A 72089-nucleotide genomic window follows, 5' to 3' on the forward strand; every position below is an offset into this window, starting at 1 on the left:
TTGTCCCGATCTAAATGCTTTTGATTTATTTAGTTTCAAGAAGGTCTTTAATAGTTCTTTTCTGAAAAATTTTATCAGGAATGCATGAAATATTACTAGTTTATTTACACCCAGTGAGGTTACTTCTTGATTTTTTTTTTCTCTGATATTTTCTACTCGTAATTGCAAGTGTTTAAATTCAGCTGACTTAACTTTTTAATTGAAAAAACCCTGGATTTAAAGATTATTTTGCTTTATTCTAGACTCCACTGTAACAGAAGATTAGTTTATGCTTGCTTGAATCTCAGAGAACAACATTAATAACGAAAAATTGTGTGCTGTTCTATCTGTATGCAAATACCAAAACATTCAAGTCAGTTAAAAAGTTTTGTCAGCAGGACTAAATTCAGGAATGGTCTCAGTCTTTTTAATTGGTTTTGATACCTTTTTTAATTTGAACCGATGTTGCAGCTTGCAAACCTGGGTGCCTGAAGTTAAGTGCCTACACACGCAGAGCTGGAGGTGTTACGTGACAAGACTTTTGAAAGCACCTTCACTTTATGGGTGCCTAAATCACTCTAGAATTTCATTAATTTAACTATTGAATTCCTTTTATAAATTATTACCGAATGAGAATTTGGGCTGTTAAAAGACACTGTCTGGTATATGCGCAACTAATTTCAGGCAACCAAAATGTTACAGAATTGTAGAAAATCATATGAATACCAGGATCTTGGAAACTGTTACCTAAACACTGAGTTTGGTCTCCTCTTCCCATTCTGCGCAGCGTGCGGTGATCCCAGTGAAGGTACAGGTTTTTCTCACATGAATTAACTTACTCGCAGTGATAATCATGAATACAACCTTGGCTCTTTTAATACGTTTCAGGAAAGCTAATAATCAGAACTTAAAAATCTGGCGTCTTAAAGAAGTCACTGAGATCTGGGGGTCACCAATGTGAAACTCCAAATGCCAGATATGGTGAGGCTGTTCAGTTTTTCAGATGGAACAGGAGCTAAATTCCTCTCATGGTTATACTGGGTAGTCCTGATCCGGAGCCTGCCCCTGTTTAACACTAACTGAAATGTTGGTCCATACAGAGTTCAAAGGAGTGTGAGTCCTGAAACCAACCTGGTGACAGTTTTACTGATACATATCGCTGTATAAAAATTGAGTAGTGTTTCTTTATTTCAGAAAGCTAAGAAAAATCTTCTCTGAAACAATGCTTTTAATTTAATCAGACTCTAAATGAATGAAAGCACACATTAAACTGTATACCAGTTAATTATAATGTTTGCAAATTGTTTCGATATGATATTCGTAAAACTTTAAAAATTCTCCTGGACTTCTCCTTTTTTGTGGTGGTTTCCTCATGTAGGAAATGGGGTTTTCTTAGCGCCTTTAGTCTAAAAAACATGGAGGAAGGTTGAAGTGATGATTTTCTGCATTTCTGCTAAAAAGGCACATAATGAGGTTTAAAATTACAAAAATGCAAACTGGACATAAAACATACGTGCAAGCAGACATTCTTTTGTAGACGTTTTGTTTGCAAAACAAGTTAATTAGAATGTTCTTGCCATTTTTTGTGCAGGGGAAAGTGGCCTGAGGAAATTACATTTTACTATTGGGATGCACATTTCACTTTCATGATGTTTTTTAAATGGCTCTGTCATTAAAGTCAGATAAGTCAGTTTTAGGGGTTTACTTTTATTTAATCTTAAGTTGTGGCAGAAGTAATCGTGAATCAATAAGCAGTCTGAAGTCTAAAACAGAATTTAGTTTGTTTTAATGCTTTTAAGCTTTCAAATAAGCCTGTCTGTCCTTTCGAACTCTGGGTATAGCTTTTATCTGATGGAGCTCGAAGATATAAAGGCTTAAGTTTCACATGCTTTGTTCTTTTCTTCGTTGTTGACTATTGATTAAGGCTCAGCCCTACAGGTTAACTAACAAGTTAGTTTTTCCCCACACTGGAGCTGCATTCTTTTTCAGACCCGCAGCTACCTTGGTAAAAATGGGCATCTCTGCATTCCTACTTGCAGGATAATTGATACCCAATTGTTTCAAGGCTGCTGGAACTTTGTCCTTGTACTTGAGAAGCGAGGGAGGGAGGCAGGTAAGGAAGTAGAAGAAGGGAGGAGAAAGAAAGGTAATATAGGTACAAAGTTAATTACTAGTGCCATTTAGAAAAAAAAAAAAAAGGAAAAAAGGAAAGAAGTGGGGGTGGGGTTCGTTCAAGTTCCTTGTTTTCCACTCCTCTTCAGTCATTCTTTCCTTTTTTCTCAAGGCCTGAACATTGGTAATAATGGTGATGATTAACTAAATGAAGTCGGTAACCTGGGCGACCATTAGGGTGGTTTTATATTTCATGGGTACCGAATAGCCGGAGAAAGCACACTATTGAGGGCTCGGAAAAATGAGATAGGGCGTTCGGGGTCCTTTGGTGGTGGTTTTTTTTTTGCATTGTGTTTTTCTACTTTGCATTTTGTGCCTTGATATTTCAGAACGGTAAGGTTATAACCACCTTCTTCCGTGTTTCCCTTCTCCTGTCTTTTTCATTCCTTGTCTTCTTGACTTGCCACTTTTGAAAGATTCTGCGTATGAGTGAAGTATAGTTTCCCCCTCTTTGCAGGCCTACCTGTAAAATACTGTCTTGGGGAGAAGAAAGGAGGTGAAAGGAAGGATTTGTTTGTCTATACATTAGATATATGCTAGATTAATTGGCTTGGATATTTTATTTTATTTTTTATGATATGTCTTAGACTTGTCCTGCTCCTGCCATGGTAACTTAGTGTTATTGTCTCCAGATAAAGCATTTAATTGCTTTTAATTGTGTGTTATCACCACACTTGTATTAAGTGCACTAAAAGCAAGTGACGTCTTCTACGGATCCAAAGATTCTCCTAATTCTCAGGCCTCTGAATCGCCTATTTCACTAGCAATGGTAATGTAAGCAGCAGGCTGGTTAGATGGTTTGCAATTTATATATTTTTTTTTTTTTGTGGGGGTAAATACTAACAATTAATGTACTTGCTAGATATTAAATTTAAGTCTCACTTGAAACAGACTTGATAAATGGACTGAAATTGTTTATTAGTCCAATGGGAAATAAACATGCTATCAGTTTCTAACAAACTATTTTTATTTGCTGAACTAGATAGGAACAAACATGTGGGATTTAATACTAAAAAAGCAAAAGATCTAGAATTACTATTGGGTGTGAAATGAGGATGCATGTAAGAAATGTGAGCATTAAAAGTGAATGCTTCCATTTGACTTGTCTTCATGCAGATTGAGCTGGTTAATAGCATCCATAATTCATTTGTAGAGAATACCATGCTGTGCTGGTTTTGGTTGGGATAGAGTTAATTTTTTTCATAGAAGCTAGTATGAGTGGGTTCTGTGCCTTATAGTTTGTCATTGCAAGCATAGCCTTGGCTAGCAGGTGGCTACGGTACGTTGATTATATAGTATTGGCTGTGTCTCTGAGTAACCTTTTTGGGAAACACTAGGCAAAACATTCCTTAGTTTATGAAATTCTTTGCAGCTCCCGTAGTAAAGAAAAAGAATTGTGAAAGTTCTTTCCATCTTGTGTACAGAATTTTGCACGCTAAAGTGAAGACCACAATGCCTTTCTCAAATAAAATATTACACAAAATTGCAGTTAACCATTTAAGCTAATTTTTGTAAAATTATTTTCCTGATAGCTAGTTGCTATTAAACTTTTAAAGTAGCAGCTACTCCAGGTACTAAACCCACGATAAGAAAAAACTAATTTTCTGGTGTCAGTTTTATGATGTTAAGAGCTATATAAACTCTCTAACTTAATTTGGTATTGTAGATGTGTAACATCTTAGCAGAGATCAAGGTTTGGTCTTGGTCTTTCGACTGCAAATATAAGCACAAAATTGCCACATTTTTCTATGTAGTTGAATTTGTTATCCATAACCACTTCTGAAATTTCTTGCTTTCTATATAAAGTATCTCCTATGGTACTAAGGGAAAAGAAGTTAAACAGATGCAGTACTGTGCAGAAGTTGACATGAAGGCTCTTTCCCTTTTGCTGTGTTCTATTATTGAGACCAGTTAGGCAAGCCAAGGAGATTATTATTATTTTAATGCATTAGCTCTAAGAGTTCCAAAAAGAGCCCTATAGAGGACTTGGATCTTCTTGGAAACTATTTCAGTTTTTTGTCTGTTACAACGTTAGATTTTATTTTTTTTCTTTGTTTTTCACAAAAGACATTATTTTCATTCCACAGTGATGATGGATAGGCCATAAGTGATATGAAGTTTTGAAAACAAAATTCGCCAGCCATTGTCAGGTTCAATAATGATTAACACAACAACAAGGTATGAGGATTGTTTATTAGAGCTGCATTATGCAGCTAAGAAATATGTGCCTTTGTAATCATCATGGCATGCTACCATTTCCCAGCCTGGACATGAAACCTATGCAGAGGGGGGAAATTTGGTGGTTTTTTTTGGCTTGTGGTGGGTCTTTTTGTTGTTGTTTTGTGTGTTGTGTTATGTTTTGTTTTGTTTTTAACTCCAGATGCAGGTTCTAGTGGTTAACATAATCTTCAGGTATTTAGGTACCATGTAAGTCAATACAGGGCAAGGCCTGAAGAAGTGACTGTTGAAGCTTTGACTGGAAGTCAGTGTAGCGGTGGGATGCAGTTCTGATACGTTTGTGAAGGTGGTATTTGTAACACCTTTGGAAGTGGCAGCTTGACCTATGCTGTGCTAACCATACTCTCTCAATACACTCTACACCAGTGAAGAGTCCATATTTTCACTGGAAACGAATTTGGAGGACATTGCAAAGGACATGGTTAATGCAAGAGCTTTCAGGAGGCAGCCCTAAAGCACAGGAATCTTTTGAGAACAGATCTATCAAGGGCTAGGCATGGAGGAAGAACTGATTGACTTAGCAGGTCTGTTTTAACTTCTGATTGCATCATGTTACAGTATTATTGTCTTGTCAAAGCAATATACTGTGAGTCAAATGCTGCTGACGTGGCAGCGACTTGCATTTTGTATCGTCACCAGTGGGGAGCAGAGGCAGAATGTAATCGGCCCAAACCTCTTCACCCAGGTGTACCACATCAACTACTCTCATTTCTGGTATATGCCCACTGCGTGGAGACTGGAAATGGCCATCTAGCATGCAGTCTACAGGGAGAGTCTGGACAGAGCAGAATGAATTAATTGTAAAAATTGCCAGCAGAGATGGTACATTAATAAAAGGCTTTTAATTAAAACCCACCTTTTTTCCATTCCTATAAGCAGATGTAGGAAACCAAAAAATGGACTGAGGCCTTTCACCTTTTGCAGTGAATTTAATTCAGACTGATACAGGGTTTTTTTGTCTTTCTCTTGGCCTGTGTGAAGGGAATTGGTTGATCCAACTTCATTTCTTTCGGAACAGGTGTATTTGTAGCAGCGCACCCCCTCATAGCTTAATTAGCCTTCTGTTTGCAACTGCAAAAGGCAAGGTAAGAAATGAAGGAGCTTTAAATTCAGATGGAGAACTGTGTCTCTCTCGAGTTTTTTGGAGAACTGCCTGAACACCTGGGATGAGGGTTACTGAGAGACTATGCCCGAGTGTTGTGTAGTACTGAGGAAAAATGATCATTGCCCCTTCACGTACCTTGTGGGTTTTTGCAAGGAGCCCATCTAGCACTCACCTTGCTTTATGGAAGAAACTTGACCTTCCAAGCAGCATTAGTAGAAGGAAGGGCATTTCTCGTGAGAGCTAGAGTTAAGTTTAGAGCTAATTTGACCTCAAGGGTTTTTCTCTATCACAAAAAGTGTCAAAGTCAGGAGGGTGAAATAGTTCTTAAAGGAAAAGGCCTTAAAAAAATTCATTTCCCATCCCTTTTGATTTTCCCTTTTGCCTATGCCTATTGCAGAAGGAACCAATGCTTCCCTTTCCTATTGAAAGATCTCTTTATTTCAGTTGTTCTCCACCTCTGGTGAGCAGGAGAAATATGAGAGATGGTATAATACTGCTCGCTAGCTACCTGTGCATTTGCATGGCTTTGTACATTCTGGACACAGGAAGAGGTGTCCTGTGGAATCTCTTGGCAAGACGTGGATTTTATACGTTTTCAGCACTAGTTTTTTTGGCATTTATGTACGTTTTTTGTCTTGAACATGCGTCTGGATCAGTGCAACAGCTCTGAAATTGCTGAAAGGTTCTAATAGTAAGAAACGGGCTCAGGGAAAGATCTGCTGAGACCCAGGAGGAGCAGGATTGCTTCTGAATTCCTTAGGGAAGTGATTTGTTAGCTTAGAGTATATTTCTAGGGCAGTTTTTCTCTTATGCTCGTAAAAGCAGGAGGTATCACCTTCTAGCTGGGCCATAGATGAAAATTCTTTGCATCAGGCTGAAATATCAGCATCAGAAGGATGCAGGTTTCAAAACCTCTCATCTTGGACTAGGTCTGATAGTCTGTGACACACTGAGCATCATTCCATTCCATGTCATGAGAGGGTGGGGCAATGACAGTTCACTTGAATGCTAATGTAAAATATTCATGCGTTTTTCCTTTTGCACTCACTATTTTTAAGTGAGAAAGTTGTTTCCTGGCAGCTTTCCGAGGTTACGGTTGTATAAAATGTTAAGATTAAGCCAAGGCCCTTTTAGCAGCTGAAGAGGACATCTTGAAAAAAACCTCTCCATGTTCCCTATAAGCACTGATATTTCAGGTATTTTCTACTCCAAGTTTAAGGGAGAATCGTTCCCTTGTCTACCTCAATCATAGGACACACTGGCAAACTGTACCCACGCAGCAGCTTCCATTTGCAGCAAAGGGAATTACACGTTGTATTTGAGGGCAGAACTTGATTAGTAAAATCGAATACATGATCCCACTGTCACTCTAAAGTGATGGGATATATCATATTATAGTGCATATTCAAGGAACTAAGTTTCAGGACTTTAGACAAATCTATGAATAGGTTTTGAAGAAGTGGCTTATGTGGAACAGCATCCTTTGCTGTAAGTCTGTAGTGTAACAACTGTTGTTTTGGCAGCTCTTGGATCAATGTCCAAATCAAGGAGCTAAAAAAAGCTTTTTTGTTACTTGACAGTGAAAGGAATGACAAGGGTTCAAGTGTGGCAACAGTAAAATCAATATCTATTCTGAACTCCTCTCAAAATACCTTCTTTCCAGAACCATAAACCTCTCCCAACAGACAGGAGACCAGAATCCATTTAGAACCTCTCAATGTGTTTCTGACCTCTGATTCTGTGCTGCTGAACGGCCTTTTCTATCAATGGTCTGGTTTCATTTGGTAGGAGTTTTAGGTCTGACAATTCAGACCCCTTTACAGGTGTTCATCACCTTCAGTCTGTAAGGAATTAATGAAAATTCAGCTGTTTAGCCTCCAATATCGAGGCCAAATAGGAAGAAGTCATTTCTCAATGACATTGTTTGCGCTATTAAAAAGCCTGACATGTCAGTATTGATGGGACACTAGCAGAGCATGTCTTGTTGTAACAGTTACTTAATTCTGGTCATTAAATCAGACTTTGTTCTGGTACAATTGTGCAAACATTTACTTTTAATGCACCTACCTTACTTGAAAAATAGCTGTAAGTTTGGGGTGGGTTTTTTTTTGGTTATTTGAAGAAGAAAATCCCCAGACTGCAAGAGGAGGGAAAAAAAGCCATGAAGCCCTCAAAAATAGAAGTTGAAGCAACTCCAGCCTTCTTCACTGTTCTGCTTCACTGTTCTATCAATATGGTGGCAAAGAAAAAAGGCTCACAATCTCATCCTAGGAGGCCACTAGATTTCAGGCAAAAAGGGTAAAAGGGTAAAATAACCTAGAATCTGAGCTTATTCCTTAAGTGGCTCTTGTCAGTTGCCTAACATTTCCTAGAGTCAGTCGTGCAATTGAAAATTTTTGCTCTAATTATAACTAAGCATCATGGGATTTTCTGTAAACTGAGGACATTCTAGCAAATTATTATTCTCTCTCTGTATTAAATGGATAACAGATCTGGTTGCTATGTAGCAAACCAGAGTTTAACACAACCTGGCATTTTATTCTTTAGAAAGCCTCCATTCTACCTACTTTTATTTCAGCTACAGCTATCATGTCTAATATGTACAGTACTTTAGACAAAGAGCCATTGTCTAATTCTCCTTCTTGTTGACTTTCTTTATTCCATGTTATTGATGTAGAAAAGACACCAAGTGGAGCATGTCTGCTTGTTAGCTGCTTTAGTGGGGCTGCTGAGGGTCAGTGTCATCTTATTAAAAAAACAAAAACCACAAAATGCAAAAAGCACCCGCCTCCCACCCCCAATTTTTTTGCTGTGGTTTACTTAGCTGTTTACAGAATGTCAACCTGAAATGGAGTGGGGGAACTCAAACGTGTATTTGTATTCCAATGCCATTGTAAGGGCATGGCATGTATTACAAAACTTTAAAAGCTGTTGTGGAAGAGCTCTTGTAATACAGCATCTTTACATCAGAATTTGGCTGGAATTTCTCTGAAGTGAATCTTGAGGAGGTGTTAGATGATATGTAGTGTAGTGGCCCATCTAACCTATCAGGTAATGTATGTAACAACATGACAGACACAGGGATCTTAAACTGGGATGGGATTCTAGTTGCAGCAATAACTTTATTTGTCGTTTCACCACATTTTGTTCTAGCTATTTTTCACTTGATTTTCACCATCGTTATATTGAATGCAGTTCTGCTGTTCAAATGGTTACTGTGCTGCTGAGTGTTCAGGAATGGCCATCACCTTACTGCAGCTCTGAAGTCACCAATGCAAGCAGTAAGAGTATTTTTGTTCTTATTGCTTCTGTAACTTAAAACACTAGCTCCCTTTATTCAGGAATTTAGCCTTTCTGACCTGGCATTATCTAACACCAAACACAAATTTCTCTTCCCCTACTTTTAGCTGCACCTTTTGCATCCCTCAATGCTTGCTGAGTTGGAGGTCGTTTTGTTGTTGTACCCTATTACTAACCAAAATGGTGTGATTTTGGTTAAGAAACTTAGCAACTTTGTAGGTACAGGAGGAAACGAGTGGAGGAAGAGAATGACAAACTCTGGGCTGTGGAAGGTTTAACCACCAGCAGTGTCTGGCAGACAGAGGTTTCCAATAGGTTTTAGACTGCACTGGAAAGAATGTTTGTCAGGTTACAAGTCTTTTCAAGGGTATTAAATGTCAATGCTGAGTTTTTTTGTGGTGAGCAAATTTAGTAACTTGTTTTGTTGCTCCAGAGCTGTTTAGAAGACTAGGTGGATTTTTTTAACGTATGAGAGTCAATATCGTAAAATACCATGCACACAAAAATCTTGTGAACATTAAGAGATGATATGAAGAATAAGAGGCTCCAAACGTACTTAACATTTAAATATTCCCAATGTCTTTGTAAGAACTGTGCTCTGCAAGATCTTTGGACTCCCCAGATATAAGTCTGATTAAAAGATGACTGAAGGAATCAGCAAATATGAATTGCCTAATAAAAACATAGATAAAGCTTAAATGCTTGGAGGTACTGGAAGAAAGGTAAGAGTTGTATACCTAAGTCTGCAAAACCTACTTTGCTTCCTGGATTTTGCATTTCCCCACATTTTTAATTTGCAGTAGCAGATAGGGCATAAAGTTGGGTTAATTGCCCATACCTCAAATACCACCTTACTACATTTTTCAGTTCCTAAGTGTGTTTCATTAGGTGTAAATATAAATATGACCGCTTACTGGTAAGTGACAATTCTGAAGGTATGTGTGTGGAGGTGGGGGATGGCGGGAAGAAGCAGGACTATATGACCTGTACAAATATTTCTGGGATCACTTTTCAGAACATTGTTGCTTCTACCTCTCCCAAATGAGTAGCATTTGATAATTGCTGAAATCACAAAGGAGGAACAGCTACAGGTGATATTCTTCCCCCTCCTCCTTTTTTTTTTATTTTCCTACTCCAAATAGTCAGCCTTTCTAGCTTGTGGTATATCTGCTGTTTGTAGACCATGATCCTGAGATGCCATTACCATCTTACTGGGCAGCATTGGATGTTTTCTGTTTTTCTAATACTGCCTGGTAATGATGATTATGGTGTTTCGTGTACAACGTGGAAAAGTTCAACAGTGAATTTGGAAACAGAGGTTAGTGGCCAATAGACAAATCCATGCTTGACTGTCAAATCTTCCCAAGCATAAGTAAATTTAAAATTAAATGCTTTGAGTTCTAGAATAAAGAGTAAAAGCAAACATAAGAAAATCTTGTCCTTATTCTAAATAATAAAAAAATATTAAAGGGAGCCTGTAAATAGAAAATTGTGCAGAATGTGGAACAGAGCACATGTTTGATACTGCAACAATAGAATACATTCAAATGAAAATGTTAAGTTTTGTAGCAGTAAGATGAATGTAGGTACTCTGCTCCAAACATGTTCTTTTTATTTACTTTTAAACAGTGGTAGCTTTCCAGAGAACAAAAGGAAACATTTCACTGAAATGTAACATTTGAGTTTTGTTCATAATTTTCTCTCAAAATCAAAATGTTCTTTCCATCTAAGATAATTTAAGATCTAGACTGCTGAAATCAAAAGTAGAATTTACTTTTCAGCTTTGCTGTTGTAACTTACTCTTTCCTTTTCACAGCAATTCCTCTAGACTTCTCTTCTCCGGTACAATGTCCTAATAGCAAAGCCATTTATTTTAAAACTTTGAATTTTTATGTAATGTATACATTTTTGATTTTATTTTACACATATATATTTTTAAGTCCATTTGCCACTTCCTGGGAGGGAGAGGGGCAGAGAGAATGAGACTTAACTCCTAGTCCCTTTGATTGTTTTTATTATTTTAGTGGACTAATATTATAATACATTTTAAAATATGATGGGCTTGATTCTTATTCTATGAGGTTTCTTTCCCTTAATCAATTATTCTAGTTAAAGTCACTTTGAAAGAACTAGCTCAGTCTAAGGAGACCTAGTGGAAGTGAGAACTTTGCCTTAAATAGTTCATGGAGGCTTTCTTGTTCTTTACTGAGAAATAAAACAATACAGGAAGTTATACTTCCCAGTTATCAGATAATAAAGGTACTGTAAATAATATGTAAAAATAATGTAAATAAAGACTATCACGGAGAAAGGATATTACTGCTGTTAGATGTTTTTGTCTGACACATGGCTTTATGGGCAGGTGTTTCAGTGTACCTGGCAGGTGTTAAGCACCCAAATGCAACAGCAGCAGCATCCTGCTCCTTACCCTCCTCATCCTACTCTCCCCTCAGGATCTCTTACTGATATATGGTGTGCTGTGGTTTTTAATTACTTGCATTGAGAAGGTTGGTTGTTTCCTCGAACCCTATTCTGAAGTGTCAACTGAATGATTCGCCGAAGTGTAGCTTGGATGAAATGTATTCCTTTACCGTTTAGTTTGGTAGAAAGGTTGTATATATACCACGTGAAATATTGTGCTGGATCCACAAAGACTTATGAGTGCCTTATGGCTACAATAAATACTACATGCAGTATAATATTACCCACACAGCAGAGCTCTCTTAAGCTATCACATAGCGAGGGGCCATTACTACCTCGAGAGATAAGACTAACAATAAGGGGTGAAGAAAGGAAGACAAAACAAATCACGCTGCTTTCCTCCTGGGTGATGCAGTGGGTCAGTGGCAGTCAGAAATCTAGAGTTTTTACAGCAACAGCCCCACTTAGAATGGCTCAGAGCTCCTACATAAGGAAATGCTCAAGACTGAGAAGCGTGTGTTAGATTTTTACCTTCTCTGTTGCATGATATGCTACAGCAAACTTCTTTCTTTGAAAATAAAGAAAACAAAGCAGACAGATACCTTATCATCTTTATCATTAGTATTCACTATTCTTAATTACATTACTGTCTAACAGCTGTACACCCAAGTCTCCTGTCACTGTCACTTTTATTTAAGACTCAAATTTGTCTGCATCCCTTAAACTAAAGGCAATACAATAAAGAATTTGTTGTAAGAGCAACTGTGTTAAATGCTAGGCCATCTTTGTTACTTTTTTGTACCCTTCTTAGTACTGTTTTCTTCATATACCAGTTTTCAGTATGCCTTTTTAGTTGATTGTGAAGACTTGAACCTGTTGGTATTTTTGAAAATCAAAAGGGAGGAGGGCGTGAGGAAGCCAAGAAACAGAACACAAGAAATCATATTGCTTTTACATCATGTTGAAATAGAACTTAACCTTATGTTTCTATTGTAGATCTTTATTAAATCAACTTTTTATACTATCTTTGTCTCCTGAAATCCACCATGATTTTCAAACTATCCTTTAATGTCAAATGTCTTTCTCTGCCCATCACATATTTAGTAAATTATTTACACACCCAGTGATGTAAGGCAAACCTTCTCAAGCCATTTCTGTTAGTTTTTATGGAACACTGACATCCTGAAGAATGTGGAATCGTTAATAGATGCTTCATTTCTCCAACTGCTGGAAAGACTATGGTCCTCTGTGGGCATCTTACTAGACAGTGCTGGATTTTTTGAATCTACTCTAACACTGTCTGGTAACGATGTTTAAAGGGTGAACCAAACAACAACATGCATCAGGAGGAGCTCTCACAGAAAGACATTGTACCACAATTTAGGCCAAAGAGGAACATTTGGACAAGAGGGTAAGGATGATGGTTATCATGTTAAGAAGTATTTTTACATATAGTAAATGGCTATAATCATAAATACTTCCAACAAAGAAGTTGCTGGAAACCACACCGCTAGGTGCTACTGAACCTTGATTTTGCTGTGAAGGAGGTATGACAGGACATGTCAGCTGAACATACAAAATGCATGTCTTCCCAGAGCCACAGTAATGCTTTCTTCTCTCCAAACAGTGGTTAGGGCTGTGATGTATTTGCATGGCACAGCCCTTGTCCAGGAGACTGAAAGATTTGCTTGTAATATTGCCATGCTTGGCTCTGAAAGGTGGTTAGGGCAGGATACTGGTTGTAAAGGTCATTCTCCCCAATTACAGTTCAATTATATCTCCATGGTTGAACGGCCTATGAACTTTCAACCCTATAACCTGCCCTGTTACAGGCTCTACTTTCAACTTAAGGAACAGGTGGGTTAATCACTCTAATCATTCCGTTAAGAAAAAAAGGAATTTAACCCAGGCAAGGAACAACTACTGAATGCTCTACCTAAACAAGCAGGGGAACCACCTCACAAGAATTCATTCTAACGTGTAGCACCTCATGTAGAAGTACACTGCTGCATTGAGTGTAAGAATGGATGAGGTTGTGATTAGAAGCTGGACTCCTCAGGGAAATAAGTACTTCTCTCAAATGACATAGAGGTCAGATTTATACAGGTTTCCTGGGGTGGCAGAGGAGCAAGTGCTTGAGGAGACCTCTTCTTACTGTAAGAGTATTATCTTAGTGACCTATCATGTCGTAATTGAACCAGATAGCCCAGCTCCATCCACTTTAGTAAAAGAGAACAAGTTTCAGCACTGCTAGTGGTAATGTTGCGTGCTGCGTTAAGGATCTGGTTCTGCAAGCAGATTCTGGGATTGCTCACATATCTAAAACAAAGCATGTATTTACAGGCCAGATTTGGGGACTAAATTAGGTGCAAGTCTTGCTCTCCTCTAGTGATGTTTAATGCTTCCTGCCTGAACTGCACACACTGTACACATTGAGGACTAGACTTTCTTACCTTGCAGGTCCTTCCTAGTCCTCGATAGATTAATCCAAGTCAGTATTTTTCAGACACCCCAGTCTATCTGTAGAGGATAAAGAATTCACGTCAGAACTCATTGGCAGTCCGCTGTACAAGCTGAGGTTCATACTTACACAAGGAGCTTTCATACTGCCTGCACTTCTGAAAGACCATAAAATTTTAGCGCTCTTGGGGAGCTTACTTGAGGTGGGATGGTGCACTGACCTTGTACTGATCCTTCAGCATTGTACCCCTTAATTTTCAGCTCCTCTCTGTGAGAAATATAAGGCAATGTTACACATGTGCTCTGACCCCACACCGCTCGCCCCAGATCTTTAAAAAGGATTCCAAGTATTGATCTGTGTTTGAATCACAGCACCAAAACATTTTCTTCATCCTCAACTTGGTGTTAATGCCCTGCCTCACTCCAAAATAGAACTGATATAGCAACACAGTGGTACACAAGCAGATTCTGCATTCTCTTCCTTTGCCACTGGAAGTCTCTAAATGTTTTTTCAACACTTTGCACTAAGCTGAGTGTCTGATTCCTTGCCAAAACTACTAGGTAATACAGGAACAGTAGGAAAAATGAAACAATTGGTATAAAACAAGTGGTATCAATACCAGTTGGTATAAAACATCACAATGTGAACAGTTTGAAAGGAGCTGACTGTGCCTGCTTTAACTCCACTGGTTGACTCACTGGAACAAGCTCAGTTTTGTGTTTGCCCTTGCAGGTTGTAATTCTCAGAAAAACGAGAGAGAGAAGGAAGAAGCAGAGGAGCGTTCTTTGGTGATTAGCCTCTGTGTTAATAAGTAACTGGTTCACAAGGGATTGAGGAAATGGTGTGAAATTCGAGTGACTCTGCAAATTGGCTTTTAACAAGCATTTAAATAAGATGAATTGGAGCGCACACCTACCTCCCATCCATCTCTTCTTAAAACAAAGTGTGGGTCCTAACCTTGGATGGAGTTGAGTAAATTAAAAAAAAAAAAAAAAAAAGATAATTCTAATTGGGCATCCATGGCAGGCATGGGAATGTCACCTTAAAAAAAAAAACAAAAACAAAACCAAAAGGTGACTAGGGAAATCCCCCCTACTACACAGTTAGTCATGAGAGCCAGGGGCAACCCAGAAAAATCCCTTTCTGCCTCAATATCTTTCTCTCCCTCCCCTTCTACTGATTTTCATCTCACTTAAATCCATTTCACAGGAAAGCAATTCCACAGGCAGTACTGATTCTCGGGGTGGTTTAGGAGCTGTCTGAGGCCTCGTCTGCATCAGACTTACTTCTAAAAAAGTTGTCTCATGGAGGGGAGTTTTAATACGGATGAGGGCACAGTGTTTAGGGTGCAGCTGCAACACAGGCATCCACACCTCGCTGTGCTGCTGCTGGCAGGGCTGCACCAGACACAGGCATGGTGAGCAATTCCACAGCAAGACGGATGCCGTGGACAGAGCTGTTGGTAAGTTAAGTCCTTCACAATTTTTTTAAACTCCCATACCAGCGAACTGGAAAGAGTTGTGTTTTCATAATTGTACTGCCACATAATCAGCAAGTATTTCAAGTTAAATATTTACTGGTTATTGCTTTGTCTAAGGGAGAGGCCCTCAGCCTTTCCCTGCCCTATCTTTTTAGTCCTGGATCTGGAGAAAGTCCTTTAATGTTTGTGATTTCCTTTAGCCTGAGTGCCTGCTGATTGCTGTCTTACCAGGCAAAGTTAGATCTAGCTATTTTTGTCTAATACTGTCTGGTAATGCCGTCAATCGCATTGGCAAAAATCTTCGTCTTGACAGAAATATGGAGGAAAAAAGCTTGCCTTTATCGGAAGAATCAATGAAGTCTGATGTCTGGACCTTCTCACTGGAGCTTGGGCTTGTGTTGAAAGCTTATTCAAGTGCACTGGTTCTATGTCTGTCTTGTTAACACTCAAACTTGAAGTATAAAGAAGTATAAACTTCTCCAGAAGTATAAAGAGAGATGAGAAAAGTCAAAAGAGTATAAGCTTGCTTGTCCATAATATATAGGTAGGTCAAGATACGTTTTCTGAACTTGTTTCCCTAAGAAACTAGGCCCCTGAACTCACCAGCTATCTGTATATTAGTAACTTCTGGACCTGTTGTCGAAGTTTCCTGAAATTTGATGGGTGCAGACATTAACAACCCAGTAGCTTTGAGAAAGACATCATAAAACTAAATCAGCTAAGTAGAGACCATCGTGGCTCCCAATGGTGGTAAGACTGCAGAATAAGCATGGCTGAAAACTCCCAGCTCCGTGGCATAGGAAGTTGATAGTTTCTGAATCTTAAAATCTTCGTCGTAAAAGAGTTACTCTTGTACTTAATACAGAAGACAATGAGGCTTTTTTGCTGCTGTTTAAGATAATTTCTCTGGGTAAACTTGGGCCATTTAGTCATCTGAGGCTGCTGTCAGTTTAAGTAGCTGTTTCTGTGTGGAAATTATTTTGTTAAATGAGCAAAATCCAGCATTAAATCAGTGCACTCTGTTACTACACTTCAAATAAGGTCTGCTCTATTTCTACACTGACAGAAAAGTACTTTTAAAGGTATCTCATAAAATAAAAGGGTTTACAAAGCTCTCAGTTCAGCAGATCTTCTATTTGAGATGTAGTTAGTCAAATTATATGGTAAGAAAGGTGGCCTCCCTGAGAAATGCTCTGATTCCCCACACATGGCTACCAGCCTTTATCTTCCCCATACGGAGAAGTAGCAAGATGCCAGTTGTTGGCCTTCTTAGTACAACACCCTTAGTTGTGCAATATAACAGCAGTGAGAGGGAGCAGCGTGACAGAATGTATTCCTGACCTCAGCTGATGAGCATCCTGTGCCCTGAGGCATGAGAATGAAGATAGCATAGTTCTCCATATCAACCAAGTCTCACTAGATTGTCAGGAATTTCCCAGCTAGGAAATCGCCTTGCCCAAAACTGCTCAGATGGTGAAGATGGTATCTATGTCCTGGTTAAAATGACTCCTACTGGCAAGTCTCATTTTACCGGGTACAAATGGTATTCCTTTTCATAGTGCAATTATTTTGTGGAAACTTGCTATTTCTTTTGGTATATTGCAATGTTTCATGGAGATATTAGTTCACTATATTTTATACTTTCACCTATGCTATCCCTGAACTTCACCTGTTGGATTCCTTGTTTTCCTTTCCTCTATATGCCTCTCTTTGTCCAACACTTATCCTTTGGATTTGCAGAAGCTACAGTCTCTTAGTGGAAGCTTCACTGTTTTTCTTTATGTCTTCTTGAGATGCTCAACATGATGTTCAAGGGGTTTTTTTTTGAAATGAAGTAAATTTGACCTTTCAGCAGCACTATCCTTTACTAATTACCTTTAACAGAAGTGAAAATAAAAACTACATGCCTTTTATTAAAATGTGTTCTTGGGTAAATTGGTAATTAAAAAAAAAAAAATAAATCCTGTGAGATGTCCTACTCAGTCAATTTTAAGGGGTAGGTATGCATAAAACATTCTCAGAGAAAGCAAAGAGGTTGAAGGTATTATTCTGGTCCTTAATGCTGTGTTCACATATTCTGTTACCAGTAGCTTACTGTAATTATTCTGATGAATATTCTGCTGTCACTGTTTTTATCACTAGAATCCTCTTGTGTGGATAAACACATACAGAAAGATCGAGAGCAGTTTCACTAGCTGCTATTGTTTAAAAAAGTGTTTACATCTTACATGCTATTTAATGTGCTGTTTTCACTGCCTTAGAGCTTATGTTATTCATTTTAGGCATTTTAGTTGTATATTTAATAAAAGAGTTCGATCTCAACCCAGCTCTGAGTTGAATTTATTTTGAATCTCTGTGTTTAAACCAAGTAAACTGTATTCCCCAATGCTTGAATTCAGCCTAATAATTCCTGACCAAGAGCAATAATTGCTCTAATACTCTCTTACCATCCTTGAGCTAGCAAGGCAGCTGTGACCTTCACGAAGGGGGAGAGATCCTAAAACAAACCCTTTCTGAAGAAAGCAGCAAGGAGGAAATAAACAACACCTATTTCAGCAAAACCACTATTTCTCCTTCTTTGATTGACAAGGGAGCACCCTGGGTGGGTTATCTGAATCAAGTAGCAGACAATAGAAAGAGGTATTGCCATCAGAACAGCCTGGGCTCAAACAAGGTGAAAACTGAAGCAATCTGTTTCTGCCTAGTGTAATTACATCTCACTTTGTTACTTGAGGACTTATCATAGAGCAAGTCAAGTAGGAAACTTCCAGCTACTTGTAATATCTTCAGCAATATTCAAAAGGCTACAGAAACTCCAAATAGAGTACATAGTGGTCTCTGGTTTCTAGGTACAGGCACAACTTCTTAACCCCTGCTTTCAGTCTTGATACCTAGTAGATTTATAATTTTGTACTAAAACTTTGTAAACAAATTATTATATTGAGGCCAAAAGAAATAGAGCAAACTTTCATTTTGGTCTGCTTCCCATTTATTAATCTTAGACTTTAAATGTTTTGATACTGAAAATTTTGAAAAGTTGTGAAAATGAAATTTTTTCAGCCTTATTTGTTCCTCCAAAACCCTAAAGCCCTTATTTCAACATGATTAACATTCTAAGGTGGTCACAGGTCTCCTAACGTTAAATTCAAGAACTAAATTAAATACCCTTTTACGAGCCTGCAGCTTGTGCTGCGGCGTACAAAAAGAGTTCTGAGGACTCTGTTGCATTACACTTTACATACCAGTAGGTAAAATATGCAAGTCCCTTCCACATCATCAGTCCATTACGCCTTTGCACCATCAAGCACAGCTTCAGATCGGGGATAGCATTTTACCAAACACAACCCTCAAATTCCACCTGTTTGCTTGCCTCCTGTAAGTACATAAGTATTATTCTCACTCTGCTCATGAGCACTAGCAGAATTGGCTTTGTTTGCTATCATAATGCTATATACCAATGTCACCAGTCTCTTAATGCTGTACCCTTCATCTCACAAGAGCACTGTCCCCTTCTCCCCTGCACACTTTGAGACTATTAGCTGAAGACAGCGTTGCAATCAAACTGCTATGCATGACCTACACATTAAAACGGGGAAAACTCATGCAGACACAGAAAATAACTTGTCCAGACAGTTGCAGAAGAAAATAACCAAGAGACTTTGTTGTAGACTCCAAGTATTCAGACTTCTTATTTGGCTTTAACTTACTAACATTAAAGTTTAACATACTGGCATAGCAACGTATGCGTTTAAAAAAAAAAAGTTCAGCACTTCCTTTCCTCTCCTACAATTAACAATTTTAAAAACAAGTGAAAATAAACCAGGGATTTCTAACAGGGAGCTGAGCAAAGACAAAGCATTTAGTTTTCCTAGTATTTTGTACGAATCACATTGTTTAGGGAGAAAAACAGCTTGAACCCTACTAAATACTTTATTAGTCATCACGAAGCAATAAAAACTCCAGGGCTTTAAAAACACTTCATATCACCTTCAAGGACGATGAAAGCACCATCAATAGAAGGGATTGTTCTTGGTGTGGTATGGATGTTCTTTACATCTTCAGAATATCAGCCCTAAAATAGCGTAGATGGCTATTTACTTAGGTGGTAGGGAACAAATGTATAATACCTTGCCTCCTTAAGAAACTTCTGCTTGGGAGAAGCTCTTTCCGTATTCCTTTGTCAGTTTATTTTAGGCAAGGAAAGGCAGAGTCAGCTCCCAAGGCAGTAAATTTAACAAGTACCTCCTGGCACAACTGTTGCAATCTAAACCGATTCAAGAGCAAAGTTCAAGTCGTTTAGACTACAGAAACTAGGAACACGTAAATTTGATCATTTTGCTCAAGAAAAGTGGATTTACGAAGCTGCTTAGTGACCAATACACACTTCCATCAAACTATCTACCTTTTTCAAGGCATTTTTTTCTCTGGATATCGTGAACTTGTTTTAAAAGTACATGGGATCAGAACTCCTTCCAAGCTCAGGTTAGAGTAGCAGTGCTCGTAACACTACCCTGGGGGCTGCTGGCACAAGGAGAACCCAGGAGAGAGCCCTCAGGGTGCCCAAGGGCTGGGAGCAGGGCTGACTCCCTGGAGGGTTAGTGGCCAACCACACCGTCCCCTTCTGCGGCTGCCTCCTGGCTTTTGAGTGGTGTTATGGCCACAGGTCTGAAGGAGAGGGGGTAAGAACCAAGAGGATCTGATATTCGAGGAAGACTCCACTTTAATTTCGGTCTGCAAACACAAATCACTTAATAGATGATACGAAACCATTACCTCAGTCCTTGCAACTGGGAGCCAAAGCCAGGGAGAGGCTGAGCAAACACCGAGGAGAAACAACCTCATTTGGGTTGCTAATTTTATTTGCATATCAAACACCACTTTAGTCAAACCCATTTGGATTTCTGTGTGCAAGCCTAAGCCATTATTCACTATTTGATGACTGTGAGCCTATCCTCTCAATAAACTCACGCAGAGCAAGAAAAAGCCTTAAGTACGACTGAATAAAAAGAAACCTGAAAACAAACTAGGGTGAGTTAACACCACGCAACTCTTTCAGCTTGCTTACTTGTCTTTGGCCTTTTTCTCCCTTAGAACAGGTCTTAAAATCAGCACCATTTTAGAACTGCTTGGGAACAAAGGAACTGCCTATAAATATACTTTAAAAATAGCAAGCAGAAGACTAGGAAAAGTCTGAGGTAACTGTGGTTGTATGGCAAACAAGGTGAACTTGATACAGCTTGCATTTAACTCTTTTTTAATTGGATTTCTCCCATAGCTGCAACTTAGAAGTTTTAGGCATGACTATGGTGGGACTGAGAGGCCTCCCATCCCCTGCTATATCCCAGTTTCCTGCCCTTTGTCTGGAGAGAGGATACTGTGGGAGGAGGGAGGAGGACAGATTGTGTTTTGGTTTGGTTTTTTTTTTTCAATACTACACTAACCTGTCAGTTAAATAACTGGTAGATTGACTCCCTCTTCCCAGCCGTGTGTTCCCTCAGCCGCAGCACTTCGCTGCCTCCTTATTCGTATCAGCGCCTGCGTTTGCGAGCCCGTGCACTGGAACAGAGCTGGAAAACAAGGCAGACTGGGAAAAACTCCTGCTGCTCCCCACCACACACCTTTCCTCTGAGCAGGAGAAGGAACCATTCCGCTGTGTTGGAGGAAGAGGCTGGGCACAGAGAGGGAACCAGCACCGGGCACAGCGTGCGGAAGCCGCACAGCAGACACCCCAGGGAGCAGCTCCTTTGCCACGTTTGCACAGCAAACCAATGCCTCAGCTCCAAAGCACTACAGTAACAGATCAAACTAACTAAAAACCACATTTCTTACCTGGAAGCTCCTCAGCACTGTACTAGAGTAGCTGCTGGTTGTGCTCTGAGCAGAGCCCTCATGCCTGGCCAGGTGATTCCCACCACAAATCATTGGATAATAAGTCCTTTCAGCTGTGCTCTGCAGGGCCCCTGGCACCCAGAGCCACAGCCTGGGCTCTTCACACATGCTTCTGCTGCTCTTCAGCTCATATCCAACTTCTTTCACATTTCCCAAGTCTCTGTAAATCTGCCCATGCCCTGGATTCCTAATGCTTACTGTGATTTCTGTCCTAGTGCTGGCCCTAACTGTTGGTATCGGCTGTAACATAGTACTGGGCTTTACATTTGTTTGTGGTTACAAAAATTAAAGCAGCTTTGCTTAAGCTCTCAAAATTACAGCAACCAAGAATCTGGTTCTTCAACAATTTGGAGGCATCTTACCATTTCAGTCAGAACTAATCCTGGATGAAAGTTCCCCATCCGCAAAGGCGCAGCGTACACATACTGCATGTGGTATATTTAGGGGGTTTCAGAGAAATGCAAGTGCAAGCCTGCCGTGTCCCTCATTCCTGCTCTTTCTGAGAATATCCCAATCTGTTTCCTGTTTATACCTTCAGCGGCTCTCTCTGATGTACTGCTACTAAATTCAGCTACTTCTATTCCCAGGTACTATTGTCAAACCACTGCTGATCCCGGAAAAATTTGCTTTTTTTGCCACTAAATGCTATAGGTTCAATTTGAGATGTCCACTGCAATTCTAACTGTATGGATGTGATTAGTTTCACCCATTTCTGTTTATACTGCAAGGTGCACTTCCCTGCGGAAATTCTGCATAAGGAGCAGTGAGATCCTCTTTCTGTGGCAAGGAGACAACAGAGTTAATCATTCTTTCAGAACTGTAAAAGTCTATCTTGGTGAGGCCACTCAAGGCCAGAGCTGTAACCGTCAGACGTTTAGTGATATCAAACCAGCCCTTCGGGGCGTTTTCATAAACTTGATAAATCAAAGACAAGTTCACCTGTCATCGAGCTATGTGGTTATTTATAGCAGACTGTACCTTTCCAGTAGGGGACAAGTATTTGGTGGTGGAAACAAAAGCCAGCTCTTTCTGTAAAAAGCCACCAGAATACTGAATGTTTTTAAAAATAGAATTTGCAGGTTGCATCTGCATGTAGCTCAAAAATGCATAGCCATTTCTTAAGCAAGCGGTCCACATCTATTCCAGGTTGACGTTGCCAAAATCACAATGACCTTCCATTGCTATTTAGTGACCTGGGGTGAAGTGAAGGTCTCTTCAGCTGACCCTACAGCGTCCATTTACGTTACAAGGAGTTGAACTGGTAGGCACTAATTGAGTATCTCAAAAGAGAAGCTGAGCTCTGGAGCACTGGCTGAAGCTATAGGGGAGCAACACGAACAGTTTGCAAATGACTGGCTATGCCAAATAAACAGTTAAGTTTCCTGAGTTGCTTTCCATAGGGAAAAAATAAAAATAGCTTGCAGCACGGCTCCGCAGGGTGGTCTTTGCAGTTTATGCAAAACATGATTGACAACTCGCATGAAAATTTGGCCGCATCTGACACTGTGAAGCAACAGTTTTTTTCAAACTGCAACACACTGCCAGTAACTCACAGCAACAGATGGGGCCCCATCAGGGTTTGAAGAGCTCAAAGGTACGGGAAAAAAATAACTGGAATGACACATATCCCATAATGAGCTGATTGCCACAAAACCCCACTGAAACTATTGCCAGTTTGCCCTTAGACTGCTGGAATACTAGCTTTTGTCAGAAATTAATTTCTGAAGGAATGTGGGCATCCCTCTCCCTTCCCCAAAGAGGGTGGACTGCTGGACTACAAGTGGAGCCTCCTGACTTCAGGGTTCACTGGCATTAACTTCAGAGCACTGGAGGCATCCGAGAGACAGGTCCAGACTTGAGCAGCTGTGGGTTCTGAAATGAACCAAAGGCATTTTTGAAAGAGGACGCATGCCTCATTAGCCTGACTGGTCCAGCAATGAGAAATCTCTTCAGTCTCAGGAAAGGTCCTGCCAAGCAATGGTTTGTACTTCGAAAGCTTTTGAGAGTCTCCCAAAGTGGTATAGGAAAGAAAACACCTGAAGAAAATACCACAGTGAGTAAAAACAGTGAAACTCACCTAGAAGGGCAAAGGTGTATAGCTCAACACAAACTGGGATGGCCTTGGGTCTGCGGCAGGTCTCACCCCTTACAGATGGGCTCTCAGCTGGCAGTGCTGACAGCACTGCTGTGTTAGGGAAGGTCAGTGTGGTCACTGCGGTTATTCCGGCTCCAAGGGCAGGCAGCAGGCTGCAGACAGGACTGGGGAGTTACACCTGGCGTTCTTGAAAGAGCCAAAGCAGTAAAGTACCCGAATCAAATTGGAATTCAATGGGATTTGGGTGCTCAACACTCCATGACCTTTGAAAATTCCACAAATTACTGGAGAACTTGCATTGCTCTGCTAGTGAATTGGCCCAGGTGACTGTTTTATAATGGCTTCATTCCATAGTGAAATGGAATTTCACCCTCTCCCTTCCCCTGGAGTTTGACCATATGCATGAAGTGACCAGAGCAAGCAAAGGCAAACGGCGGGGGCAAGGGGGGAGATGGACTTCAAATGGTATGGTGGCTCTTTGCTGCAGCAACGGGGAAGAGCAACACCTTGGCAGTGTTTTATTGTTAAAAAAACAAACAAAACAAACCACTCTTTTTCATTCACAGCTGCCACTCCTGCTCTTGTCCATCTTGAATTTCCTGGCATTATGGAAGTGGGTTATCGTGGTAACAAACAAAAGGCAAACCAGACAGCTATCCCAGTAGGAAACTGGAGCCAATGAGATCACACGTGGTTTGTTCTCCAACAAATCCCATGTGATGTGTCCGTCTGTGGATCTACCAGGAGGCACTTGGGCACGGACTCCCCCATAAACAGTGCTGTTGGCTTCGGAATTGCGTGGTGGGAAACCCGAGCCGTGGGCAGGACCACGTGCAATGGCTGTTTGCTTCACTTCTTTCTCACCTTTCTTTTTCCACCGCCGCACCTTAGACAGTGGGTTGGATTTTGCTCCAGCTGGGATGTCTGGCTGCACAGCACCTTACTCCAGTGATTCTCTGCTTCTTAAGTTGCAGCTCCAAATCAGAACTAGGCAGGGGAACAAAGCATCAGAAAGGGTTCAGTATAAAAACAAAGCAGCGAAAACAAAGCGACAGAGGCAGGTGAAAGGGAGAGAAAGGAACTGCATTTTGTAGGAAATGTTCCCAGTTTCCTCAAAACACTGATACAAAGCCAGACAAAACCCTTGCAGGGTTTCCACAGGCATCACTGAACTTCAGGCCAAAATCTTTTTTCCATGATTGACAGTTCTTTCCTCTCACAACTCCTGTTCTCATGAAGTGATGTGCTCCTGTCCTTCTTCTGGTTTCAAACAGGATTGTAGGTGCTCAGCAACACTGAAAACAGGTCCTGTTATGAGAAACTGGTTTGATGAAATCGTTGTGTGGAGAATTCTGTTGATGAAGGTGTATAGGTGTAAATTGGGATTTAGCTGATCATCTCAGTTGCTCAGTTTTCCCACCATGGTGCAAGAAACACTTGTGGGAAGGGGATGGATCAGTCTGCTTGCATACCCAGGGTCTCTGGGACAGGGTACATCATTAAATAGGCACTTGTGCAGAACCTTCCACAGTTGCAGGGTGGTTTTGAGTGGCCTCAGTACAAAACTATGACAGCAGCCAGCCAAAAAACTTGGATTTTATGTTTGAATCTAGGGAGTTTGTCTGCTTCTAACGCCACAGCCTTGTTTCAGAATTTGGGCTTAATCATTAATTTCCATGTGTCTGTGGCCTGCATGCCTGCTGTGCAGTGAGACACAGGGCTAGGCTGATACGCTTCTCCGGGAAAGCTGATGCATGTTGCACTGCTTCCTATTACTTTCCCTCTGTTACTGAGATACAACCTACACAAACCATGAGACCAGCTTGATTCTGGGTGGGGACCACACAACTCACTACTGGGAGGCCCAGGGATGGGTTGTTGCATGAACATATCAAAGCGATTTATAATTATCCGTTATTGTTGAAGTCCACAACACATAAGTATTGGGGTTTTTTTCCATAAAGGTGAGAAAACTGAAGTCTAGAAGAGTATATGAGTTTCCCCTTCTCTCACAGCGGTTTTCAGGCAGAACCAAGGGGAGATCATGCTTCCTGACCCCTACAGCCCTGCTGCACCCTCAGGAAAATAGCTGTACATGACTGTGCATCGTCCTTCCCAGCTGCCCTCACAAGGTGGGCTTCTCCCTCCCAGATGGTGCTGTAACCCCCTGTAAAAGCACTCTAAAAAATGCTCCTACTGTAGGAAAACAGCAATGCCAAGCTAGGAAAAAAACCCACACTGGAACTGACCTCATCAGTCATGAGTCACTCCTAAAAAATCTTTGAACAAAATAGATTGTCTTGATAGTGCTGCTCTCCCACCGACAGCAGCGGTGAAATCTCTGTGCTGTCACCTCATGCCTGAAGCTGGTACCCAGCCCTGAGTGCACCGATCCCAGCCCCAAGAACTGGTTTTGGCTCAGTGGCTTTTGGATGGAATAGTGCTGCTCACCTGGACACTGGGATGATCAGGTGGGAGCTGCTAAGGCATCTCTCATAAACCACTGAGGCTGTAGTTTTCTGTCCTCAAATTGCATCTATTTGTAGAGAGAAACATGAAAAAGCATAATATTCCTGCAGTAAAGCTAAGATTGTTTTCTTCAGAAAGAAAATATTACCACTTGTTTATGTACCTTGCTTCCCTCCACAGCATGCTTTGTGAAATCAATCCATCAGGTGGTTACAAAAACTGGGAAAAACTCAGACCCTCTGAGACCCACTGTCCTTTCTGCCTGTGGCATGTGTTGATGTGTGATGTGAGCTCTCTATTCCGTTGTTTCCCTGGCTGTTGAATAGCAAGGCTCAGTTGCTCCCTTTGAGGTTCTGCATAAGTAATGACGTAGAACACTTATTTTTTTTAAAGGAATTTTCTGTGGTTTAATATTTGAGTTCTTACTGGGTTTAGTTTTATACAGCGCTCCTTACGTTTTTAGCTTGGATTTCACGAGAGCCTTGAAAAAGAATTATAACCTTATTGTACCTTCTATAGTGGAAACATATTTATTATCTAAATCTTGATATATTCTATAGTCAAGGGACTAGTTTGTCTGTTTCTTATGGATCCCATAAGACTTTCAGAAATACCAAATGCAAATGGGCCTTTCACATCAAAACATTCCAACTTTACAAACATGAACAACAGACCAAATGCAGCAGCAAGCTGTCCTACTGCCTGATTCCCAAAGCAGATGACTCAAATGTTGTTCATACAGCTCATCAAGTCACAGAAACTCTTTGACAGAAGAATTACCTTGAATATCCACGTGCTGGCTATAACCGTACCTGTGTTGACAATACACACTCTTTTCTACTGCATGTTATTTTTGAGCCTGGTTTTCCAAGATAATAAGGATGACACAGTCACTTTGTCATTTCTTACTCTAATGACTTTTAAACCTATTGGCCAAGTGCTACAAAACTCAGGTTTTAGGGATCTTCTTCAACATTCAGCTGGGTAGAAGTGAGAGAGGTGATGAATACCCCTTCCCCCTTCCTGCCTTCTCCCATCCAAAGGAAAACCTGCAGCCTTCTGGGAATTACGTGTTCAGTGCCAGAGATTCACCTGGAAAAGGACAGGAAAACAGGCATCCAAAGTGCGTTTAAAATAGCCTGTGTTAGGGCAGACACGTAGTTCAGGCCCCTCTGGTAAATCTCTAAGGAACGTCTCGTTTCTCTGCATGCAGAGGAAAACTGGAGCGGCACATACGACTGTCTCAGGTGAAGGAAAAGCTGCCTTCAGCTCTGTAACTGTCGGCCTCTCCCCTTCTCCAACAATTAGGCAATATTTCCTAGAGGGTGTAACGTTTGCTGAAAATATTTGCAGTGCCGCCAGTTGCGACACTGCCGTCCTCCCACTCCGTGCTGTTCTCTATGTGGCCAGAGAGATTAGGTTGGGTGGGTTGGCCATGAGAGGTAATCCAGGAAGGCTGAAGGTAAGGTAAGGCAAGGACAGGATCCTGACTGGCTCTGCATGAGCACTGGAGCTGATCAGAGGCATTGTGCACCAAGAGGAAAATACAGAGAATGTTCTTGAAGGTCACGGTGACCGTCAGGGAGGAGTGCCAGGGTATTCACACTGCCTTGGCACGTCCACATTGGAGGATGCAGGGCCAACCCAGAGGGAGGTTGAATCGAAGCCAGATTCCACTTTCCATCAACTTTTCTCATCTCTTTCACTTGTGGGGGTGGTAGGGGAGTTGTAGGCTCTGTTCACCAGTAGTTGCAGCTTAGTGATATGGTAAAATTGTTCAAGGGTTTCAATAACCGAGTGTAGGGAGTCTTCTAAGAGAAATCTCTGCCTTTGGCCACTATCCCACACTATCATTAGCCTATTTTCCCTTGTTAAAATATGTTCGAATTTCTGTCTTTTATATAAATCAGTGTCATTTTGTAGCAGCGTGAGCTGTGTTTTGGTGGTGTCACCACTGCCTTTTTTAATGGCTAGAGATTTGCTTTTGACCAAACCTGGCATGCAATTTTCACAGAAATATCATGATCATTCCCCCTTAGCATGCTTTGGCTCAACTCAGGTGGTCTCTGAGCTCACAGACTGCATTCTGTTTGGTCAGAGCTGAACCAGGGAAGGCACTCACCCTGTCCCACCAGTAACAGATGGCACTGGAGATGTGGTGCCCACGGTGCGCTCGTTACAGAAAAGGTGTACTCCTTCCCTCTGCAGATCCACTATTATTGCATGGATGAATCGGCTGATGCAGACCTCCCCTTTGCCTTTGGCCTCTGCGTTGCTCTTCAGAACTTTGCAGAAGGGTTTGCCTCTGTTCACTAAAGAAATAGAAGGACTTAATGAGGATTTAGGATGCTAATTTTGCCCTGTTACCAGTTTTCATGATTTGATTTACTATTGGCAAATTTAACAGTGCAAGCTGCACTGGACCAACTCCAGTACTTAGCATTAACAAAGTCCAACAAAATACCGAGCTATGCAAACTCTGCCACAGAAAGGAAAACTACATTATAGACAAAGTATATTTTTTTTGTGTCTTTAATCTGTTGTCCTGTTGGTGATTGTGCACTGGAGGAAATGAAATCGGACTTTCTGATTTGCTATTCGGAGCGGTGCAAGTGACAAGGGTGTCTCAAGCAGAGGTGAAGCCTGACCTTTAGAAGGCTTGAGGAAAGCCACAGGAGAGCGAGCAAAAATGTGCCAGCCAGCAGACACTCAGAGAACTGAACTGGTTTTCCTGTTTTTCTGTTACGCAATTCTACTCTGCTCCACACACCCCGCTTTGCTCAGCAGCCCTCCTGTAACACTGCCATTGGATAGCTCTAGCTAAAAGCACACACACTTGTGGAAATCCCTTTGCATTTTTAACACCAGGAGCCCTTGTGTGGTTGCCAACAGTCGCCCAGCAGCTGTTGCTAAGGGCTCAGCCTGCGTTCCCAGTGCCTCCCGGAGAGGCACACCGAAATCTCGGTACCTGTGGAGCAGAAGCAGGCTGGACTGCTGAGCCTCCGCGTGCTGTTGCAAACCCACCGTTCTTCAGTCAATGAAATAAGGCAGTCTGTGCTCTTCTGGAGCACAAACCTGCTCCATCACAGGATGGTTTGTTTCTTCAGAAGCTGTTTATGGCCTGACTAGAAGTCAAGCGCAAGTTCTCCGAACCGAGGGCAAGGAGCAGTTAAAGCCCTGCTAAAGCCTTTAGAAACTGCTGAGAAAAGGTTAGAATTTCCATTGCTTTTTATTAGCTTAAGATATGGTTTTAGCCCCTGAAAGAAGGGGCTAAAAGGCAAGAAGCTGTGGCTGTACAGAATACCTCTCTAATCTCCATGAAGATATGGTACGGAGTGATTTATCAGTAAGATGCTGAAGCTATTTTGTGTCACCTAATGACAGCAGTGCCCACTTAAAAGTTAAACAGCTATTTGCATCTATATTATGATATTTGGAGTGAATGCTCCAGGCCCTTGCTCCAAACGTGACCTGGCAAATCCTCAAAGCTTTCTGAGATCTCATCAGATCACCAAAACTGGGCAACCTGCTGTCATCAGATACACTTTGGTAAAAGCACTGTACTGTTTTGTTGAGTTGTTGAAGAACAACTACCTCTCCAGACAAGCAAGATGATGCCTAAAATGTTGTTCTTCGATAGAAAAGGCTCTACATAAATTCTGGATACAGCATCATCATCTCTTTATTATCACCAGCAATCAGTGTATGTATTAGCACCTGTTACTAAGAAGGTGTTACAGAGACATACATTCCTGTTCCTCCTCCACATGTTCCGTCTTCCTCTGCAGCTCCACCCAGAGCAGCCTTTGCTCCATGCACCGTGCTGGAGTCATGATCCTAACCTAAGCCAAGCAAATCCCCACTTTAAAAACTCAGGTCAGTTCTTTCCCTGTCACCATGCCTCCCAGTCTGAGAGCAAGAGTGTTTAGAGGAACAGCTTCTTATTCCCTGTCACTCTTTAGGGGATCTTGGAGTTTCATTTTACAGTCTGGCAAAAGCCCTCTGCCAGAATCTTTTGGGTGGCAGCTGCTGTGTATTATGCCAACCCCCACTTTTTACCTTCCACCGGTGTCTGAAAGCTTAGGGAAAGACAGGTGCCCTGAGGTTCCACAACACCAACCTTTCTCCAAACCTCAGATTTCTTTGAGACAGCTTCTTTTTCTTTAAGATGTCGTGTCATGGGAAACTGCAGAGGTCTCTGGCCTCCAACTGGAAATAAAACTCCATTTGAACAAGTGGAGTTGAAAAGTCTTTGACTGATGCAAAATGAGAATTCCAGTCCCACCCAGGTGCAATTATGCAATTATTACTCAAACTTGCAGACAGGCGAACTGGCACTGTAATGCCTTGCGACACGGCCACGGACACAGTGAATCAGTGACGCCGACAGGCTTGTCCACCCTCCTTGCCTACCCACTCCAACAAATCACTTTGGAGGAGGACAGTCTTTAACAGGAAATATGCTTCAAATATATCTAACTATAGATTCAGCAGCTCAATATTAAGATTTAGCTTTTTGCATTGTATCTTCCTGCGTAAGAACACTTACAGTGACTAACACTTTTGCGTTTGTCCTTCTTACGGACTTCAAACTACACAGTACGTGTGCTCCATTTATTTAGTGTTCTTAGACTATTTGTTACCTTTGTTTGTAAGCAAAAGTAGCAAATATGTATTTCCCTCTCTAATTCTAGCTGTTGTTTCAGTTGCCCTATGCTTTCTAAGGTAAGCATCCTTCCTGCAAAATAGCAGCAGTGTTGACGATTCCAAGCATGAAACTTGCTAAAAATATTCTGCCTACCCTATGTCCAATAACTGTCTCTGATTACAGTTTCTGTTTCCAGATAGAATATCTCATTTATTGCTTTCATGTCCATTGCAAAGACAAAAAACGAGCTTCAGCTTTCAAGCTTCCTGAAAAGAAAAAAGACGCCTGTATTTTATCCCAAGGCTGAACAACTGGAGCCTGAAGATGCCATAGACAAAGAATATCAGATATTTCCGAAAACAACTCTTGGACACTGCTGCACCGTGAGCAGCAGACTTAGGAAAAGCACTCAGTCACTTAATGGAGTGCTATCAATGGGAAGGAAGTAGAAAGAGCACAAAGATTAGATACAAAAGCACTCAGATCCCCAGCAGTCACCAACGAGCTTATCACTAGAGACCACCCATAAGAAGCTGTAGATGAAAAGTAGAGCCTATGTATTGCCAGCTAAACAACTAAGTCAAAATAAAGACTCTCAAGAAATTAAAAAACTGCAGAAGATGATGAAAAATGACATCTACAACCAACAGAGTGGATGATGACAAAGAGAAAAATACACCTTGCAGACTTTCCCAGATCACTCCTGACTCTGGCAAAGTGGCTGACGATGATCTTTCCTTTTGCAGGCGAGGCTGAGATGGCCTTTGTGCCAACCAAGAGGAAAAAGAACACCAAAGGAAGTAACCAACAACAGGCTGGATCCTTATCTGCTGACAGAGGTGAATCTTGTATTCTTGTTTTTAGCTATTAATTGTGCCAAGTCCAGTGACCAGGTTCTCAGTTGATGCCAGTATCAAGGGAGTTATATCTTCTTATTCTAGCCAAAGTGCTGGCCACTAACTTATGGCATAAATTACAGACACATTGCATGTAATTTATACCATTTTCATTTAAACTCTATGAAAATACAAGCCCATCCCTTTGCTTCTAAAATAATCCAAGACAGAAATTATTGATATTGGCTGCCAAACATCTAGTGGAATTAAAATATTTTACACTAACATTTTAAATATTTTGTTGAAAATGTGAAGAAAACCTCAAGCTATCCAGTAACAAGCAGCTCTTTTGAAAAGAAATTATTACTTTTTTATGGAGAGATAATTTGGCTGAAATGCCACAAATCTTTCAATGACAAAACCAACAGTATTATTTTTCTGACGTACTCATTGTTGAGCTCAGCTCTGTGCATTAGCAGTAAAAAATACATTTGTTTCAAACAAATCTTTTTAATACAGAGGTAATCTTTAGGGCAATGCTTGTCTTTAGAACAACGTTTAGATCATTTAGCTTTCTTAAATGAAAATTTCAGTTAGAGTTAAACTCTGAATTCTAGAGAAATCAGCTACTGTTGTTAAACCTCTCTTTACATGGAAAAGGGAAAAAGGAACTTCTGTCTTTTAAGCTCTGCTTTTTTTTTTCTTTTGTTAGCAAATGACACAAAACAGTCTGCATCTTCCTGCCAGTGTGCACAGTATCCCCACGTGCACTGAAAGCAGAGCTGAGATGAGATAGGAGCTGCTTATCCAGACACCGCCAGCACACAATTCCCAAAGAAATTAATGAGCCGAATTCAAAATTGTCTCAAGCGGTGTAATTTACTGGCTGCACCGGGTGTGAAGACAATCTCTGTGTGGGCTCTCTGGAAGGGAATCCTACTGTTTAATTTCATGCTGCTAGTTCATGTGACAAGTTAGAAGACTGTTTCCCCGAGGGCTCTCCCCCCCTCTGCACCACAAATACCTTTTGGACAGAGAGGCTCTTTCACAGGACGAGGTAGAGCTGCGATCAGATGCACCACCTCAGCCTCTGAAATATCCACTCCTCTCTGCTGATTAGGTCTGCAAGCCAAGCCACTCTGCCTGCTCTTTCCTAAGAGCTCAAGTCCCAACAAGCATCAAATCCCACCTCTGATAAAGAAGTGAAAAGGCCCTTGCCTGAAATTTGTGCAAGCAGGCAACAGCAATAAGCCCCTGCATCCCTCTCTCTCCTTACCTCTTTAATATTTAGCCATCTAAGGATGCAAAACACACAAACAAATGAAGACTAAGGGGACTGATGCTTAAATAATACATGACAAAAAATTCAATGCAATGAAGGTTCATTTTTCATGCTGGGAGATTCCGTAATTAGACAGAAAAAGAAGATAAAAGGCTCCCACCCCCTGGGTCTCTGTATAAAGATTAGAGAAGGAGAGACAAGTATGTGTTCAGACTAATGGACGAATACCTTACCAGCACTGCAATCATTGCAGGATATTTCCTGTGTCCGTGTCTCAGGATAAATGGGACTGTTTAAAATTGGTTAATTTCTTAGCAATCCAGGCAAGGAGGGAGATGATAAAAGAGCCAAAAGCTCTCGCAGGAGGTACGAATGAGCAATTAAATGTTAAAAATAGATAAGTAAATATTTACAGTCGCATATCAGACAGTAACAAGAACAGCACTATAACACACCGTGCTAAGGCAGAGGAGGGAGATCAGCCTCCTGCGTGGAAGATACCAGTAGCTGGAGGGGTGGTACCACTTCATGGTACAACCTTTTCATAAAGTGCATCAGGTCTAGGAAACAGTTGAGCTGTACTACTTTTCTGCACGTCTTTTAATTCGCCTGGTGTTTATGCATAATGCATTAACCCTGCCTTTGAGCTACTTTCAAACAGTTGGTTCAAAAAAATTGGCTGAGTTGCTAACAACAGTTGCTTCTGGAGGAAGACAGAACACGTTCTGTTTTCGCCTGGTCTGGTGCCGTGATGGCAAAATGAGATAATGCCCGAGGAGCCGGGCACCGGGCACTGCTGGAGAGTTCTCCCCAGCGCAACGGGGAGAACTGCAGCCATCAAGGACATCTCTGCTCCGCAGAACCAGAACTGGCAGCTTGGAATTCTCCAGGGAAAAAGCTCGTTTTGGTTGGTTACAAGACATTGCCGAGGCAGTGTTTTCCATCACGGAGGTTGAAACGCCCTGGCTTGTTTGAACTGGTTGTTTAGTGTGTTCTTTTGGTTTGTTTTGGGTTTAATTTAAGGAGGAAATTCAAGGCAGCAGTCCAGGGATTAGCACTGGTAATGCTGCAGTTTGTAACAATGCTAAGGCTTTTACTGATAGAACCCTTCCGTGCCGGGTGCTACCTGAAGCAGAAATTTAAAGCAAGTCCTGCCTCAAAGAGTTTGCAGTCTACTTCCTTTATTCCAAAGCAAACTGAGCCAGGTGTGGGAGCCTGCTGGGAAATCCAGTAACTGTGGGCACACAGTGGGTTGCACCTGTGTCCATAGGTGGAGTGTGACGAAGACGTAAAAACAAGTGCTTGTAAAATATGAGATAACAACGTCCGATATCTTTGCTCCACTTAAGTCAAAGGAGTTTTGTCATTGAGATAGAAGTTTTTACTCATGTGATCACAGGTTGTACTGTAACAAATAATGATAAAAGAACAGTCCAAAGAGTAGATAACTCCAGTCTTGTCACCTGCTTGCCTCCTGCTCCCTCCATCCCTTCTCCCGCCTCATTCCAATGGGAACAGAACTAGGACAGGGTAGACTTTTTCTGCTATTCACAGGCTTTACTGCTCCCCAAAGCTTTGTGCGTAGCCAAGTTGAAGAGAAACCAGAGGCGTAGTTTCTCAGCCCCTGGAAGTATTAAGCCTTTGTATGTTTTTTGTAGGTTTGGAGCCAGTGATTTGGGTATCAGTATCCCAAACACTAGTTACATAAGTAGTCATGAGCTGTTCTGGAATCAAGTGCCAGACTCGCAATTGAGTTACCAGCCAAGAAATCAGACCACAGACAGAACTTTCTTGCTGGGACCAAGATAATGGATGATAAATCCAGCAACGGTTTTGAGGCTGATGACACCATTACATCAGATCTCACTTCAGAAACCATATGGTTTGCCCTTTTGAAGTCCTTTACCAGCAATCATATTCAAAATAGAATTTCCCATTACTAGTCTTTCTTTCATTCAAATCCAGATGTGATTCAAGATTCCAGCTGGTAATGTCCTTCATCTCATTTATGTGTTATAATGTCATTGATCTGTTTTGAGAACATTTGCACAACGTGAAGATTGATCAGATAGAAAATGCTCACATGTTGTATTTTTTTTTCCAACTGTACCACAGTGTATGACAGTCTGGTTGCATCAGGCAAGGCCCTGAACAAGTTTTTTTACTTTAGTTAAAACAAATACATTATAAAGTACAGTGTTAGACCTCTTGGCCTGTATCTCTGTCAGGATGAGATGGCACCTGAGTTGCTTCAGCTGCTTTGAAACATTTTTATGCCTTAGAACACAATTGGCTACTGCACCAGAGAATTATCTGTGCTGCATGAAGAGCACCAGAGATCCGAAATACAGACAAAGTGTGGAGGTGGTGGGGAAAAGTCATGGAGTCTCATTTTGCCTTGGAAAAGAAAAGCTTTTGCTATGTACTATACAGGGAAATCTCTTGACAGAGGAAGATCTGGGAGCGATGTTTTCGGTTTAGTTTATCATTCCTAGAACACCAAGAAGTTAAAGTTCTTCACAACTGCTAAAGCTAGATACATGCTCTCACGTTCTCCTCCACAGATAACCCAGCAGCACTTACTGGTTAGGTAGATCCCATTAACTTTGTACTGAAAAAAAATTATTATCCCCTACAAATTCAGCAGCTTTTGAGCCCCGTGATCTGAGAATAAGCAATAGCACCATCGCAAGCCTGACACCATTAGTTACCAGTTTGAAGCAGGGTGTTTCCCATTCCCACCCCTGCAGTCATTGTCACCGCAGTTATCATGTGCCATTCCACTCTGTGGCTGCCTGTCAAGGGGGACATCAGAGCTGTCACATCGTGGGCTTGTCAAAATCCCTTTAGGCTTTAGCAGTTTCAATGAATAGCGTATAGCTCATGCTTTTCTTGCCCTTCTCCCTTTGTACCTGCACACCTCTCTAGACCCTGCAGTTTGTCAGACTCTCCCAGAGCCACCTCTAGCTTTCCGTCTGAATAACTGGAATGGTTCATGCTCAGCTTAGGGCAGAACTGAGACCCACCTAGACAAGATATCTGAGGAAGTCCCGTGAAGCAGAGGCTTGCCGAGTGAGAGAATGCCATTTAGCTGATTGGAATGTTCCCTTCTACTGCATATTTTATTATATTTCCTCTGTTTTTCCACTTAATATACCATGGTACATGCCACCAGGTTACATTAGCAATAATTTCTGAATTATTTTAAGAGAATGCCCCTAGTGATGGCTGCAATTGAATAGCAATGCTATATTGAAGCAGTGCCTTACCTTACAGTATTTTCTTCTGTAATAGCTGCTTTTCTAGTTGTGGGTTTTATGGAGAAGATCCCAGATCATCTGAAGTTTCTCTGTTTCCACCTTTGCAGCTACTTCCACCAGCTCTGAAGTGGAGCTTGACAAAGCCAAGCCTAAGGAGAATGGAACACATGGTAAGGCATGCCCTCAAGAAAAACAGCCAGAAGAAGAGATACGAAAAGTACCGAAGAGGCCAGGACCATATTTTTATATCGGTGGATCTAATGGGGCTGGACTGTAAGTAGGTCCTCTTGGCAGACTCATATGAAGAGTAGTATGACCCTATATGAAGTCATGCAATGTTATCCATTATCCATTGGCCTCAAATGTTTATCCTTTGATTTGCTGTCTTTTTGGAGTGGTACACCTGGGGAACCATTTAAAGATAATTCGAATGGAAAGTACCCACTGGAAGGCCACCTGTAGTAATGTAGCAAAACTACTGTATCTTTGCAAAAAAACAAAATACTTCTATTTGTTTAATGAAAGTTTCTCCGTTGGGGCTGTTCAGAAATCACTTAGCTACACCATGTAGCAAATCTGCTAGCATCATCGCTACAGCCAGGAATCACTGCTGTTGATCAGCATTGCGTTGTGCTAAATGTAAAACAAGCGAAAAATAAGAGATTTCTGCCCAAGAAAAAGTGTCAGATCAGAAGTTCCATTCATTCCTTCCTGAGTTCTTTCCAGCATATCGACATTCTTCTCTAGATATTGTCACCAGCAGGCACCACAGAATCTCTGCTGCAAACAGAGCTTTCCTTGCTATGTTTCCATAGCTTTATCTACAAACAGCTTTTTCTGTTGCTACTTGTCATGTCTCCCTAAGGAGAGAGTCTCCTTATTAAGACTGGACCCTGAACATTTCTATTCCGTGGGTACCAGTTGCATCCTAATTGGAAAAACCCTGCTGCAATGGTACAAGTTCTCATTAGAGCTGCTGAATCACAATGTCCTTAGCATCCTCAGTTACTCCCCCACCCCCTCAAGTGCAGACCAGCAGGTCCACTAGCAGCTGTTCTAATTAATGCTTCCCACCTTATCCCTCACCCAGGGGCTTCTGGAAATGCTAGGTCAGGCTCCCAGAGAAAATTATTAGGAGTTCAAAGGATATGAGCTAAGTAAGTATTTGTAAATATAAGGGAGGCTACTTTGCTATTTTGTTTTCCATACGCAGTGTGAGCATCTATTGCCAGAGCAGAGGTTGGCAGCGTATCTATGACAACAGAAGAGAGGATTATGCACTGAAATGGTGTGAAATCAAGTGCCGAGAGACCTATTACCATTTCAAAGAAGGTAGAGGTGCCTGTGGGCCTTGAGTGGGAGAGGGTAGTGGGAAAAACTGGAGAATACTGGACTCATGACTCCCAGGGCAGAGGAGGTCACCTGGGGGTAGGAGAAACAGGTAACTTCAACTTCTTGGCAGACCTCAGAGCTGGATTGCCATGGTGATTAAAGAAAGGGTTTTAGACAAGAAAACAGTTTTGAGAGAAAAAATGCCATTGGAATGAACTAAGTATAGTGAAATGAGCAGTACAGAGATTTAAACACAACCTGTCACACTCACTTTTGAAATGTAGTCCTCCCTCTTTGGCTTTGAGCACAGGCTGCAATAGGATGGACGTGGTACTGTGGCACAGGAACAGCACACAGCCCACCCTGGCACCCCTCGAGCACTAGTCTAGGCGTACGGGGGTGCCTGGCATTTAGAGATCCTCCTCACGGTGCAGGTGGGGAAAGGAGAAGAGGAAGGAGGGTGCACTTGAAGAGTGAAGTAGAGTAAGCTCAAGACGGGTCATCCCACACATCCCAGGCCCAGCTATCTCTACCTGGGAAGAACAGAGTCATTAAAAGCCAAACTAGTGCACTGTGGTAGCAAGCTACTTTTTGAATTGTGCTCTGCCCTTCGTCTCATCGGTGCATCCTGCCTTCACAGGGACCAGCCGGTTTTCCCACCAGAATAGCATAAAATCAAGGGCTCCCACAGCAATGTCTGTGGCTGGCACCCTCAGAGAGGTACTTTGCATGACACACACAAATCTCACTAAGCACAGACCCTGGGGCAATTCTTCTACTTCTGGGAGCTGGTCAAGACCTGTGCCCTGGCAAGCCTGAGCATCATGGCACAGAGCTGCCAGCTTTCCTGTGGCAGAGCGAGACTGTTATCACTTCCCTGCCAGTCCATGCACAGCAGACACCTCCTGCCAGCTCTGATGGCCATGTGGTGGCTATTGACCAGGCTGCACCACTACAGCCCTTGGCCAAATATACTGTGGTGCAGATGGGCTATGTTTCAGTGCAATTCTGCAGCTGGGATGCTGTGATGGCAGTGGCACCTTTGGAGTGGGCAAGGGATGCACAATTTCATGAAGCTCCATCAGGTTGGTCGTTCCACCACAAGTTTGGACAGAAACATGTTCACAGCAAGTGATTTCACTGCTCTGTCAGTTGTCACTGCTGCCTTACAGCAAACTGGTAAGAGTTAACAATGACAGTCAGCTTCAGCTTTTTTTTTTTTTTTCTCATACAGGTGATCAGCTTCTCTATCAGATTCCCAACAATGGAGTCCTCACCAGTAAGATAGGGCTTCTCTGCTGCCTGAGAGAGCAAGAGCAAGTGATGAAAAAGATCAGTAGGAGCACTAATTCCAAGTAAGATCTCTCAGCTCTGAACCTTGACCAGAAACATGCCAACAGAAAGCGAGAGTGCATAAACAAAGGACCAGTTTCTTCTGGATGCATAGCAGTAGAGGATACAAAGTATATGGGGGTTTATTTCTTTCTTATCTTCTAGAAAAATCACTTATTTTCCAGAGGTACATACATCAGAGACAATTTCTTCTTCTTCTGTATCTGGAGTTGTAGGAGTGCCAGGTCCCCCAAAGACAACAGTCATAGTAATTCCTCATTTTTGGGTACCTCGTCCCACTGGAAAGGCCACAACTTCTTGTGCCATTGACACTGTAAATAAAAGAGAAGCTTATTGCCATTTCTGCTTCTATGTTTTTGACCTGCCAAAAAAAAAACAAACCCACAAATGGCAATACTGTACCATGGTTACTTGCAGCTATGTCAACTAGTTTTCAAAAAACTAAGCATATGAAGAATGTCCTAAGGCTAACATATGTTCTTGAAAGCTTATGGAAAGCAGTAGCTTAACAAAAACATACAACAAACACACAACTATCTACAAGCAGGAAAAAGAGGTAATTTCTTAAGTTTCTACTTGCAACCATCCTTTCTGAAAGTAATAGAGGAATGAATGTGTTCAATAAGGTTTTCAACATGTATTTCATTCTCCCATAGGTTTCTGAAGATGGAAGAATTCTTCCCAGAATCTTTTCGCCTGGACTTAAAAGATGAGAGAAATGCCTTTTTTGAGCTTCACAAAGGTGAATTTTCTTAATCATGGTGCCAACCAATTTAAATAGCTATATGATCCTCTAAAACGTTCATAAAATTATACACAGCAATAATAACTGGTATGTGCATGCATGTGTATGTATATACATACACACACGTTCAAGTGAGCAGTTTCCAGAGCCCACTAATGGGCACATCGGTGTTTCACACACAGAACTATAATAGACTCATTCTCTCTGCAGAAGAACAGATTTGGATCTGCAAACCAAGTTGCTCTAACCAAGGTCGAGGAATTTGCCTGCTTAAAAATGCAGCTGCTGTCAACACCCTTCAAGCCGAGCTCCGCGGCACTGAGGAATACCTACACAGTAAGAGGGTGCCATACAAGGCTCCCCGGGCGAGAATAGTGCAAAGGTAGAGCTTGAAGCCTGGGAATTCATGTGTGAGTGGTGTGCTTGGTTAAGCTCGCTGGCCTCAGCGAGCTGAATTGCTCCATAGGTATCTAATGTGGTTACACCACATCTCATGAACCTATGAGATTTTGTTTTGTGGGATGGAGGCTATTTCTCTGGTCTTGCATCGCACTTCAAGGTAGATTTCAAGTCATTTCAAGGTAGATCTTTGTCATCAGAAAGATTTGAGTTTACCTTTGTCTGGAAATTTAAGAACAGTTTCAAAAGGCCAGGTGCTACAGTTCCATACATGAATGCCGTACATAAAGCCTTGTGCAAAGCAGTTTAAATTAGATATTACTCCAGCTTCTTACGCAAAGCTAGCATTTTACAAATTGTACAGCTACATATCTGTCCCATGCAATCTAATAACCCCCCCCAATATCTTAACTCTGCCTCAGTGCTGCACAAGTCTACACCTCAATCAACAGGCAGTGGCTAGCAGTCACTGAAATTTTGGGTTAGGGTTGCATGAATAAAAGAACCATGAAGGTTCTTCTTTGTAGAATATATACCCTCTCAGCAACTGCTAGAATGTTTTGCAAAGTAGCTGAAGAGCAGAAAAAGGAAGGGAAAAATAAGGCAGCAACAGTCATGAGAAGAGTTTCAGCTACTGAACGTTACTTGCTTACGCTTACACAACTCACTTGACTTCCCTTTGCCTCAGTGCCCCTCCCTCAATTGAGGAATGCATTATAATTAAATCACTTCAGTGCTTTGAGATGACTGAATAAAACTTTCAAAGAGAAATGCAAAAAAATGTTTTCATTGTTTATCCTAGGAACTGCAGTTCCCAGACGCCTTTGATGCTGCCTTTGGTGTGCACAGCCAGGCATACAGGGCACTCTAAACTTCAAGGTGTCCATACACACATGACATCGCCTGGCATTGCCAGGACATGCCAGCAAAGACATTGCGATACACTCATGACAAAGCTGGAGTATTGGCACGGCAGAAACACATTTTGCCATGTAGTGATCACTGCATGTCCTGGCAAAGTGATGATACCAATTCCTCACACGGACCCTCTGCCACTTCCCTGACACTCTGCTACCATGGCTTGGCATCTTTATCGTGCAAAAGAACACAGTGCATCACAACCTTTGCAAGAGCTGCCCTAGCCAAAGCAAGCAATATTCTCTGCTTACTTTCATCCAAACATTTCTTTTCATGACAAAGGAACGATTGGCCTCCTTGAAAGGGGCAAGAGAGATTTGGAACGATGATCTTACAGGCTTTCTGCAACAGGCTGGCCTGCGTTTATGCAGCAGCCAGTATATGGAGCGAAACCACTGCCTGACAAAGTTAAACCAAGGGCCTTAGTTAGACCAATATGTGGTCTTTGACATGGACGAGCAGCAGTGCTGGGGGAAGAAGCAGTTGGACCCTATCTTTGATCTCATCTTGATTTCTATTAGTGAGGAATGACTTATGCTCTGCAGAACGAGGCCCATATTCCTTAGAAAACTGTTGTTCGCGGTGATCGTTGTAGCAGCATATCCTTTTTATTTGTGTGGACATCCAGCAACCTTTGATGATAAAGGGAAGCAATTCCCAGATCACATCACTGTGGCAATAAAAGCAATGGTGCTGTATGAAGGGCTCTTTGTGTCCAGACATAAACTTTGTATATTTCAGTAAATATTAGTAAATCTTTAATCACCTCCTGCTGCCGAGGCTCAGCACCGCGTCCACTCCTCTCAAAGGAGCCATTCCTGGCATTTCTGTCCTCCCCTCCCAGCACCCTCGGCTGCCATTCGCCTTAAAACCAGCGTTGAAAAGGGGACGAGCAGGTTCATTCTGTGGGGTGACGTTAAACGGCTGTGGGCTTTGGTGTGAGCCTTGAACTGCCATGTCGGTGACGCGTGTTGAAATCTTGCTCCGACAGATACATTCACCAGCCTCTGCTCCTGGAAGGGAAGAAGTTTGATGTCCGGTCCTACCTCCTCATTGCCTGCACAGCACCATACGTGTTATTTTTTGGCCAAGGTTATGTCCGGTTGACCTGTGTCGATTATGATGCTGCTTCTGATGATCTGACTGTTCACCTCACCAACCAGGTAAACTAAGGTCACTTAGTTCAGAAGAAGGGGAGAGTGTGGTTGACAGAGGTAGGAAGCAAAAGAGATTTTTGAAAGTTTAAAAATAAATACCTAGTGCATGCAAAATCCGTGCACCCAGGAAATGGATGTGGGCTTATGGTCAGGCATGGCAACAAGGCTGAACTGAAGCAGAACTAGATCAGGCTCTGTTCTCTGCCATGGACCAGTCCTCTGCTTGACTCAACAACTTCTCTCCCTGGACCTCACTTTTCTGCCATTATTCTCCCGTGTATCTGTAGACCATAAGCTTCTTAGGGCAAGAACCCTTTGGTTGCAGCTACAAAGGAGCTCTAACCTTGGCTCAAGATTTTGCTGATCCTGTTGTGCTTAAAAACAGTAATCAAAATGAGGTAAGATGTATATTCTTACATCATTACGTAACATTCTTACTTGTTCTTCAAGAGCCATCACTCTTAAATCTCCATCTTGTCTTGCTTTTCAAATGAGAGCTATAACAGAACAAGACTGTTCTGGCTTGTACGCCCATACTTCTTTTATCATACAAAATAGAAGCCTGCCTTGCTCAGATCTACCCGAGTTTTTGCTTCAAATGAGGCCCTTCGGTAGTTAGAACTGGCCCTGATGAAAGATAATTAAAAGAATTGGAAAGAAGAAAATGGTTTGCTTTTAAAGCCCTTTTCTCCTCGCAGCATCATGCTGTGTTCTGAGAACTAGCACAGTCTGCATTAGAGAGGTACCAGACAAGCCCACTTCAGCTGGAGTGTTACGGTTCCTGTCGAAGTGCAGTTCAGGACAGCAGATTATAGCTGCTTCTTGCAATATATGCTATTATCAGCACACCTCTTGTTTTCCTGGAATAGTTTGTTTGCTCAGCTAGACAGCTATCCACATGGGAATTCAGGTGCTCAGGTAGGATCCCATGGCACAAGTGATATTAAACAAAGGACAGGTGTTTACTAGCAGAACATAAATTATCTGGGTTCCTGCTGGGAGGACGGAAATAAAATTTACAGGAGCGGCTGGTAATGGGCCAGAGTTCTTCAAATTCCAGTTGATTTTGCTCTCATTCCCTTCCTACCCTTTCATTCCACCTGGAATCAGCCATTTTCCTACCATATTTCCAAAAGACAAGAGGCAGCAGAGACAGCATCCCTAAGCAGAGGCTTTGGAGCCTCACAGTAACCGTACTGCAGATGGAGTTGCAGTCAAGGCCAGCTGTTTCACAGGGAAAGGGGACTTGCCTTTGATTGAACAATGTAAATACCCCATTTTTTATAAACTCTAGCTGACATATGGATTAATGAGAGTGGAAGAGAGAAGCCCTCACCTCGCTTTCCTCTGGGAATACATCTCTACATTTCTCCCAGATGGACACTCCTCTAGAAGAGTACTAGGCACATAGACACTGGAACCAGATTTAGTCAAAAGCATATCGTGACTATGACTTGAAAGCACCTCTCCCTGTCTGCCAGCCCCTGGGCCAAACAAACCACACATACACAAACACACAGAGAAAGCACTGCTTTGACAGACACCCTGGGTAACTGTCTCTACAGCGTCCACGTGGGTCAGGCACATTTCTGCCTGGGGCAACGTTGTGTAATGGGACTCAGCACATTTGCTCAGGTTTAGCTCTGCTAGTGAGGGGCTCTACTCCCTCCACCTCTATAACTTGATCCTGGGGTTCTTCCCGAATCCAGATGTCTGGAAAACTCAGGGTAGCTAGATGCCTGCCATGCAAGCCAGTTCCTAGTTACTCTTCACTGCTAGAAATCTAATCTTCCCCTTGCTCTGTTTCCCCCCTCAGCACATGCAGAAGAAGAACTCCCTGTACAGCCAGTTGAAAGATGAGACAGTTTGGCGGATGGAGAACTTCAACAGCTACGTTAATGAGAAGTTCAGAAAAAACAATGGCCTCCCCAAAGACTGGGTTTTCACTGTGTTTACTGTAAGTGCAAGCAAGTATGGTGTGCTAGTCTGCCTAATTAGGGTGACAGAAATAGGGAGAAAACCCATCAGTTCACTGGAGCCCCCAAGGAAACACATGCACTGAGTGAGAAGGTACTGATGGTCCCATGGTAACCATTTATCTGCAGAAGCTAAACACAGCAGCGAAGACAGAAAGAGTTTAATTTTAATAAAGTGTGTAAACTGCTGAGAAATTGTGAATGTAGATGCTAGCTATAAAAATGCTGTTATGGTCTTCATGTTCCTGGCCCAAAGCTGTGGTCCTGCCTTAAAAAACAATGTTAGAGAGCTCTCCAGCCTGACACATCTTGGCCTGACAAGGGACTACACTTTCAGGGCTCTCTTTCCTGACTTGGTCTCAATCCTTCACTTTCCATCTGATTTTGCTACATGTCAGAGCCTTAGATCTTCTCTTATCATGGAGGAGAGATAAGACGACTCAACTGGCTTAATTTCTTACCATTTTCCTGTCTCATTGAAGAAACAAAGTGAAGAAATTATCTGAGTCTCTGAGACTTCATTTCACCAGCCTGAGTCTAGTGATGCATCAGTTCTCTACATGACTTGCTGGGGTGAAAATGAAAAGGACAGAGGACACAGTTTTCTCAAGTTAATTCTGGATATGCTGTAGTTTAAAACCAAATACAAGGAAAATTAAAAAGCTAAAAACTTTGTTATAATATGTTTTTGTTTAGAAAAACAGCTCAGAAGCAAATCTAGTTGAATTTGCCAAGTTTCTCAGTGGACCAGAAACTTTACAGCCAACTTTATGGTATCTCTCTTCATGCAGAAATTCCCCACTGTGCATTTCAACTTCGAATTGAAAGAAACTTAGCATTACCTACTGCAAGTTGCTGTAGCCCACCAGGCTTCTTTAAAACACTATTTCCAGCACAGCTGTGAGGGGGTTTTCAGTCATCACTGTCAGAAATGGCTGAGCTCAGCTCACATCTAGGTGCCCCCATAGGAGTTAATGAAAGAACACTGCTAAAAATTCTGCAGACAGCTCATTCAGAGTAAGGGCCAAGATTCCTTCGTGCACTACGGCAGCAGTCTGCAGAACCACGTTCAACAAGGGATTTCAATCAACTCAAAGTGGACAGACATATGGTCTACAAAATGCAACACCCTTTCAAGCCTAGAGAGGAGCTCCACTGGAGGCAGGGGAAGAAAAATTGTCCCTAAACCAAGAAGGCACCTATGTCTTACAGTGACTCCTATGCCCTCGGCATTCACAGTGACCAGTCACCACCATTCCCTGTCTTCTGTTTCAGAAAAGGATGCAGCAGATCATGCTGCAGTGCTTCCTGGCAGCCAAGAACAAACTAGATCGCAAGCTGGGCTACTTTGATCTCATCGGCTGTGATTTTTTAATCGATGAAAACTTTAAGGTACGAATATAATAATGTCAAATACTACATATGATATTGGCCAGGTGTCTAACGCCAGCAATATAGCATGGTTGGCACACGCTCTGGTGCTAGGAATTAAATAAAGCAGTCAGTCAGTCAGCTGTGAAGGGCAGGATTCAGTTTTTTCTCCAGTTCCATTGTTCAGCATCAAGACATGGCACCTACACTTCCTGCACGTTTACTGCACAGAGAAACCCTGGCATTAACAGCTTAGGATGGGAAGAAAAGTACTGCAGCTAAAACTGTTCTGTGCAGAATTTTCACAGGGAAGTGGAGTTCATAGTGAAAAATATGGGAATTTTAATGCCCACTCAGTTTTTTCTTTCTCCAGAAACCATGTATGCCAGATGATCAGCCAGCATAAATCAGTGTGTAATGTCTCTAACATCATGTGAAATATTCTGATTTACACTGGCTGAGTACTCACAAAAGGCAACAAAGAACTCACCCTCACCGTTCTGAAGAATCAGTCATTATCGATTCAGAAGTCAGCATCAGCAGCATCTCCGTGTTCACTGCAGGTTCACTATTTAGCAATAGGTCAGACCACTGAGTCTATAAAATCTGCTAGAATTACAACTCGAACTTGTAAGGAGTGAATGAAACACAGACAAGAAAAGCCAGGAGAAAGGGAAATGTTAAATCCAGTGATTGAGGTGCTTTCAATGCAGCACCTGGCCTAAACATAACAGAAAGCCATCTGGCAGATTCTGCTGTTGCTAAAGCAGAAAGGAACTCAAACATATTCCAGCAAAGGGCAGTGGGAACAGCAAACCCCAGGAAAGAATGGAGTTAATGTATGCAGCACTGGGTAAGGCACCGGGACAATAGACTCCTTTGTGCAGGAAGTCAATGGCAAGGGAGAGTAAATGGCAAAGACACAGAAACTGGTACTTCTCAAATTTCAGTGGGAATTGTCTTTTGCAACGTTGGCATGCAAAGCCCTGGCTGTGTAAACTTTAAGTAGAAGATCCAGTATCACTCCATTGTGGCAACTCCTACTTGGCTAGTTAAAAACTCCAGCGTTTAAAGACCATTATGTCCCCATGTATTTTACACATGGCGAGAGAAACAAAATCTGTTTCTTGACAGGTGTTATCTATAAGAATGATGAGGATTTCTGGACAGTTAGTGGTGACAGAGTCAGCTGGAGCCTGGAGCTTCCCTTTGAAAGAGAGCAATGTAGAAATTTAGGCATTTATTCAGCATAGGTTTGGCCATGTTTTCTTGCCCTTGCTGGGAAGCAACAAACCTACTTTTTTATTGGTGCAGTGGTGCATCAAGAGACACTGTACGCTCCCTGCAGAGGCAGTGCACAACAGCTGGGCGCAGGACTGACAGCCTCAACCTACAGCTAACACTGGTCGGTGCAACAAACTCCCAGTTTTCTGTGGGCTGACATTATAACGCCTGGTCTGACATCTTGTCCTCTCCACCTGCCAGCCTTATTCTTGTGGTCATCCTATTTCACAACACCTGCAGAATCTGCTTTATACTGATTTAACGTGGTCTTATAGGTTCGTTCAGTCCTATAGCTGACCACGCCTTTCCCTCTTTCTCATTTGTCTGAGATAGAAATGCCTCCAGCATCATTCCTAATACTTCTTGAAGGCCCTGCAGCATCCTGATTCAGTCTTTGGAAGGTATTTTTCCTGCCTCAGAGTCCTTAGAAGCACAGACCACGGAAGCAGGGCCTGCTGAACAACCACAGCTTTCCGTAGAGCTTTGCATATTCATACGTAAACTGAGGAGAGAATGAAGTACTTTAAGAGGAGAGGGAGCAAAAGCGACGGATTCAGTTTTGCCTCTTGTTGGCTTTTTTTCCTACTGTTTTCTGGAGCTTCCTTGTGCTGCACTGTAAATGCCTGAATCGCTACACAGCTTAGGACAGTGGCATTTAAATGCTCAAGGAACCTGTTTTCAGAAAGCATTGCATCAGCCGTGCAAAGGGGCTTCTCTCCAGAGGTATGCTGGGGAGACAGATGTGTAAATTTTTTATCAGCCATAAAGGGATGCAGCTATCTATCAGTCGAGGACAGGCTGAACATAGATAAGCCATTTGCCAATTTGTGATAAATGTACATAAATGAAGATAACACTCAAATCCCCAGTTAAAGCAGGGACAGTTCCTTTTATTTGAATGACACAGCATTTCATTCACCCCGGGAGTATGAGGTACCACATGGATGCTGGAGACTCGATTGTGTCTACTCTGGGTCACAACAATAAAAAATTCTGACAAAAGCTTTTTAAGACTGTGGAAAACAGAACCCCACTGCCTCAGCCTGTGGTCTCCACTACTGCTAAGCAGATCCCTTTCTGGGTCAGCAACATCCGAGCAGCCCTTCCAGCGCTCGGTTGTGACTGTGCATGTGGCTTCTGCTATGGCCACACAGGATATCGAGCGAGTTATTTTATTCTTATCTCTGACTAGTGTTTCTACGATTGGACTCCATGATCTTGGAGGTCTTTTCCAACCTAAATGATTCTACGATTCAACGCTGCTTTTCCTGAAATAGAGCTAAGGGCATTTATCAACTTGCCCTGGTTGTTGAGACGTTAAGAGCATTTAAAAACTGTGGAGACATTCAGATGTCACAGATGAAGCTTTCAAAGATGAAACTTTCTTCATCCTGTTTGTCAGTTGCCTTTGTTCCAAAGGGGAAGAAACCAAAACCTAATCAAGCCAATTATTAAGGTTCATTGAGTTTATCTGTCAGCGCAAAATCTTAGGAATATTTAATAGGAAAAAGAACACTTACTCAGGAGTTCGCCAGTAAAAATGTATGTAACTTAGGTGCCCTCTGTTGGCATCTGCAAAGCAGGTTTTTTTGAGCAGTCTTCCTGTGGGGAAAAAAAAAAAGAGACATTTCACTGCCCTCACCAGCTTTTCATTTGTTTAGTAAAGTATTTTAAAGAAGTGAAAATTATTGTTGTATTTTATTCTCAGCAAAATAAAGTGCCAAAGTGAAGGCTATCATGTCGCCAAAACCTACCAAACTCTTAGACTTCATTTCACAGGTGCTTGCAAGCAAACTCATTGATGCTTCAGAAAAAAAAAAAAAAAAATTTTTTAAAAATCAGTTAAAAGGGAGAAAAATTCTTCTGGGCTGTTACATGATAAAGCGTCCTTCTTTACAAACGCTGAATAGTTTCTGCACATGTTATATACAAGATGCAGCATCATACGGTGGAGGCAGGAAGTGAACAGATGAGTTTCACTATGGGGAAAAGACATAGTAAACAGAATCACACACAAGTCAATTGTTTGGTTTCACACAGATTTGCAACTGGACCATCACATTCTGTGGCTTGTAGCTTCAGACCTCAGCATTTCAAAGGGAAACAGAAATGAGACTCGTATAGATAAGTAAAACTAGTTTCTTACACGCTTCTACCCGAAACTAAAGCTTACCCAGGAAATCAAGGCCAAGGGTTCTTTGAAAACTCAGTACCATGTTTGCTTAGTTTTGATCTCGTGTCCACATCAAATCAAAATGATCTCTAGATTCCTTATAACTTTATTTCATGGTATTCAAAAAACTCACCTAGAAACTGTTATGGAAACTGGTATGCCAAGAAACACAGCACCTTTATACCCCTGTAGAGCAACAGTTTATGTAAAGAGCGTCAGCAGGAGACACAAAATACAGTGTAGTGTTGTTCTCAAGTAAGTAAATGTATGCAAAAAGGGATTTTGTTTAATTCATGCAGTCCATATGAGAATTTTGTCCTGCCTGTATTCTGCATTACGGGATTTTGTTGGGATTTATTAGTACTCCTACCTCCCAAGGTGTTCGCTAAGTCAGTAAAAGGGCATTGCTCTGACTCTGAGAGGAACTCACCTAGTTTCCTGATTGGCATTCATCTTTCCTAGGTCTGGCTTCTGGAGATGAATGCAAACCCAGCATTGCATACCAACTGCAAAGTCTTGAAAGACGTCATCCCAGCTGTAGTCTATGAAAGTCTTGGTAAGTGACCAAGTCACAGCGTGGCCAGCAGCAGAAAATCATATCACTCTGTTGCTTGTCAGAGGAAAGACTCCTGTTTATATCAGTTGTAGGTCCAAAACAGTCTTTGGATAAAGATATCTCACTGCTGAGTTTATAAGCAATTTAGAAGGCACTGAAAATTCTAATCCACTCAGACCTAGAAAAGCTGTGGTCTTTTTAGCTGTGCATCCATTAGAAAGAAAGAAGTGGTTAATATTTTTTTTGTTATAATTATTTTTAAGAATGTTATCTTACATATTTATGTACAAAAGACTAAATCTTAATACACAACCCTATAAACTGCACCTGCACATTATTCTCGTGCCTGCTGTTCTGAACGTGCAGGAATTTAAGTTGTTTTTTACAGTGTACCTTACGCAGCTGTGGCAGTGCTTAAATGCCAGTGTACCCCACCGTACTTCACAAATATAGCTGGCAACTGTTATATGAACTGTGCAAGGACTAAAAAAAAAACCCTGTGTACTCTGATACACATTAACTAGCATTACTCCTGCTTGGATGACCAAAATCTCTTTCACTCCTGATGTTCTGTGATATCACTGTATGTGTAAGAAGTAGTAAAGGGAGAGTCAATGTCTGCACGACTTCCATAGACACAGCTACCTTCCTGTGCATATGTGTGTTTATTTTAGGGTGTATTTGTATCCTCTATTGCATTGTAAGCAGTTTTAGCATATTTTTCCTACCAATTTCCTAAAGTGTTTCCAGTGGAGCTGAAGCTGGCTGAGGCAAATGCAAGAGAAGTGTGGTGATTTGTTTGATTATTTTTAGATTCTCTTAAGAGTAATAGTCCACAGAAGCTGCAGATCATAGGTTGGAAACCACTTCCCCTCCTCACCCCTCCTCCTTACCACGCACGCAGCTGCTTTGCGCATACACATGACAGCTTGGGTGCATTTAGTGTCAGAGTGTTTACACCATCTCATGACGGCATCTTCTTTTCCAGATTTGGTTCTTGAGGTTTTCCACAAGCGCCTCAAAGGCCAGAGTGTTTTGCCTTTAGAGACACTCCGTCATTTTGTGCTTCTCTATCACGAGGATGCTGCAGACCTCGGCCAGAAACAACCCTCGAAGCTCAGAACTGGCCTGTGCACAGGCCGATTTCTGCAGCCACACACAGGCAGCGCTAGCCACTTCGGTCAGAGCCCTGCCAAAGTGCTGGAGAACTCTTCCAAGAAGCTCAGTTGCTCTAAAAAAAAGGCTCCCTTGTTGCCCAGAAAGAATTGTCGTCAATAAACTGTCCTAACTATACCACACATGCATGCAGCTCTTCAACCATCATGGAAAAACCTTCTGAACCATCCCAGCGCAAGAGGGCTTTCACAAGTTCAGAAGACAAAAAAAAAGAAAATAAAAACTAAACTTGTACGTGCTGTGCACACCCAGCTCATTTCCACCTTATACAAACAAACAGGTATCAACCTCAACTGGAAAGCCAGTAACTATTTAAGAGTTCTTAGTTCTTCTGCAGAAAGCTACACCTGAACCAGCCAGCCAGAAATTACAGGAACGTTACAGAAAATAAGGCAACCGTTACCACATTAAAACTCACCCCTTCTAAAAACAATGCTGATCTGATCAGTGCAATCCAAAAACGGGCCAAACTTTTTGCATAAAGTCCTTACAAAAACAGGCAGAGAGAGAAGCTGCAAGGACTAAAGCTACAGCTTAACAGTGGAAATCCTCCAGTTTGCCCCTTCAATCATAGCTGTCTCTCCAGCTCCTTCACTCATTAGATCCTTGGTGCCTTGCACATTTAATCTCGTTATATTAAGGCTGTCTTTCATTTTTCGTCTGGTTGAGGTGATAGCCACGCAGCAGCTCGTACTTATGGTATCGGGCCACCATCTCGGCAGGAAACGATGACGCTTGGGGGGCTGAGGAGATGGGGAGGGAGGGAGAGAGGTCTGAAACCAACAGGAAGTGCTTTTACATCTCAGACGCTGCTGCTTCTGACCCGAGAGGAATTCAAACGAGCAGTAAGTTGAAGGGCACATGCGTGTTTCCTTCCCCTCCTGCGCTTACTCTGACTGACCGTGGTTCTGACACATTCACGTGGTCCTTTGAGTCGAGCATCTGTGGACGGGGAGCCGGTGGCCGAGCATGGGATGCTGCAGCCTGAGCTCTGCAGGGACCGGCCAGGAGGAGGGGGAGCTGCTGCAGACAGGCAGGAGCAGGTAGGCAGCAGTGGGGGGGGGCGTGTGAAAAACACCCATCAGCTCCACTCAAACCGAAAGACATTTGGTGCTGGAGACTGAAACTCGGTAGCGGTATTTGCCTTCCAAATATGACTCCCTTAAAGGAAAGCTTTATCTTCTTCCCTTTTTCTAGCCAGAATTTACAGTAATGCTAAGTGTCAGAATCATCAGATCTTCTAACTAGAGCCTGCTTACTTCTCCTCAATATGTCCCCACTGGTGTCGCAGTCTTTTAGGACAGAGGGTCAGCATTTGAGAAGCCAAAGGTGGAAACGTTCCTTCCTGCCCTGGATGTAACTCTCTCTGTTATGGGTGGGCAATAACTCCTGGGGCTCTGGCAAGCACTGCTCATGTTTTGTCAGAAATTGATGTTTTCCATCAGACTGTCACGTCAGAGATAGATCAGAGGCCTGAAAAGAAGCTGAGGAGGCCTTCAGTCCTGCTGCCACTTCGGAGCAGCCTCAGCTCTCCCTAAACCCTGCTTGGCAGACACTTGTCTAACCCATCCCTGTAAAACTCCAGTGGTGAAGGTTCTGCAGTGTCCCAGGAAAGCTGCTGTTTCTTCCTAATAGCTGATCTTTAATGCAGGAAAGGCCATTGTCTCTACCATGCGCTCCGTGGACAAAAAGGAAAAATTGTTCCCCTCCTCTTTCTAGTGGTCTTTCACTTATGTGAAGACTGTTACCACAACACCTCAGTATTCTTTACTTGAGGCCAAGTGTTGAGCTACATTATACATTTCCGTCCATAATTTCACCGTATTGCAAGGAACGGTGTTGTGCTTTCCTTGTCCACCAAGGCCGGCGCACTGAGAGTGCCTCCATCATCCCTACACTATTTTCTATGTAATGCCAGTGGAAAATCAGGAGTCTAAGTGCTCTGTTGAATTTAGGACCTAGTCTCTGCTTAACGTGAGGGGACATTTAGTGGTATGTTCCCCAAAAATTCAGGTGTGTTATTCCCTGACATGCCTGCTTTCTGATTCTTCATCTGCTTTATTTTTTTTCCCTACGTTTCACAGAGCTGTTACCAACCAATATTCCTGTTGAAAATACCATATTCTAAAATACACCAAGTTTATGCCAGAAATCCATAAATTTGTCTGTTCACTGAGCATTAATCTCTCTCTTTTTGAAAAAATACAACACATATAAGTACTTTTCTATGCCTTTCCATACTCTCTTCTATTCCAGAACGTGGTCCAACTCAGAAGGCCAGAGTGAGACATCCCTCCACCCTAAGGACCTTGTAATCTTGGCAGAAGCAGAAGATGTGAGTACCAGCAGGGTCATACAAACAAAGATTTATATGTAGAATCAAGGAAGAAATGAGAGGCTTATTTATCTCACCGACCATAGCATTATCCTCATGCAGTATCCCATTACAGTAAAGTGCCAGAGGCTACAATATGCCTTTTGTTTTGAGAGCAAGTAACCAACAGTTCTCTCTGTTTTGAGGCCCAGGTATAGGTTTTCAGCATTTGTTCTACAAATCCACATGCAAAAATGTTTGTCATCACAAGTCAGTTTTGGATCTTTTTCCTGGGATCATGTTTTATCACCATTATTGAGAGAAGATGCTCAAAGGGAGGGGAAGTGATCTATGCAAATTCACATGTATGGTCAACACCCAAATCTCCCACCGTCTGGGCTGCAAAACCACCCCATATCTCTTTCAGCTAGTGTTTTAAGTCATTATTGTTTGGCTCCCGTTTCCATTTTTCCACATCTAAATGTCTTTACAGGATATTCCCGGTAAGATTATCAGAAGAAACGCCTGCTAATGTGTGTGTTTGTTTCAGACAGAAGTACTGTGGGGAAGAACTCCGGAGGAACTAGCAAACTTGTTGGTCACACAGCCTATCAGTGGCTGGGAAGGGATGAACATCCACTCTCTTGGAGAAATTATTTGGTCCTCCTTGGTTTTTCTGAGAAGTTATTGCATGGAGGTAATCATCCTCTTACAATAACCACTGAGTAATATGCAAGGGATAAGGTGGGGTGAATCTGGATTTCATACATCCTGTCCAAATTACTGTCAAATCCTAGGGCTTGACTAAAGCTATAATTTGTCCTGACCTTTGCTTTCAAGGCTAATACATTCAACTTTTTTCACCAGTGCCAGCAAAAGCTAAATGGATTTCATAAACATTTCCTTGAGCAGCATAGATCTTTTTATCCATTTCCTGGGGAAACAAAAATATGTTTTTTTTGTCAGAAGTTTCTTGTATTCTTTTCCCCAAAGAAATAAGGACTGGTTATTACACTTGCAAATTTGTATGTGTAACAATTGAGCCCTCTCTACAGGTACTGGAGGTGACTGGTAAAACTAGTGCAGCGTGATTGCCATTACCCTGGTTTTGACAAGGCCAGAAGAGGGAAATGAGATGTACTCTAACTTTACCATGGATTCATGTCTAATGGCACATCACTGTTTATCTGGATGTATACACACCAGTAAAACCACCCTGTCTCACAGGAATGCCATGGTCTGTCTTAGTAGTGCTCAGAGAGCACATAGAGACTGTTTAAGGAAAGATGATATAAAATTACGAAGTACTGACATAAATCTTCAGTCAAACTGTGACCTAGTGCAAGACAGTCCAGTAGTTAAACACTGCATAGTTCCTAGTTACCAACCAGTCCCTAAGCTCGACAGCCTGTCAGCACTGTCTGGACAAAAAGATGCCAGCAGAAAGGAGGGGAAGGTGAAGAGCTTTGAAGAAATATGATTTCCTTTTTAGAAAAAAACAAATTGGGAACATTTTGGAGGAAAGATTTAATTGATCTTATTTCAACAGGAGATGTGTGAACGTTACATCGTGCTGTCCCCCTTCCACTTGCTGATTCTTTCAGTGGATCGTACACAGAAGGCGTTTGTTTATGAGGTGAAGCACAATAATCCTTTTGTGTCTGTTGTATCCCTGTCCATACGCAAGATTTCCTCAGTATCCGTTTGCTCACAGCTCTAACATGTACATGGCAAAAAGAGTACCCACCTTCGGTGCCCAGCCAAGAGGAAGGAGCAAACATGTGCAGGTCCCATCATCTAAGACAGAGACACTTCACTGAGTTCAGTGGAGCTTTGGCATGTTTTCTGTCACAGCAGCTCACGATTCTCCATGTCTTCAGACAATGAGCTGAGCAGACTTCCTTAAATTTAAAGGTTGGCAGGATGGGAAATTCTTTAGCCTGGTTTGCAGAAAAGCATTCCACTGTACATCAGAGGGATTCCAATGGGACACAGAGAAGCTGTTGTTACCAACCAATTTCTAACACAATTCTCTACCGTACCAGGGTCTCCTTCCTCTTGCTGGGATGCGTCTGAGAGAGATTGTGAGTGCTATCAGCCACACATTTGAAATTTCTGGTAAGCCTGTTCTGCAGTTCCTGAAGGAACCTGTGATAGTCACAAAGCAGTGATACCCATGTTCTAGCCTTCAAGGACTAGCCTACATGGCTAGAAGATGAGAGGGGTTATGCAGCTACACGGACGACTACTGAAGCAGGGACATGCCTTCTCTCTAACATTCAGCCATGCTGGACAATATGCCATCCCTTTCTGGACTGAACTCTCACATCCAGCATATGCTATGGCTGTACAGAGGGATGAGACATAGCTAGATGAAAGGAATTTAGAATCTTAGTTTTTGCAAGTGGACACAACTGCTGCACAGCCTGAAACCAAGAATGCCTTAGGGTTAACTAGAATTCCTCACATGCAAGTCAAGATGCATTATAGGCTCCTCTTTACTCTGATTTTCTACTTAAACTAAACAGGAGGCAAATGCCGATGTCTGCATGTAGAACAAGGAAGCCACGTAACTGTCCCAGTGCCAAGCCAACATGTGCCATCGAGAACAAGACAAGATAGACATAAGCTTGTTTCATCATGAGATATCAGAGCACAGGTGGAACACGGCAATAGAGATAGTGAATGGGAGAGTGAAGGGGCAGCACACAGAGTTCATCCACCAGGCTCAAAGGCAGATCGCAACTGCCCTTCCTCAGACCCAGGGGTGTACGTTTCTTTGCACAGGGTCCATGATAGAATCCCGGCTTATTTGCTGCCAGAATTCAGCTGACTTCAACATGTGGGTTCAAAATCTCCAGCACCAAATCAAGATGGCAAATGCTCACTGCCCAGTCAGTCCCAACAATAACATCTCTTTTCTGGTGAGTCAAGGCAGAAGAGATGTAAAGAGAATGGGGTGAAAACAGGAAACAGTGGCAGCTTTGTAAGTGGACAGGGTTTTCCAGGGATTTTCAGAATGCAGGGTGGAACCAAACAGAATTACTTGAGGATGCTGTTCTAGGCTATGGCAAGTGAACTTGCTACACACAAATTCACACCTCTGCTCTATGCTCGGGAGAGATTTTAGAAAAATTACTGATCGTTCTTGTTTCTGGGATGTAGCTACTACTGGTAAAGAAAATGTGAGTTTCCTCTTATTACAGTCACAAAATAAAGACTTTTTGATTGCCGCACAAGCGCCGCGCCGCGCGCTGCAACACGCACACAGGTCACAAGATGGCATGGCTCCACTGCCATGGAGCGCCCACGGAGCTGTGCCTGGGGAGCTGCACGCAGCCACCCAGGGAGTCCTCCCAAAGCTTTGGCCCGCTCGGATCCCTCAAGGGCAAGAGCCAACTGGAAAGGCATCTTGTCTCCCCCCCTCCCCAGTGTTACTAACCGAACCCACTCCCCTGTTAGCGGGACAGCACCACTTCGAAACAAAAGGAAAACATCCCCTAAAAAAGCAACTCAAATGCCAAGCCCAAAGTGCTTTGAACTAAGATGAAATTCTAATTCAAACCAAATCAGTGTCTCAACCTCTGAGGAGGAGGAGAAGGAAAACGAGGCCTTTCCCTTTCAATAGCTAAAGCTGTTTGGTTGTCTCAGCTGCTGCTCATGAAACCACAGCACACATGATTTTGTTCAAGTAGGTGGGAAACCTACAGCAAATAGGAGCTTTGCCATAGGTTTCACAATTTCCAAGTATATCTCTCCTAAACACCTTTCTTTTACCACCCTGTAACTCTGAAAAGCATCACACTTGTAGTTTTATCTCATTTTGCTCTATCTCAAAAAAAAAAAATAAAAGGTACCATGTGATGAACCATGGAAGAAAAGGGAGCTGATGAGACACCTGTTGTGTAACACCATTCTGAAGTGGGAAGGAAAACCTATTCAGCATCTGGGAAGGATACAGTATTTGACCATGGTGCAAGTGGCTAGTGGCTGCATGGGGGTAACGTACAATGTATTCAACTCTGGGTGACGTGGGTGGCTTTAAGAAGACAGGAACCAGTGGGAGTTTAGGCTCACACGGAACTGTTGGTGAACGAAAAGAAAAAAAAAGAAAAGCTAATCATGTCAAAGTCTCACAGTATTAAAGAGACAAAAGGAAATGCAGTTGTATTTCTGAAAGCTGCTTCTGACAATGTGTCCAAACTGTTGCACTCGACTTCCAAGGGAGTAGAGCTGGGAGGGACAGTCCACCCCTTTCCAATCACACACCAAGATCAATGTTTTCTAAACATCTCCTTGCAGATACGTGCCTGACATAGTCTAAAAAACCTCACCACTTTGTGATACCCTATCAGCTTTCTAAACAATTAATAGCCAACCTGAATGAGAAATACAAAGAACAGCATCTGTGGCTGGCAGAGGAGCAACTGGGTGCTGCAGACATTTCCTAGTTTTGGTGTATTGCCACAGTCATTAAACTTCAAATTCTGCCTTTGTTGGAGACAGACCCACTGGAGTGGAAGTTATTGAACATTTTTGCTGTCTCTAAGATGCCTCTTTTCCACAGGACTCTCAGGAAAGACTGCTGATCTTATTTCCAGAATATCTGCTTTTCCTCTCTGTGGATAAGGACAGAACTACAATCACATACAAGGTAAAAGGAAATACTGGAAATGGTCAAATAAGTAAAGAACTAAAAGGAGCTGGAGCTAGGAGCAGCACTGGGTGATGAAAATGTCTGAATAGCAAGGAGAAAAGTGAGGAATCAAAGAGCAAGCACCTCTTTTCTTTTCTTCTTTGAAGGGAAAACTTCCCCCTAACTGGAATCCAGGCAAAGGAGAAATCTGCTATGCTGGGGAGGTTACAGTTTGAAATTACAGGTATGTAACTGAAAAAGAAGGTATGAGAGAAACAGTTTTTTACTGAGAGGGTGACCGACCACCGGGACAGTTTGCTCAACGAGGTTGGGGAGCCTCCAACCTTAGAAATACTAAAAATGTGTCTGGACATGATCTTGGGCAACTGGCTTTGGGTGGCCCTGCCTGAGCAGGAGGGTGGGACCAAGCGACCTCCAGAGTTCCCTTCCAACCTCAACCATTTTGTGATTCTAATGAGAAACTGAGCAATACTGGTGCTCAGGCTTGCCTTGAGCATGGGTTATCTTGTGAAGTTGTTTTCTCACAAGGGACAGTCCCTGTGACTTTCCTTTGTACAGGCTAATAAACTGTGTGTCACGGCAAACTTTGCACAATTTTCCATCACCAAAATGTTCCCTGCTAATGTCTTGCAGGAAGCCTGACAGAGCCAATCCTTATCACCTGTTCCACAGCAGAGGATTATGAAAAATGCCTCTTCTACTTACAGAAGGTATTTTTCAGAGAATTTTACTGCAACAGTGTCTCTTTTCAAGCCTGGGATTTTCCCAACCATAAATGTATCATCCTCCCAACTTTTCTTCTCCTTTTCCACAAAAGACTCACCTGAGTAGGGAGTTGTCTTCAAGCCTATCTTTCTCCTGATCAGACTCATCCATTTGGCCAGTAAAATATCAGTGGGTATTTAAAAAAAGAAAAACACTCCATCAGCAGGGGTTGAATTTGGATCCTCTTAGGCAAAACACCAACCTAGCCTAGGAGTGAAAGACTGATACCTAAGCACTCAACTTGCACTGATTTCAATGGAAATTACACACTGAAATGAGCAGAACTACTGAGGGGAGGAGGCAAGCTGTTGGATCCTATTTCATGAAGCTAGAGAGACGTGTTATATCACACCACCTCCTAAAACACCCACGATTGCACTACCAGCTTATGACCTGGTTCCCTGGAAGTTATACCCATGTAAGCAGGAGTTAGTTCCAAGTATGTCCTTCAAAATAGGACCTTATCTAGGTTCTAGTTTTCAGAGTCAACCCTTTTTTGTTGGCCAGTACATATAGCACACCCTGTACAGTGTTTCCACCCTATCTGGGCTCAGAGGAGAGAAAGGCGAATCAGGAGCGGATGTTTTAAAAGCAGAAGAGATGTTGGGCTCTGAGTATTTATTAATCAATATGGCTATTCTATAGTCAAACATGGCTATGTTTATCTAGTGTGTAAATTCTTGGCAGAGTTAGGATATTCACATGCTGAAAATATGTTCCAGACAGAGAAAACCCTTGATCCTCTGACTCTCCAGCCACCACCAATCATCCCTAAGAAATCCAGGCAATATCGGTAGGAAATTAGCATGCAGTGACAAGAAGAAGGCATATTGAATGCGATCCCAACAGAAAGTGAAGAAGCTGCAAGAATGAGTAAGAATAGACTGGAAATTGCAAACCAAGCTTCCTTCAGACTGAGAGGTGAATAAGGATCTACGCAGGAACAATTCTCCGCCGGCTGCTGTTTCAAGTGGGCCATAACAATCCGTGTAGGATCTTGTGATTCTGACCTCAGCTGTACACATGCCTCAAGGAGAAATCTTTCTCAATTTTCTCGCTATATTTATTGCCTGATTCTTATCAGAAAAAGAAAAAGTGTAAAATACTGTGTGATACTGTGTAAATACTACAAATAAAACCTTCATTTACTTGAGCCTAAACCATACGTAGAAAGCAACATCTGGGTACCTGTTGGTTTGGAGAGCCATTGCCTTCCTTTGAAATGGCAAGCACAGTGCAATTCTTGATAGTGAACAGTCCCTTTTCTACAGCTTTTCTTCCCTGCCTAAATCAAGAAAAAAATGTCAATCCTGGAAGTTTTCACAAACCAAAAATTCTTTCCCCAAATAACCATTGCTGTCTTCTACCCTCCAAGAAGAAAAACCCAAAAACCTCCAGGCTGAATCAAATCTATTCGTTTTGATGACTTCAAAATATTTCGCTTGGATTTTGAACACTTTAAGAATTTTTTTGCCACTCTACATATATGAACATGAGCAGACATAGTAGCATAACAAAACACTGCCTGCTCATATCCTTAGTTGCCTTCTGTTTGAGCAAAACCTCTAGTATGAGAAAAGCTGTTTTTATATCTCAGACATTTCTCTTATCTTGTTACTCTTTCACTTTTTTTGCAGCTAAAAGATGAGGAAATCCCCAGAGCTCACTGGGGCCCCAAACACCCGTGACCATTATTTATGTATGTGAGCGAATGACTATACAAAAGAGTATCACTGCCTTATTCTCTTAACTGCTACCCTGCATTTCCTAAAACAGTGTGGGAAGGTCTTTATCTGATTCTGAACAGCAAGCCACTTCTAAGTATAAAACACTGTTTTAAACAAAGTTAAAATCTTTATCTTAACAGTGTGAAGTTTCTTAAACGTTCGTGCATAGAGAAAACCCTGAAGAACTATAGATTCAGGAGAAATTTTTTTATTAAACTTTTGGAGAAGGTGCATGAAAACAAAGATAGAGGTATAACTCCTCTCCTCTGTTAGGTGCCACTTCCCTGCTCTGAAATTTTGCCATCATACCTTTTTCATTTTAGAAATCAAAATTCAAGGATACAGATCCAGATTGGAAGCACAAAAGGCTAAACGGTAACGCTGGATCTGGCACCAGGAAAATAATATACATTGCTCAGAGAAAAGCTGGTAAATTTGGTTCTAACGTCAGAGCTAAAGTCAATGGAACTCACAGCAATTGGAGGTTTCCCTCCGGAAGGCCAGCCACTTCCTCTCTTTCTGGAAGGCAAAGGGAACCTCAGGCACAGCTAAGTGGTATCAGCTTCTAAGAAATGACAAAACATGCTGCTACCAGCAGCTCCTTAAAGTTTGTTAATAGCATCATCCACAACGACGCTCCCTTTCTGTGTGTTACGACAGTGCATGTGCTAAAAGAGCTGGCTGTTAAGATGGTAAAAGGTTTTGCTGACCGAGTCTGAGACACTTAACACCCTCTGACAGCTTGTGAGGCTGTCTCAAGCAGAACGAAAAGGCACACTTTTCAGCACGTAGGAGAAATATAAATTCTGTTGCATAAACAGAATTGTTCCAGATTTTTTTTTTTTTTTAGCAAAGCGCTATCCACTTTTCGGAGCCCTCCCTCACGCTCAGGCTGCGGCAGGGGACCCCTGTGTGCAACGCTGGTTTTATCTCCCATTTCCTCAGCAAACAAAGGCACCAGCTGGCCACACGGCACAGGTTAACAGCCAGGCAAGCCCTGTGAAACGCTGTCACCACCGTACCCAGAGCCCTCCGCGCAGCAGAAGGGGCGCAGACATTGCTCAGCCTCAGCCAGACACTCACCATGACCACATCCAGCCCCAAGACATCACCTGAGAGTCGCTTCTCTCGCAGCCGGAGACGGACACCGCCAGCAGACCTCCAGCTCTCCAGCCACCCCAGAGCTGGGGCTGGTCAGCATCACGCGGTGGGCAGACAGCCTTCGCTGGGCTGCGACACTCAGCCCACACCTGCCGTGGGGCAGAGACACGGCCCTCGGAGCCACAGCCACCCCTGTCCTGGGCGGCAGCACAGACCCCAGCCCCGATGCCCGGCCGTGGCTGTAACGGAGCGATCCACGTCCTTACTTCATGGATGGGCTCAAGCGGGTGAAGTCAAGGACAGAACGAAGATTGTTGGTGAGGGCAAACACTTCCCAGAATGAAACGGCAAAATTCACATCAAGGAAAGGCTCCCAGGAAATGGCAATAACCCCTTACTCATCACTGGCAGCTCGAGAACTTTCGTTACAATTAGATTCCACAGTTCATAGGAAAACTCAGAGACAAGCTTAAGAGAAGTGCTGGACAACTCCTAATAAAACAAGGACTAAGTGATACCAACTGTCCCACAAAAAAATGCTTTTTTTCCCCAAACATGAAATACACCTTTTAAGCTTCACCCACACATAGTGTAAGATTTATTATGTCCTCAGTTAAGCCATGATTTGATGTTGCTTTTTTCTTAGCACTCTCAAGGAATTTTTTTTTTTTAAGATATTGCCATATATCGCATTTTAACTATTTACTTATGACAAGACTATTAATGAAACATTGCATTTCTAAATTTGCTTGATCACTTAGCCTCTAGAAACCTTGGAATATTTTCCAGGGATATTTTGTTTTCTCTTTTGAAAAGAGATTCAAGAAAAAACCAAAACACCACATTTAATTGGATGTAAATTATTTGAGGAAGAAGCTTTTTTAACCTACAGCCCATTTACAGAAATCAAGCTGAAGTTCAAATCAGAACTTGAAAAACCCCATAAACTCTGGGATTTGAGCTGAAAATTCGGCCATGATTTGACTCAAATATTGCAGTAATTGCACACTGATAAAATAAAGCTATTGTTCTTTCTGAATGGAAACTTAAATATACAGTTTTCTTACAAGCTCACTGTTCTGAGCAAATAGCTTTCATTTCCTTTGATGCAAAGAACAGCTCTTTTACTGAAATTCTCCAGGGCTTAAATGATTCACACTTTGGGTTTTTCCCTCTGAATTGGAGCTTTAAGAAGTCAGGAAATCGGTTGCTTTTCCCACTAATAAGCAGCCACAAAGTTAGGTGGTTAGGTAAGTGGAACTGTTCTTCAAGGTAGGCATATAGAAACCCAAAAGGCCACTGTGCAAATTTCCAATGAATAATATGGTTCTGTTGATCATGTTTCAATATTAACTGGCAGTAATGTCGGCTATTTGACACCTACAGTCCAGAGAGTCTTGTGCACCTCACCAAGATTTGCTGCATGTTGCCAGAGGCACAGACTTCCACTAGACCCTCAAGTCTTTCATTCCTGAAATAGTAAGCTCCGTTGAATTTTTTTGCCCAAAAAGCTGCTGCTTCTCTGCTGCTATCAGGAGCAGAAAAAAACGTCAGCCACAGCTTCCTGCTATTTTGAGAGCGGGTAGTTGAAAAGCTGGTTTAGCCAGCAGCCAGGAAACGTTAAACCACTTGCTTAAAAATGGAAAAAAGTGCAAGTGTCCCAGTCTGAAATTCAATGACTGAAGAATTTTGTTGGGCGTACATTGCTGAAATAGCCAGAGTTCTGTAAGAGAAAGTGAACTGGGAAAGTAAAACTAAGTGCACTCAAGAACACTGGGATGACCTAAAGAATAAAACTCTTCCTTTTGAGTTTGCTTAATTAAATCACATAGGCACCTTTTTAAGTTTATTTTACCTTTACAAAAGGCTACAATCAGAAATCATGTTGAAAACATTAAAAAAACTAAGAAGGGTCAATACAGAGCTGAGAATAAACATGGCCAACACAGAAGAAGCAGTAAGAAGTGTCTTTACTAGCCAGTGTTTAGATTTCTGAGCATATTAAATGCCACAGCAAAACTGCTTATAAGGCAGAGACAGTCTTACGCCTTAGAAAAGTTATCCTGTTTAATCCAATTCAATGCTTTCACCTTTCCCTGGCTGAATCTCCAGTTCACCTCAATTAAGAATCTGCACATTTCCCAAAGCAATGGAGGAAAACTCACTGTTTTTAAGTGAATTTCACATAGGGATACCTCTGGGAAAAAATTATCAGTAACACAAGAATTAACAGTAAGAGGATGAAAGAAGGCAAAATACATTGAAAGTATTAATTATGTCTCACAACACGCTTTTAGGGTTGACAAGTATCACTGCTCCCATTCTACATGAAGGGGAAGCCAAGATATAGGGATGTTAGTTGCAGTAAATACAGTAACAGAGAAGCTTGAAGATTAAAACCAGGACTATGGAGGAATACGTTATAGTGAATAAGGATAACCCTTTGCACTCCATTTTCCCTTATAATTATTTAACCCACTTACAAGATTCTATAATGCACAAAAAAAAAAAAAAGGAAAAAGCAAAAAAACCCCAGGATAACTCCTCTTGACATAATTGCTGAAGAAACATTCAGAAATAAAACCATGTCCATGAATCACAAAATTAATCTTTCAGCTCTATTCATGCTTGCTAAAACCTTCTTCGGAGGAGGCTTCAAGAAAGACCTCAAGGAAGAGCTTAGAGAGAGAGAGAGACTAAGAGGTCTGGAAACCACAGCCTGTGAGGTAGGGTAAGAGTCTAGAGAAACCAAGGCAAGATGATAGCTTATGAATGCTTAAGAAGACACTGAAGAGTTAATTCTTCCTCACAATCACAATGGATAATATAAATTTTAACTAACAAAGTCTCTCTCCTCTCTCACTTGAAATTGGTCACCGGACTGGATTGCCTAGAGAAGTCATGGATTGCCTAGAGAAGTCATCCAAGCCTGCCTTGGAGCACAGAGGCTATGTGACTAGTTTACCAAGGTGATAACCTATCCAACTTCTCAGGATTCTCTGTTCAAGTGCTTTGCAACACATATCTGTGGAGGCAATAACTTCTGCTCCGCAGCTATTGTAATGTCACAGAGCCCTGCTTAAAACAACACGTCATTCAGACTTGGAATAATCGCCTCCGTGTATTAGTAACGTGATTGACAGAAATTTCATTATTCTGTTAGGATTTAATTTAGAAGCCCTGTACTGTTTATGTTATCTATAAGAAATCATGAGGAAGCTGATACAATGGCTGCACTGTGAGACATTTATAACTTCTCATGCAAAAGCCGAGTCAAAACTCTTTTTGCCCAGAGCTGGTTCAGTCATAAAAGAGTCTACTCCAAGCATCTTTCACCAGAAGGCCAAACCAGAAGCCATCCAGAGCTTTGAATCTATTACTGCAGCCACATAACACAAAAATAATTATATAAAAAAGACATGCAAGTTTTAACCAGTTGAAGCCACAGGCCAGATTCCTATTTGAAATCAGTGTCTATTCACAGAAAGCAACCAACTCCAGCTGAAACCCTGCCCCTTTAAACTCAGGCAAAACAACTAATTCTAGCCATGCTAGAGCTCGATGAAACTGGAGGAGCACTAATCTAACATCAAAAAACACCCTCCACAGCACAGTTTTCAGTAAGGAGAACATCTTTCAGCTGATGATCAAGTCACTGGAGCTATGCTGGTATACACCAGCAGGCACTCTGGTTCTTCTTCTGCAGTGGGGAAAAAAAAAGCATGAAGAACAAATGTTGAGCTTTTCTCTGTTTTCTGCTGTTTTTTCCTCCTCTATAAACTGGGTAGAGAAGCAAGCATTAAACTGAATGTCTTTCTTTATACAGCGTGATCCTCATTTGAGCCTTTCAGAAGTCTCCCTTTTGTAATTCAGTATTCCAAGTACCCAAGATCGCTGACTTATAGAAGAGAAGGAAGATAAATGTTATTCCCTTCTTCCCTTAGCTTCTGTGGAGGGGATGAGGGGATCACAGAACTCGCACGGAATAATCTCCACAAGCTCAAATGATGTGGCCACAGCAATCTGACATTGGCACATCTGTGCGCTGAGACTGGCCTAACCAACACCTTCTGTTGGGATTGAGGAGGAGAATATCTAATAGATCAAGAGTAACGACCCTTCCCTGCGTAACAAAGAGGGCAATTTGACAGGAGTGAAAAGCACTGTCTGCTTAGAAAAGAGTAATAGATAAGCTTGCTAGATGCAATGCCATATTCCCTTTAACAGGAGCATCAGGACAGTCCTGGAACTATGGATAGTCTGTGAAAACCGTGAGTGTGCCCTACAGGTACTATTGTATATCCTGTAGCACCGAAGGGATTGATGGAGGGATGCCAGCCTTCTACGTGCATATCAGTCTGTGGGAGCATCACAGAAACACGTGCAGAAGATGCAAAGGGGAATAATGATAAAAAGGGTCCCTGGTCTCAAACAAAGTTGAAAAGAGCATCGGTGAAAAAAAACCCAACAACCCAGGAAACTTGCAATAACACAATGCAGCTGAACTGAACGTCAGCCTGACGTGGCAGTTTTTCTGTTTGTAAATGCTAGGTGTGTTGAGAAGAAATGAAGAAAACCAGTCCCCAGATGCATTCCTTATTGCTATGTACAGTATGATGTTTTACACACCCAGCCTCTCCCTTCCTTTTTTTTGGCGGGGGGACAGAGGGGGGAAGCTGAACTCAGTTCCCTGTTCGCACAGCACACTGCAATTTATCTGTTTTCATTGTAGACTCTGAGGGTGGAAATAGCAAGGTTTTTCTTCTGGTGTTTTCTCTCCATGTTCCTCTTCTGGAAACTGGCAGCTGTAAGTCTCTTCTCCAGGGGGTGACAGTTGTGGAGCCGCCGGCAGCCTAGGGAAGTTATGTTCCAGATCTGCAGTGAGAATAAGCAAAAGCACTGCACATACAAGAGGTCTTCATACGTGTCAGTTGGCTGCCCGTTACCTCTGCCAACACAGCCTCTCTCTAAGGAAAGGACAAAGACACAGGTGATGCCCTGCATCTTAGTGAAACTAAGTAACCCGTCCAAAATCACGGAGTAAATCCGTGTTTACTCTGTTAATTCAACTTAATTTATTCCATTCTGACTCCGGATCGACAGACTCACTGTCCTCCACCGAAAAGCTACATAGGAGCAGAAGCACACAAAGGTGCACTTACCGTCAGCTGCGTGGTATTTTTCTTTCTTCAGTGACCATATGCAGAAATGCAAGAAGAAGGTCAGCAAGATGAGAACAAAGACAGCCACTGCAGTAAGGATGGCCAGGATGGTGGTATACAGAGAATCATTTGTAATTGGAGCTGCAATTAAATAAAGATTAAGAAATCATATGCTCAGACTATTGTTAAAGGAAAGGCAGTTCTTCCAAGGAAATACAGATATTAATTTCCTCTTTCTGTGGAAAATAATTTTCAAGGAAAAAACCACAGTGCAAGTATTAACAAGAAAACTGAGATGCTCCAAGTCAAGGGAGCAATAGATCACTGCCTGCAGTAAGAAGCATTCATGCAAAAAACCCATATGCCTGATCTCTTCATTGTTCTATTTGTCTCTTGCAGCTATCACTTGTTCTTTCTGTTTTGGTTTTTGCTTTTTGGGGGTATTTGGCTGCAATGTTTCCCTGAGTAGCACTACAGCAAGCCAAATTTTCAGACTTGTGTCAGCCTCATGGAAGTGAACAGTAGCACCTTTTTGCAATTTGTCTCAGCAGAACTAAGAGTTTCTCCGAATGAAAGGCCCAGACCTGAAAGGCACCAATACTTTGTAGAGACAAGGGTGGGGGAGAAGGCAGGAGCAGTGCAGCTTGCTGTCTTTAAGATACTCAGTACATGCAAAACCTGCACCCACTTCTGCCTGTCTAATTTGATCCATGATAAGACACGAGATTTCTGGGTGTTGTGGACTCAACCAATACTTGTAAAGGAACTGGATGACTCACTAAGCTGTTGTCTTCCTACAAAAATCTAGCAAACCAGCAAAAGCAGTTCAATGGAAAATTCTGATAATTTGCCAAATAAGTGTGCTCTATTTAAGGACAATTGTTTGGCTTTTCTCTACCTTTATTACCGACAGTGCTTTAATGGTGGAATCTTTGCCCAGGTCAACAATTCTACCTATGTTAATTCACAACAGTAATTTTGAAAGCAAGTTTTCATGCTAGCAAACTCTGGACGATAACTATGCAGCAAGTCACCAACTAAAGAAGGGTAGAGGAAAGTTATAGGCTCAAAGAAACAAATCATGATGAGAAGATACCTTGCTCCAAATCTTTAGCAGGGAAACCACATATTGCATTATGTGTCCTGTTGCCTTGCTTGATTGTTAGAAACCCAAAACTTTGACAACTAAAAGAAGAATGAGAGTCACATTTAGAATGTTCCTGCCTTTCCCTTCATTCCCCTCCAGCCTTTCTCTTGGCTTCCTTTCTTCCTTCCCTCTACTCTTTCCACATCTTGTTTCTTTTTTTTTCTTTTTGTAGCAGTGCAGGTAAAATTATGTCTGTTCCCCAACAAGATAACACTGCATCACAATTGTTTATATGCACATTTTTTTTTAGTCTCTTTGTTTCAAGTGATGTATATGTTTGGAGTAATTTTGCATTAGTTTGAATTGGACTTGGAAGCAGGTTGAATACACAGCAGTTTGTCTTAAGTTCTGCTTTGAGACCAACTATAAAGCCAAGGAGAGAGAAATATCATGTTGCTGAATTTAAACAACTCACCATTTAATCTCATCAGTGATTTCATGTTTGATTCAATTTTATTTTCTAAGTTAAGTATTAATCATTTGAGAATTTTATTATGCATATTTCCAAAGAAGGAAAGTATCAATAAGTACATACTCAGTCCAGTTACGGCACCAGCCATTCTTAACATTAGAATAGGTTCCTATCTCACATGGTTTACATTTGAACGTGAAGTCGAAATTGCCTACGAGGAAAGAGAACACAAGTCATTAATGGTCAGTGCCTTTGCTGAAAGATGTGGATACAACAGATTAAAGCACAATGCATTCCCTCTGTGCTCTTCCTGCATTATGAATCACCCTCTCGAAGAAACACAAGAAAGCTGTTCTTGTCACCTTTGCATTTTGGGAAATGTATGGGTGGACCCTTACAGAACAGGTACGGAACAGTCTGATCTGACAGCAGAGGGTGTAAAGATAAGAGGCAACACAAAGTAAAACAGTCTTCTACTGACCGTTCTAGCAGCTTGGAAGAAAAGTAATACTGCAAGTCTGAGCATGAAAGTCTCAAATTCAGGGAAGGGAGAGTTAGAGAAGAGGGAAGCAGGAGTTTTAGTCACAGGGGCCACAGTATAAATGCCATATCTCTCTGCATCATGAGCCTTCCCCAAAGCATGTTATAAAAAGTGAAGGAAACTGCTCCTCAGTCAGCCACTTATATTGCACTCTGCCTTTTAGAGTAATTTATTGTTTCTTTAGTTACCAAGCTTAAGCAGCTCCTCGCCCTCTGCACACTCAGGCAGTTCTTTACAGTAGAGACATGAACGATCGACACAGCTATATCCCTGACGACATTTGCAGTCATGGTCCTCAGTGTTTTGACATTTGTTGTTGTCTCCTGTCAAGAAGAAAGAAGTTAGACTTGCCTTTGTCACAGAGGCCAGAAATTAACTTAACCATTGACTTAGCTGCCTGACACAGGCGAAATAATTCCTTATTGTGCTGCGGTGGAAATACGGGTAACAGAAAGATGGCATTCCTATGCATAGTGGATAAAGTCTAGAGTACTCCAATTCAGCACCACTCAGATTTTTACACCATGGTTATCTTAACACTGTATGACTTATCTCTGTAATCCTTCTCTCTTACCTGGAATACCAGTGTGGGTCATGATAGACAAATGTAAGAAGACAGCAGGTTTGCTTTACTACATGGTACAATGCGGGGTAAGGAGGGCACTTCCAGTGCCCTGACGAAACACTACACATCAACTACCCATCCAGTCAGCTCTCCAGACACTGCCAGAGCTCTTCTCAGTTAGGCTCAGCCATGTCAGTGCAGGGATGCCCAAACAATCCTTGGCCAGTGAAGCTAGAGCTCCTTTTCCATGCCTTTCCTAACAACAGCAACTGCTTCCTACACTCTGTTGGCAGAAGCGAGTCTAAACTTAAGCCATAAAACCAGCACCCTTCCTACTCTCTGTCCTTCTGTTTCTAGAAGAGTTCTGTTGTGAACTTTGCTCACTTGCCAAAAATATCATTGCTAATTCTGAGAAGCTCCTGGGCTCATGAAAGCAAAGGATTAATCATATATACTGATCCTATCAGTAAACAGTATCAAGGGGTCCTTCAGGCAGTTGGAGACCGGATAGAGGAAAAGTGCTGTTCAATCAGGAAGCTGTATAAACCTTAAAGAAAAAAAAATACAGAGGGAAACATTGCCTAGTTCAATGTCGTGCTTAAAAATCCACAGTGAGTAGCAAACACCAAGCAAAGATTATTTCCTGAGGTTGGTGATGGAATGTATAGGGCCACCAGGGAACTGCCCACATCTTCCTCTGCCCACTGGCCTCCTCTTACTGGTCTTCAAAACTTAATGAAGTCTGGCAGCAAAAAAAGAAACAGCTTGGGGATACTTTTTTCTGTGTATTACTAGCAGGTGATTTTGGAGTTGATCCCAGCAAGCAATGACTCTCCTACCTCATGCTGAATGACTTTATCTCAGTGGGAAGGGATATACCCTGGGGTCTCCACACTACTGAGGACTCTACAGCTATTCAACTAGATTGCTCATTCCCACAAGCCCCATGTGTCTACCCCCTTCTTCTACAGGGGTCCTTGTTGTCAGTTGAGGCAGATATATTCAAGCTACTAATAGGTGGGAGGCTGACTCCTACCTAGGCACCAACGAACGATGTACCTTCCCAGCTAGCCCTGTTGCTAACCTGCAGGAAAACAGCACTACCACCCTAGGTAGACAGGGCTTCCAGCAACCCTGTTTCAGGACAAACAGAAAATGAAGGTACATTTGTCGCTGTAGGTCATACAAACAAGCTGCATGTTCCCTACTGTTCAGCTCTGGCTCCCCTTATGGACAGCACTGAATTCGGAAGAATAGCATGATTGTTCCTGGGACCATGGGAGAGGCCATTAGAATGTTCTGTCCTTCAGCCCAACAGGCACAGAAGTGTCACCCAGGAAGTCCTGCAGCTAGCCTGTTCCACCCCTAGTGTTTTAACTTGACTTAAAGTTACAGGCAAGTGAGAATCCAGTATCACCTCACCACCATCCAGGTGATGGATGCAGGTTAGAACAGGCTGTTGAAGGTAGTGATCACCTGAGACCTTGTCTGCCCATTTGCTTCTGGGACAAGCACAGGCCAGTGGAATGGAGGGATGGAAGTGGGATGCTTCCTACTCTTTCCACAAATTGCAAAGGACAGCCCTACAGAGGGTATAACTCCCTGTATTCCCTCTGAAGTCTGAATGGCACCAGCAAACTCTGAAACCGTGTTTGAATGGAGCAAAGGCTCAGAATCAGCGTTAAGTGAACACCTTCTTCACTTGTCAGCAAGATCAATCCACAGAAACTTAGCTTTCCCACCGCAGAATAACAAGTGTAAGCACATAACAAATCTGGAAGATGAGTCCACCCTGAAGTTTATAGCACATTATGAATTTAGGGGGCAGGAGGGAAGCCCTTGCCATTTTGTTTTGCATATACCGTTACTCAACATACAATCACATACACACACACGCACCTGTTCCCCACACTTGATCACCCTGGTTGACATAAAACAACGTTGACAAACAGAAAGATGACAGACACCTAATTTCCTTACTTGTGTTTGAGATGCATTTGGGGCAGCATTTCTTTTCGTCTTTACTGATTATTCTCAGTTCACCATCCTGGCATGGTGTGGCCAGAGTTTGCTGTGTCCATTGCCATAGGCACACCATCAGCAGCAAGCAAGCTCGAATCTTGAGATGACCTTCACTTGTCTGTTCAGTCATGTCTTGAGCTATACAACCCAAAAGCACACTAGGGTGGGCTCGTATCAGGGCTTTCCTGCAAAAGTATGCCTTCCTCTGACACTGTGGGACGGCACTGCGCTTTTTGTGACTGCGCTCTTCCTGTTTCTTTAGGGGCGGGGAAAAGATTTTATTTTACATCATCAAATTCTTAAAAAAGCAGGGCTAAGCAGCCACGCACCAGTGACTCCATTAAGAGAGCAGCAAGTTAGGAGCAAGACGTAGCATTGAGTAATTTGATTTTCAAAGGATTTTGCAAGTTGATACACAATTGAAAATGAATGCAAATTGAATTAGTGTGTGAACTTCAGTGCTCCCAGATTATTTCATTCTGACTTAGAGTTCCTAATGAATTTAGAAACCTTCGAGGATTTAATTATCAGATTGCAATGTACAGTTAGTCCATCCGGCCACTCAGATTTTCTGATTCTTTTACTTGTTTTCAACTTCCTTCACTCTGGATCAGGAGACTCTTGAATCCTTTTCCAGAGCTAGTGTAGCTCCATATGGATACCATGCATCCAAAAGAAAGAACACTGCCTTCCCCACAGGCTGCAAGATCAGCCCTGGTACCAAAACGGCTGGAATGGGCTCTTTAGAGACACATCCAGCTCCTCTGACCCCAGACCCCTGGGATTTAGGTAACAAAAGACAGCTGCTCAGCAAAACTGTACATAGGCACAGACGTGATGCCTGTAATCACCCCCTGCTGCTGGGTTTCAATTCCAGAATGTCTTGCCTTATACAAACACATATGCAAATGCCCACCTCTGCTGTGTGTGTATACAGCTTCCTTGCCTCCCCGTCCCTCCCCTCTTCTTTCCACTGGACCCTAGGGTTTGCTTCTGTCTCTGTAGCTTGTGGTTACTTTTATGTGTGCGCATTGAAGATAGTATTTAAAATCCAACCTCATTCTCAACTGAAAAAATGAACTCTGATGCAGAAGCAGTTTTTAACAAATTCTTTTCCACACTGCATGTGATGACAAATAGGTCAAGGAAAGGGAGAGTCACACCTGTGAAGAGATATGACTGCCACTAGAAAATGCCATGCCTACAGCATTCGACATTTGCCCTGTTACTTCCTTAGTTTAATACAGAGCCTATGCAACCTGAACAAACTTCCCACACAGACACCTTCACTCTGCATTCAGTGTGCTCTACACTTTCTTCCCGAAGATTCATCTATGGATCTCAAAGAATAGGTCAGCCAACACACTTTTCACTTAGTCTTCGGTCTATTCAGGGTTCTCCCTGCGTTCCTCGCATGGGTTGGAAACAATCAGACAGGTTTGGTATGCAATAGATCCTTCTAGTTTTAAGAATGTATGCTGCAAAAGCTGCTTTTACTCTTAAATGTGCTAGGTGAAACCTTTCTATCAAAAAATGACATCCGAACTAGCTGCAAACAGGCAAAACGTGCAGGTCTGGTGTCGTTTTTTCCACATAATGCC

The 72089-nt window shown here is 42.1% G+C and overlaps 2 protein-coding genes across 3 annotated transcripts; one reads left to right on the forward strand and one right to left on the reverse strand.

Moving 5' to 3' along the window:
• The first annotated feature begins 31014 nt into the window (after positions 1-31014).
• Positions 31015-50426, forward strand: TTLL10 (tubulin tyrosine ligase like 10). Its single transcript, XM_009986909.2, is given in 11 exon segments — positions 31015-31105; positions 35743-35908; positions 36849-36967; positions 38202-38322; positions 38977-39062; positions 39276-39447; positions 41374-41545; positions 43356-43496; positions 44791-44907; positions 48806-48899; positions 49888-50426. Coding segments are annotated over 11 exon segments (1818 nt in total).
• Positions 50427-65344: 14918 nt separating this feature from the next.
• Positions 65345-70657, reverse strand: TNFRSF18 (TNF receptor superfamily member 18). 2 transcript variants are annotated; one of them, XM_086625726.1, is made up of 6 exons: positions 70447-70657; positions 68090-68221; positions 67484-67571; positions 66898-66986; positions 65802-65942; positions 65345-65514 (listed from the first exon to the last, which is right to left on the reverse strand). In XM_086625726.1, the coding sequence occupies exons 1-6, from the start codon at positions 70616-70618 to the stop codon at positions 65363-65365; spliced, it is 774 nt and encodes a 257-aa protein (XP_086481852.1). In that variant the 5' UTR covers positions 70619-70657; the 3' UTR covers positions 65345-65362. The 2 variants fall into 2 exon arrangements, with proteins under 2 accessions (XP_086481852.1, XP_009985220.1); XM_009986918.2 differs by having other exon boundaries at positions 68090-68224.
• Between the last annotated feature and the right edge of the window lie 1432 nt (positions 70658-72089).

This window comes from Tauraco erythrolophus, chromosome 23, assembly GCF_009769465.1.
Source record: "Tauraco erythrolophus isolate bTauEry1 chromosome 23, bTauEry1.pri, whole genome shotgun sequence".
NCBI lineage: Eukaryota > Metazoa > Chordata > Aves > Musophagiformes > Musophagidae > Tauraco > Tauraco erythrolophus.

What these genes read in the sequence shown, in the direction of transcription:
- TNFRSF18 (XM_009986918.2), bottom strand. Translation starts at nt 70,618, where the DNA reads ATGACTGAACAGACAAGTGAAGGTCATCTCAAGATTCGAGCTTGCTTG. An exon ending in CAAATGCATCTCAAACACAA is followed by an intron (nt 68,225 to 70,446) that starts GTAAGGAAATTA and finishes TCTTCTTGACAG; the next exon opens with GAGACAACAACAAATGTCAA. An exon ending in TGGTGCCGTAACTGGACTGA is followed by an intron (nt 66,987 to 67,483) that starts GTATGTACTTAT and finishes TTCTTCTTTTAG; the next exon opens with TTGTCAAAGTTTTGGGTTTC.